Here is a 72089-nt window from a genome sequence, read left to right as displayed (position 1 = left end):
AGTTAGAGAGAAGGAAGGAGAATTCGAATTTCCTAAAATAAACCGATAATTCGATGGGGGAAATGAAAATGCCGCTGATGTATAAGAACACTTTAACGCTTCTTTGCCATTATGGATAAAGAAATTGTCAGTAAGCTGTTTCCTCAGTTTGTATCTGGATTCGAACAGTCATGGGTTGGTCTGGAATTCAGTGTGTATGCCAGACGATCTTTATTGGAACTTCTTCCAAGGCGCTTTTCTTACTATGGATGGTATTGCAGTTTTTTTTTTCAATTCTCAACTCCACAACAATGGCCATATTTCCATTGGGATTTGGGATCTTTTCGATCTCGGACATTTAAGATCATTTATGCTTTTATTCCGTTCTGAAGTTTTTTTATTATTTGGATCCATTTCTTTAGGTGTTATTTGTATGTTGTAATATTTAAAGACGTACACGATTTTGTATTTATTATACTTAGAAATTGATATGACGGATCGTTAAAATTAATATATTATTAAAAGATTGAACCTAAAATGGAAAATTTCGATTTCCTCACTAAATGCGAGATAACGAATGATGTTCTTTTTTCACCTTCTTTTAAAAGACGAAATGAAAGACTTGGAAACCAAATAGTTGTGAAATTCTTGGACAGGCTGTTCAAACGTAAATCGTTATTAGTTTGACTTCTTTTATGTGTTTGATTACTCAACAAAGAGACAAAATATAAGGAAGGAATTCAAAGTTATGAATCTGAAAAGTCATTCTTTTAAATGGTGTTGCTATAACGCTTAGTTTAAAGCGAATAAATATTGAATGTAGAAGCGATTCTTTAGAAGTCAGGTAAGACGAAGAAGAGAATGAATGAAATGGCATCAAATGTCGCGAAAGAAATGATAAAGGAATGACTCTCTCGTAAATACTTTTGCATACCGTTTTGAAACAACACGAGGTTTCATTTGAGAAGGTTTTGTAATTTACAAAGAAAGTGTATTTTGTAACTTTATAATGTATAATTATTAAAATTTAAAATAAATTTAAGTTCAAGTTTGACTGAAATGATAAATTATCTTAATTGAATCTCATATTTTGTAGAAAATCTCTCTGAATCGGGTTTTTTTTATTACTTTCTCGCACGCAAAGTATACAAAAAATGTTTTGTAATGGTTGAAGATTTGAAAATTGAAAATATCCCCTCTTCACACGTCCCTGAATCCGAGAAACACGTTTATAGAATTTTGCATATCTGAGAACACGACAACTCGAAAACGTTTTGCTCTTGGCTGAAAAAAATTCTATCAAATCTTGCATTCTATCAAATTTTGAGAAAAGTCCATTCACATGAAGCCTGTCTGTCTGGCTCTCTGAATACAAATGAACATGATGATTATAAAACTTGAGACGGATAAAATTTGGTGCACAGCCTTGACATCTAAAGAATAGATCCATATCAAATTTTGAGTCTCCAAGGCCTTATCAAAAGGTTGAACGTCTATCGGACTGTACTTTTTCATGCATATCAACACTATAACTTAAAAACTCAAGGATTTAAACAACTGAAATTTGGCTCTCAGCTAAAAAGTTTGATTAACGTATCTGCTTTTATCAAATTTTAAAACAAGTATGTCAAACTATCTGTCAAATGCACAAAACGACTGTCTTCTGAAATCTAAGCGAAATAAATAAGAAAAGTAATTTCTCAGATAAATGAATTTTGATATGTGATCTTGTTACTAAAATTATAATTCCATGTCAATTTTTGGTTTCAATGGGTTGGAAAAAAGCCTCCCAAATGCCCATTGGGTTTTCTTGACGATATTACGAAACAAAAACCTCTCATGGGCGGGACAATGAAAATAAAAATCTGTGGCATTTATGGCCTCATCCAAGGTCCATATTATTATGCAGGAGAACATTTTCACTCTCAACGGTTTAAATTTAAATGTAAAGGCGTAAATATTTAACCTGATTAGTTTCAAAGCATTTTTATGTGTTCATTGTACTTACGCTTCAAAATATAGTTCAATAGAAAGACTTTTTTTTCCGCGCTGAATTTTCGTTTTTTTAATCATATTTTCAAATTAATTTTTTGGTTACTTGTTTCAATTGAGGCTTTCAACAGAAAAGAAATTAAATAATTTCATTAAATTTATTAAAGCTGATGGGTGTTGCGAAATTAATACATTTAATTTAGGGTTAAATATATAGGAAATATATTTACTCCTAATATTTATAGCTAAATTAATACATTTAATGAGCGTAAGATTCTTATTAGGTCTAAGATCCTTCATACCACTTACGAAACTTCAAACGTGATTGAAATCTGGTTGTAAATGTACGATGCTAAGCATACGGATGATCTCCGCGCTTGTGCAAGACATCGAGGGTTAAAATTTCAATTAAACTTATACATATTTTGACGTGGAATTTTATTTTAGGAAGTATGAAAATTAGCTCAATTCGCTAACTGTATGGACAATAAAAATAATGATAAAAAAATTATGAATTAAAAGGTTATTCTTCGGCTTCCAGACTCGAACTTACGACCAGCAAAAAGTATAGGAAATAAAAATGTCATTCTATCATCAGGTCATGCAACCCTCGAACAACACAGCAGTCTAATATTCTAATAAAAATTAATCGTTTCAAATGTGATGAGAATCTGGCTCTAAATGCCCAATGTTAGGCCTACGGATGATCTTTGCGCAAAAATAATGCAATATATATATATATATATATATATATATATATATACTGAATAAAAAAACGAAATTTTTCGTCTTCTTACAATCTCGAACTTAAAACGACCAAAAAGAAGCCGAAAGCAACATGGTATTCTATACACAGCACCACGCAGCCCATGAATAAGGCAGAAGTCTGTGATTCTTAATACCATTTACCAATTTTTTAATTTGATGAAAAACTGGTTCTAAGCACACAATGCTAGTAAAACGTTTGATCTCTGCGCATGTGCAAGACATCTAGGGATAAAATTTCAAATAAATTTACAGATATTTTGACATCAAATTTTATTTTAGGAAATATGAAAACCGTTCGAATTCGTTGTAGCTATAGAATAAGTATGCAGGACAAAAAAATGAATTAAAAATTAAACAATTCGTTGGCTTCCAGATTCGAACTTAAGATCACCAAAAACGAGCGGAAGACTGCAGGTCATTCTATCCGAAAGGCCATGTACCCTCGAATAACGCAGCAGTGTAAGATTCTTAATATCATTAACCAAGTTTTAAATGAGATGAAAATCTGCTTCTAAGCGCACGGATGATCTATGCGCATATACAAGATATCGACGCTGAAAATTTATAGATATTTTAACGTCCAATATTATTTTTGAAATTATGAAAATTAGCTGAATTCGTAGTAACTATAGAATAAGCATGGAGAAAAAAAAAATGAATACATAAAATTTTTATTTTTCGTCGGATTTCAGACTCGAACTTATGAGCACCAAAATGGATCCGAAAGCAACATGTCATTTAATCCATCAGATAACTCATCGTCCGAACGATGCAGCAGTCTGACATCTAAGCTCATGTGCAAGACGTGAGAACTAAAAATTTCAATTAAATTTATTAATATTTTGTCATCAAATTTTATTTTAGGACGAATGAAAATTGGTCGATTTTGCAGTAACTATACAAAAAGTATGCAGAAAAATAAAAGATTATTCATTAACTCCAGATTCGAACATAAGACCATGAAAAAGCAGCGGATGAAAATCATGTCATTCTATCCACCAATCCACGCTTCCCTCGAACTAAACCGCAGTCTAAGATTCTTAATAAAATTAAACAGGTTTCAAATGTGACGGAAATCTGGCTCTAAATACACAATGCTAAGCATAAGGATGATCTCTTCGCATGTTCAAGACATCGGCACTTAAAATTTCAATTAAATTTAATAATTATATATTGCCATCAAATTTTATTTTATGAAGTATGGAAATTCGTCGAATTCATAGTAACTATAGAATGTGTATGGAGAAAAATAATAAAATTAAATAAAAATAAAGAATGGAAAAAACAAAATTATTCGTCGGCTGCCAGACTCGAATTCAAGACCATCAAAAAGTAGTGAAAATCGACATGTCATTCTATCCACCAGGTCACACGTCACTCGAACAACACAGCAGTCTAATATTCAATCAAATTTCAAACGTAATGGAAAATTGGATCAAAATGCAGAATACTAAGAATACGAATGATCTCTGCGCATGTGCAAGACATCTAGGGATAAAATTTTAATTAAATTGATAGATGTTTTGATGTCAAATTTTATTTTAGAAAGTATGAAAATTGGTCGAATTCATAGTAACTCTATATTATGTATGGAGGAAAAAAAATAATGAAAACTTAAAACTCTGGCTGCCAGACTCCAAATTAAGAACTAGTAGAAACCGAAATGTCATTTTATCCATCAGGTCACATCACTCGAGCAATGCAACAAACTAAGATTCTTAACACCATTAATCAAATTTCAAATGTGATGGAAATTTGACTATAAATACACATTGCTAAGCATACGAATGATCTCTGCGCAAGTGCAAGACATCTAGGGATAAAATTTTAATTAAATTGATAGATGTTTTGATGTCAAATTTTATTTTAGAAAGTATGAAAATTGGTCGAATTCATAGTAACTCTATATTATGTATGGAGGAAAAAAAATAATGAAAACTTAAAACTCTGGCTGCCAGACTCCAAATTAAGAACTAGTAGAAACCGAAATGTCAGTTTATCCATCAGGTCACATCACACGAGCAATGCAACAAACTAAGATTCTTAACACCATTAATCAAATTTCAAATGGGATGGAAATTTGACTATAAATACACATTGCTAAGCATACGGATGATCTCTGCGCGTGTGCAAGACATCTAGGGATAAAATTTTAATTAAATTGATAGATGTTTTGATGTCAAATTTTATTTTAGAAAGTATGAAAATTGGTCGAATTCATAGTAACTCTATATTATGTATGGAGGAAAAAAAAATAATGAAAACTTAAAACTCTGGCTGCCAGACTCCAAATTAAGAACTAGTAGAAACCGAAATGTCAGTTTATCCATCAGGTCACATCACACGAGCAATGCAACAAACTAAGATTCTTAACACCATTAATCAAATTTCAAATGGGATGGAAATTTGACTATAAATACACATTGCTAAGCATACGAATGATCTCTGCGCATGTGCAAGACATCGAGGGTTGAAATTTCAATTAAATTTACAGATATTTTTATGTCAAATTTTATTTTAAGATTTATGAAAATTAGTCGAATTCATAGTAACTCTATATTATGTATGGAGGAAAAAAAATAATGAAAAATTAAAACTCTGGCTGCCAGACTCCAAATTAAGAACTAGTAGAAACCGAAATGTCATTTTATCCATCAGGTCACATCACTCGAGCAATGCAACAAACTAAGATTCTTAACACCATTAATCAAATTTCAAATGTGATGGAAATTTGACTATAAATACACATTGCTAAGCATACGGATGATCTCTGCGCAAGTGCAAGACATCTAGGGATAAAATTTTAATTAAATTGATAGATGTTTTGATGTCAAATTTTATTTTAGAAAGTATGAAAATTGGTCGAATTCATAGTAACTCTATATTATGTATGGAGGAAAAAAAATAATGAAAACTTAAAACTCTGGCTGCCAGACTCCAAATTAAGAACTAGTAGAAACCGAAATGTCAGTTTATCCATCAGGTCACATCACACGAGCAATGCAACAAACTAAGATTCTTAACACCATTAATCAAATTTCAAATGGGATGGAAATTTGACTATAAATACACATTGCTAAGCATACGGATGATCTCTGCGCGTGTGCAAGACATCTAGGGATAAAATTTTAATTAAATTGATAGATGTTTTGATGTCAAATTTTATTTTAGAAAGTATGAAAATTGGTCGAATTCATAGTAACTCTATATTATGTATGGAGGAAAAAAAAATAATGAAAACTTAAAACTCTGGCTGCCAGACTCCAAATTAAGAACTAGTAGAAACCGAAATGTCAGTTTATCCATCAGGTCACATCACACGAGCAATGCAACAAACTAAGATTCTTAACACCATTAATCAAATTTCAAATGGGATGGAAATTTGACTATAAATACACATTGCTAAGCATACGAATGATCTCTGCGCATGTGCAAGACATCGAGGGTTGAAATTTCAATTAAATTTACAGATATTTTTATGTCAAATTTTATTTTAAGATTTATGAAAATTAGTCGAATTCATAGTAACTCTATATTATGTATGGAGGAAAAAAAATAATGAAAAATTAAAACTCTGGCTGCCAGACTCCAAATTAAGAACTAGTAGAAACCGAAATGTCATTTTATCCATCAGGTCACATCACTCGAGCAATGCAACAAACTAAGATTCTTAACACCATTAATCAAATTTCAAATGTGATGGAAATTTGACTATAAATACACATTGCTAAGCATACGGATGATCTCTGCGCAAGTGCAAGACATCTAGGGATAAAATTTTAATTAAATTGATAGATGTTTTGATGTCAAATTTTATTTTAGAAAGTATGAAAATTGGTCGAATTCATAGTAACTCTATATTATGTATGGAGGAAAAAAAATAATGAAAACTTAAAACTCTGGCTGCCAGACTCCAAATTAAGAACTAGTAGAAACCGAAATGTCATTTTATCCATCAGGTCACATCACTCGAGCAATGCAACAAACTAAGATTCTTAACACCATTAATCAAATTTCAAATGTGATGGAAATTTGACTATAAATACACATTGCTAAGCATACGGATGATCTCTGCGCAAGTGCAAGACATCTAGGGATAAAATTTTAATTAAATTGATAGATGTTTTGATGTCAAATTTTATTTTAGAAAGTATGAAAATTGGTCGAATTCATAGTAACTCTATATTATGTATGGAGGAAAAAAAATAATGAAAACTTAAAACTCTGGCTGCCAGACTCCAAATTAAGAACTAGTAGAAACCGAAATGTCAGTTTATCCATCAGGTCACATCACACGAGCAATGCAACAAACTAAGATTCTTAACACCATTAATCAAATTTCAAATGGGATGGAAATTTGACTATAAATACACATTGCTAAGCATACGGATGATCTCTGCGCGTGTGCAAGACATCTAGGGATAAAATTTTAATTAAATTGATAGATGTTTTGATGTCAAATTTTATTTTAGAAAGTATGAAAATTGGTCGAATTCATAGTAACTCTATATTATGTATGGAGGAAAAAAAAATAATGAAAACTTAAAACTCTGGCTGCCAGACTCCAAATTAAGAACTAGTAGAAACCGAAATGTCATTTTATCCATCAGGTCACATCACTCGAGCAATGCAACAAACTAAGATTCTTAACACCATTAATCAAATTTCAAATGTGATGGAAATTCGACTATAAATACACATTGCTAAGCATACGGATGATCTCTGCGCATGTGCAAGACATCGAGGGTTGAAATTTCAATTAAATTTACAGATATTTTTATGTCAAATTTTATTTTAAGATTTATGAAAATTAGTCGAATTCATAGTAACTCTATATTATGTATGGAGGAAAAAAAATAATGAAAAATTAAAACTCTGGCTGCCAGACTCCAAATTAAGAACTAGTAGAAACCGAAATGTCATTTTATCCATCAGGTCACATCACTCGAGCAATGCAACAAACTAAGATTCTTAACACCATTAATCAAATTTCAAATGTGATGGAAATTTGACTATAAATACACATTGCTAAGCATACGGATGATCTCTGCGCAAGTGCAAGACATCTAGGGATAAAATTTTAATTAAATTGATAGATGTTTTGATGTCAAATTTTATTTTAGAAAGTATGAAAATTGGTCGAATTCATAGTAACTCTATATTATGTATGGAGGAAAAAAAATAATGAAAACTTAAAACTCTGGCTGCCAGACTCCAAATTAAGAACTAGTAGAAACCGAAATGTCAGTTTATCCATCAGGTCACATCACACGAGCAATGCAACAAACTAAGATTCTTAACACCATTAATCAAATTTCAAATGGGATGGAAATTTGACTATAAATACACATTGCTAAGCATACGGATGATCTCTGCGCGTGTGCAAGACATCTAGGGATAAAATTTTAATTAAATTGATAGATGTTTTGATGTCAAATTTTATTTTAGAAAGTATGAAAATTGGTCGAATTCATAGTAACTCTATATTATGTATGGAGGAAAAAAAAATAATGAAAACTTAAAACTCTGGCTGCCAGACTCCAAATTAAGAACTAGTAGAAACCGAAATGTCATTTTATCCATCAGGTCACATCACTCGAGCAATGCAACAAACTAAGATTCTTAACACCATTAATCAAATTTCAAATGTGATGGAAATTCGACTATAAATACACATTGCTAAGCATACGGATGATCTCTGCGCATGTGCAAGACATCGAGGGTTGAAATTTCAATTAAATTTACAGATATTTTTATGTCAAATTTTATTTTAAGATTTATGAAAATTAGTCGAATTCATAGTAACTCTATATTATGTATGGAGGAAAAAAAATAATGAAAAATTAAAACTCTGGCTGCCAGACTCCAAATTAAGAACTAGTAGAAACCGAAATGTCATTTTATCCATCAGGTCACATCACTCGAGCAATGCAACAAACTAAGATTCTTAATACCATTAATCAAATTTCAAATGTGATGGAAATTTGACTATAAATACACATTGCTAAGCATACGGATGATCTCTGCGCATGTGCAAGACATCGAGGGTTGAAATTTCAATTAAATTTACAGATATTTTTATGTCAAATTTTATTTTAAGATTAATGAAAATTAGTCGAATTCATAGTAACTCTATATTATGTATGGAGGAAAAAAAATAATGAAAAATTAAAACTCTGGCTGCCAGACTCCAAATTAAGAACTAGTAGAAACCGAAATGTCATTTTATCCATCAGGTCACATCACTCGAGCAATGCAACAAACTAAGATTCTTAACACCATTAATCAAATTTCAAATGTGATGGAAATTTGACTATAAATACACATTGCTAAGCATACGGATGATCTCTGCGCATGTGCAAGACATCGAGGGTTGAAATTTCAATTAAATTTACAGATATTTTTATGTCAAATTTTATTTTAAGATTAATGAAAATTAGTCGAATTCATAGTAACTCTATATTATGTATAGAGGAAAAAAAATAATGAAAAATTAAAACTCTGGCTGCCAGACTCCAAATTAAGAACTAGTAGAAACCGAAATGTCATTTTATCCATCAGGTCACATCACTCGAGCAATGCAACAAACTAAGATTCTTAATACCATTAATCAAATTTCAAATGTGATGGAAATTTGACTATAAATACACATTGCTAAGCATACGGATGATCTCTGCGCACGTGCAAGACATCGAGGGATAAAATTTCAATTAAATTTACAGATATTTTTATGTCAAATTTTATTTTAAGATTAATGAAAATTAGTCGAATTCATAGTAACTCTATATTATGTATGGAGGAAAAAAAATAATGAAAAATTAAAACTCTCCCTGCCAGACTCCAAATTAAGAACTAGTAGAAACCGAAATGTCATTTTATCCATCAGGTCACATCACTCGAGCAATGCAACAAACTAAGATTCTTAACACCATTAATCAAATTTCAAATGGGATGGAAATTTGACTATAAATACACATTGCTAAGCATACGGATGATCTCTGCGCATGTGCAAGACATCGAGGGATAAAATTTTAATTAAATTGATAGATGTTTTGATGTCAAATTTTATTTTAGAAAGTATGAAAATTGGTCGAATTCATAGTAACTCTATATTATGTATGGAGGAAAAAAAATAATGAAAAATTAAAACTCTGGCTGCCAGACTCCAAATTAAGAACTAGTAGAAACCGAAATGTCATTTTATCCATCAGGTCACATCACTCGAGCAAAGCAACAAACTAAGATTCTTAACACCATTAATCAAATTTCAAATGGGATGGAAATTTGACTATAAATACACATTGCTAAGCATACGGATGATCTCTGCGCATGTGCAAGACATCGAGGGATAAAATTTTAATTAAATTGATAGATGTTTTGATGTCAAATTTTATTTTAGGAAGTATGAAAATTGATCGATTCTGCAGTAACTATAGATTAAGTATGCAGAAAAAAAATTGATAAAAAATATTATTCATCAAATCCAGACCCGAACATAAGACCGACAAATTTAGCGGATATCGACATGTCATTTTATCCACCAGCCCACGCTTCCGACACAGCAGCTTAAGATTCTTAATACCATTAAACCGATTTCAAATGTGATGGAAATCTGGTTCTAAATACACAATGCTAACCGTACGGATGATCTTCGCTATGTGCAAGACATCCAGAGAAAAATTTCTATTAAATTTACAGATATTTTGAAGCCAAATTTTATTCTAGGAAGTATAAAAATTGGTCGAATTCGTAGTAACTATGGAATAAGTCTGGAGAATAATAAAAAATAAAAATAATAAAAAAATTAAATTGTTCGTCGGCTTTCAGGTTCGAACTTAAGACCACCAAAAAAGCTGATGAAAGCATCAAGTTATTTTATCCACTACTTTCGCATCCCATGACGAATACAGCAGTTTAAGATTCTTAATACCATTCACCAAGTTTCAAGTGCGACGGAAATATGGTTCTCAATGCAGAATGCTGAGCATACGCGTGAACTTTGCGCATGTGCAAGATATCGACACTAAAAATTTTGATCTATTTCAACAGTCTCATAATCTGGCTTAAATAGCTCTTCAAGATTTGTTTCTAGTTTCACTTTCTTATTTATTTTTTTTTACTAATTTTTCGTTTTTAAGTTGTATATCATATTCATTAAATATTTTCTGTAATTTAGATCTATTTTTAGGGTTTTTTTTAGCAAATTGCTTTAATAGCTTTTAAAATTAGATTTAAATAACTCTCCAAACTTTTCTTCTGTTTTAATCTTCTTTTGTTTTAAAAACGCTACTATTTTTATGAAATCTTAATCCGAATGAATCAAATACCTTTTTAATTTTATTTTGTTTTTCAGGTTTCTTAAATTTATTCAAAATATCAGTTACATCCAAGCTTAACAAATCCACTAAAAGATATTTATATTCACCTGCTTCACCAAATGTCACTAAACCTTTCCCGATTCAAATGTATATATATAAATTTTTTTCATATTTGGTTTTGTGAGGGCACTCTTTACAATACGCTTGATGATAAATTATAGAGTAATCATCTTTCTTTCCTCGAAAAGTACAGAAAGCGTTTATGGGTTTAGAAACAAAACAAAATATACAAGTCTTTGTTAACAGCATTTATTTAAATAATATTTTAAAAACGCATTCCAAATATTTTCATGTTTTCTTTGAACAAATTGTATGGAATATTATGGAAATCACAAATTTTCTTAACAAAATACTTGTAATTTAAATATTTTTTGAAATACACAACATCTAAAAAATCCATAAACATTTCTTCAGCAGCCTTAGTAAATTTCAAGCTATGTTTTCTTTTCAGCTTATTAAAATAACGAATTCCTGGCAATGTATTTATTTTTTAAGTTTTTATCAATCTTAACTGTATCATATTTTTCTTTATTTTTCATTTGTTTGAGAACCTTTGAATACTGACGAAGTATTTCAACATTTCATTCAGATTAACTATCTGATAATAATTCAAGATTCTCGGCATCAACTTTTTCAAAGTCTTTTAAGTAATCCACTTCCATAATATAAAATCTGAAGTTTAAAAAAACATTCCATAAAAATCATCCAAAGAGCAGCACATATCGGTTCGTCAATTAATTATAAAAATATTAAATACAATGAAATTATTATTATATATAATAATATTTAACTAATTTATTTTCATAAAAAAATTATCAAAGCCTTTAATAAAATGAGTTAGAAATAAAATAACAATGTCTTTTCTGAAAAATATCTATTCTGAACAAATTAAAGACAATTATTGGTTTGATCTCTCAGGAGATTTTAAATTAATTATAGATAAAAAAAAATACTGGATATTTCAACGAAATTATTAAACTATGTAAAGATCGTGGAAAAAGATTTTAAAAAATTGTTTGAAAATAAGAAATCTAAACGATATATTAAATATTTAGAGAAAAATTCTCAGAGTCCGAATCCTGAGAATATATACAAAATATAGTTTAATATTAATGGAAGTAGATCAATCAAATATAATTTCAGTGAAGTGTACGTGAACGAAAATATCATTTTAAGAATTACTTGTTGAATATCTAGTGAAATTAGTTTGAAAGTGAATAGAATTGTTAAAGATTTTTATACTAAAGAATTTGATGAAATATATAATATTGAAAATTCGCCAAACAATAATTAGGAAATAATGTGAATTAATTAGCTATTGAAAATATTAAATACAATGAAATAAAAGAAGATATATCTCCGAAAATACAAAACACAAATAAACATCATATTTTTATAATTATTAGGAAAAATAATTATAAAAATATGATGTTTATTTGTGTTTTGTATTTTTGGAGATATGGAAAAAGCAAACATCCCCTTTATGTTATGAGAACTCAAAGAGTAAGCAGAAATAAATGTATGAAAAATTTCGAAATTAGACAAATCTAGAAATTTTATTAGAATTGGAATATGATCCAAATTATATAAATTTATTGAATAGAAAAGAAAATTTTGATAACATACATACATACTTGAATGGTATGAAATTACTAAATGATTATACAGAAGAAGAATTTACAAATGATATTAGAGAAATATTTAAATTCAAATTCTGAAAATCATACTATTTGAATATCTTTTTCATGAATCCAGTTGTTAAATTCCTCAGAATGTCCTAAGCATTTAACAAAATATTCAGTTACTTTCGTTGTAATAACTTTAAACTATTAATCATAAACTGTTAATAACCATAAAAAAATCATCTTTTTTACTATATCTAATTAACTTTTTTTTCATAAAATGTACCTTTAATCTCTTTACCATTTAAATCTTTTATTCGATATGTGAATGGATCTGTTTTCGGTACTTCCGATATTTTAAATATCTCTTCAGTAAAAGTCGAATCATATCTTCTCGTGAATATTGTTTTATATTTTGAAATTCTAACCGTGTCACCTATTTCATATTTTGGTTTTCTTGTAACTGAATAAATTCTTGTATTCTTGAGATTTACTTCTCCTTTACTTGCTTCTTTAAAAGGCATTTTTATAGAACTATGAATTATTACAATTTTTTTTTTATTATTTTATCTATCTAGATATCTTTTTTGTATTATTAGATGATAAATATTTTCTAATTTTAGCATTAATAGTACGATTGAATCATGAAACTACAGAACATTTCATTTCCACATTTTCAGTCGTAAAAAGATTTATATTATTATCTTTAAATAATTTTTGAGTATGTTTATATATAAATTATGTTCCTTAATCTGTTTGAAGCTTTTCAGGAATTCATTCTTTAAAAATCTTTTTAAATGCTTCAGTGACGTCGCCTCCGATCTTTCTTTTACTAGGCACAGCCCAAGCACATTTACTAAATATAGCAATAAGTGTTAAAAACACCATCATTGCATTTACTAAATGGTTTGATAAATAATAAATCAGCTTGTCAATGGTCATCTTTGTGAGACGCATATATATTTCTTCTTTTAAATTTACGAATTATAGGTTTATATCTAGTACAATCATCTTGAGAATGCAAAAATTCTTTAATATCTTTTTGATGGGCACGTCGGCTGTGGCCTTATATTTCCATTTAATATACTAAACTACAGTCTACATAACTGCTGTTCTGTATTCACGGCTGAGTTAATGGCAATTTTCTGTGCTCTTTGGGAGATCTCGCCTTCTGCTCAGCATGATTTTATAATCTATACCGAACAGTGTGATTGCTTTGTAGGCACTAACTCGTTATCTTAAAAGGATGCAACCAGTTGCTATCTGGATTTTGTCTGCCTTACAACTCTTACACATTGGAGATTTAAATGCCATATTTTGTTGGGTTCCGAGTGATGTAAGTATTTCCTGATATGAAAAGGCAGACTCTGGTGCTAAACAGGCTACATTCTTTCTGATACATGGACTTCCATATTGTGACGTGAGGAAGTCCATCATTAATTATTTCCATTTAACTTGGCAGAAGGCATGGACCTGCAGATCAAGAAGTTACATTTCGTCAAACCTACAATTGGCTTGTGGCCTATCCTTCCTTTACTAGCGGTTGATGTCAAGTTGATAGGCCTTCATAAAGGGAATACTCATTTCACACACCGTCATCTCCCTTTCGGTAAGAGAGAACCTATCTGTTCTACATGTCGTACTGATTTTAAAGAGAAACATATTTTAATTGAATGCTCAGTTTCTAATTCTCATAGACAACATTTTTTTCATTCATCTTCTCTAACCTTGCATGACTCTGGGTGAAAAATGCCATCCAAATGTTTTTTAATTTTTTAAAGGCTATTGGTTTTTATGCGTGCATTTAATACTTGTTCATTGTTTTCGTTTTTTACACTGTAACACCTGATTTCTATTTCAAAATCATTGCATAGATTTTACTTCATAAAATTTTAAATTTTATATACTCATTGTTACGCAAACATATTCGGTTTTTGATTATTTTACACTTTTACAGCTTTGACAATTGATTCATTTTAATCTTGCCAGATGGGAAACCGTATGTGTTGGCGCAGAATGTCCAATTATAACTCTTGCGCCAGAAAACTAAACCAAACTAAACTTTTTTTTTCACCAAAAAGCTAATTACGCAAGGAAGCAATATAAGATTCGTAACAGTGTATTTGCTGTGTTTGGATAAAGAATCTATTTTATTTTCTGATGGTGTGTGGGATTTTTTCATACAAAGATTTTGTAGATCATCAAAGATTTTGTAGATAATGTTAAGCTCCACTAGGAGTAATATTTCATAGTATTTCCCTTTTTAAAAGAATCTTTACGAGAAAAAGTAACCGTTTAACAAATCTTAAGTTTTACATTCAACAAATATGATCAATTTGGAGAGTTTAGTTTCGACAAAACTGCACCTTACCTCTATGAACCCGGCAAGTGCGAAAATTTGAGTGCCCAAAAATCCCGAGTCGTTCCTCGTAAACGAAAACAGTATGGAATCGTCTTCCCCTTCAGAAAAGGGGAACAGAAGGGGAACACTTACTGAGCTGTAATTGAAATGTGTGGTGAATTTTTAACCCCACGTGGCTGTCGTTTGAGGGAAGGATTTGCTTAATTTGCTATGGCTGCATTTACACTCAGGCGTATTTACACTCAGGCGTGTTTTATTATTATTATTATTATTTGCATTTTATCGTTGCCGTAGAAGTAAGAGTAAGTTTTAAAAATAAAATAAAGATAAATTAATTGAACATAAAACATTATTACCTTCAAAACTATTTTGGATATATATATATGTGTGTGTGTGTGGTGTACGGAGCTTCATCCTAACGGCGCTCGCGTCGTCACTCAACAGCCAATAAGAAGCTATCTGACCCCCGCTCTAAAAACTGTGTTCAGTATTGTAGTAGCTTTCATCGATGTAAAACGGCCCAGCCGTTCGTCCAGTCCATTAAATTCGTTTATGTTAAATGAGTGTGTGATTCTCTTAATATGAGCCATCTCTACGCATTCATCTCGACCGGGTGTTTCCCTAGGGCCTGTGAGAGATATTTGACCCCTCAGGGGCTCGCCTACTATAGGTGAGTACGGGTGTCCCAATCCCGAGGTTCCCAGGGATCTTTACTCCCTTTCAGTTCGCTCTCCTCTCCGCCTTCTGCTGTCTGCTATGTCTTTCCTTCCCTCGACGGCAAGCGAGGGGGCTCTCCATGAGAAGCTGTCGCCGCTCTGTTTGCTTCTTGCTTCTCATGGACAGCCAATGTCCCACGTGTTGGCCGTGCGTGGCGACCCATTTGAAAGACGGGTGGTGCACTGTGGTCCCCGGTGTATCAATCGGCTGGTACCTAGTCACCTGAGTGGCTAGTCTGCTAGGGATCAAGCAAAGGGGTTACTCCTTGGGCTTGGCGTTAAGGGTGGTCACTGTCCCCGGGGGTAACTCCGAGCGTATAGGTTCCGGCTAGCACCAAGGTAAGTGCCGAGGCTGGGAATGGCCAGAGCCGGTGGCTGCCTTCCCTTGTTGGGCTCCGTGGTGGGCGGTGCCGTCGGGCCCGAATCATTCACCATATCGCATGGCTCCTCCCAAAAAGGGTCCCTTCAGTGGGCGTCATAAAGCACCAGTTTCTGTAAATTCTTACCATTTTGATAGTTTTTTTGTTGTAAAGCGGATCTCTAATGCTAACGAATCATTCGATAACGTATCGCCATTTCTTGTTCAGAAGGCTGTAACTGGAACAGTTGGCGATGTAACTTCAATAAAAAAAATGCGCTCTGGTGACTTGCTTGTTGAGGTTAATTCTCGGAAGCAAGCCCAGCAGATACAAAAAATTAAAAATTTAGCTACAATACCGGTTACTGTTAATCCACATCAATCTTTGAACACCTCTAAAGGTGTGATTACCTGTGGCGAATTGCTAAATGTTCCCTTGGAGGTAATTATTGCAGAAATGAAACCGCAGGGTGTCACGAATGTTCGCCGCATCACTCTTCGGCGTGATGGAGAACTTCTGGAGACAAAACATCACATTTTAACGTTCAATACACCTAAACTGCCAGAATTTGCTTATGCCGGCTACATCAGACTACCAGTCCGTCCATATATACCAAACCCTCTGAGATGTTTCCATTGCCAGCGCTTTGGACATTCTAAAATGAATTGCCGCGGGTCATTAACATGTGCCCGTTGTGCAGGTAAAGGGCATGACAGCCAGGAATGTTCCGCACAGGAAAAGTGTGTGAACTGCAGTGGCAATCACCCTTCTTATTCTCGATCATGCCCGCGCTGGATACTAGAGAAACAAATCACTACTGTTAAGTTCAAAGAAGATATTACGTATCCCGAAGCCAGGCGTAAGGTTCAAGCGCAAACGCCTACTCCTGGTAAGAGTTATGCTTCTGTACTTCAAAACACCTATTGTTCAAACTGCTCCTGTGCAAATTGTGTGAAAAACTCTAAAAAATACAAACCACCTGAAAAACTTACAGATTCCGATTCTGAAAAATCAATTAATGATACTTCTGAAAAATCAATTAATGATACTTCTGACACTCCTAAGGTTGTAAAAACAAAGTCTAAACGCAAAAAACAAAGCTCACTAACATTAAAACTTGCAAAACGCGGTCTTTCGCAAAAAGATTTACCTCTGAAATTAAAAAAATCAACCTCCAAAAATTCCGTCGCTTTGGGAATGGCGATGCAGGGTAATGTCCACAAGGATTTAACAACGATCTTTGGGGATAAGTTGCATAGCCCTGATATAAAATTACATCCCTCTGAGGATGAAGATGAGCTTGATATGAGTTGCGATGATCCGGCAACTCAGACTAATGCCTCTGTTCTTTCTCCAGCCAAACATCTCTCTTAATGGGTACCTTCGTTTCTTGGAATTGTCGCGGCATCCGGTCCAAATTGCAGGATATCAAGTCCATTATTAACAATTTTCATCCTGTCTGTTTCGGTGTTCAGGAGACCTTCTTGACACCCAACATTCCACTAAAATTACGCGGATATAACTGTGTTCGGAAAGATGCAGGCACTGAATCTCATGGTTCTGGAGGTGTCTGCATCTTTACTTCAAACCTTTATCCGAGCACTCCTCTTATGTTGCATACATCTCTTCAGGCTGTGGCTGTGCAGGTCCATATACGATCTTTGGTCACAGTCTGCTGTATTTATCTTCCGCCACATGATATAATACGTCAACAAGACCTTGACACATTAGTGGACCAACTTCCTTCGCCTTTTATTATAATCGGCGATTTCAACGGACATAGTACTTTGTGGGGCTCGGTTAGTACAAACTCTCGTGGGCAGCAGATTGAACAGTTTATTGCTAACAACTGTCTCTGTCTGCTCAATAATGACGAGCAAACGTACTTCCATGCCCCCACACGTAGCTTCCACTGTCTTGACCTGGCCATATGCTCTCCTGAACTGCTACCGATGTTGAATTTGACAGTTGGAGAGGATCTGCACAATAGCGATCACTTTCCCCTAATACTCTCACACACTGATAGCGGTAGTGCGGCTATTTGTCCCCCGCGTTTTCTATTCCAGCGGGCAGACTGGAATACATTTTCACAACTAGCGGTTATCAATGAGGCTATGGTTAGTGATACAGATATTTCAAAAGCAATACAAAATGTGATTGATACGGTAATAAATGCCGCAAACGCCACCATTCCGAAAACATCCCCACGTTTAAGAAAATTTCGTAGACCGTGGTGGAATAAAGCCTGTCGCGACAGCCATAAGAAACAGAAAAAATCATGGAATCTATTTAGAAGGTACCCGACGACTGAGAACTTGGTCGCTTTTAAGAAAGCCAAAGCGCTTGCTCGTCGCATTCGCCGCCGCAGTCAGAGAGAATCATGGACTAAATTTGTTTCATCCATCACGTCCTCTACTACCAGTAAACTTTTATGGAAAAAGGTAAAGGCTGCTAATGGGATCTATAATGAAACTTCTATTCCAGTTTTAAAAACTGGTAATATGATGTATTCGGACCCATTAGACGTTGCTAACATTCTTGGCCAAGCGTTTGCACAAGTTTCCGCAACTGATTCTTACAGCCCTGATTTTCTGGCAATTAAGAATCGCGCGGAACGGTTGCCTTTGCGCTTTAAAACCCGAGATGTCATTCCATATAATTGTGAATTCAGGATGTTTGAATTGGAAACGGCGCTGTCTCAAGTCCATGATACCAGTCCTGGGCCAGATGGAATCACATATAACATGCTTCGCCATTTGAATACCATTTCCCTTTCCAATCTGTTAATGCTTTTTAACAGAATATGGACTGAGCAGAAATACCCTTCACAATGGCGAGAAGCTATTGTGATTCCTATCTTAAAACCTGGCAAAGAACCATCTGTCCCTCTGAACTACAGGCCGATTGCTCTTACAAATTGCCTTTGTAAGACCTTCGAGCGCATGGTCAATGCTCGACTAATTTTCGAATTAGAGAAACATGGTTGCATCTCCCCATTGCAGATTGGTTTCCGTAGAGGTCGCTCAACTCTTGACAACCTCGTATTACTGGAAACCGAAATTCGCAATGCATTTGTCAGGAGAAACCACCTTGTCTCTATATTCTTTGATATAGAAAAAGCGTATGACCGAGCATGGCGCTATGGTATACTTTCTACCATTTTTAACTTTGGATTTAGAGGAAATTTGCCCATATTTTTACAAAATTTTTTGACACAACGTACCTTTCGTGTTCGAATTGGTAATGTTTATTCTAATTATTTTATTCAAGCTGAGGGTGTTCCGCAAGGAAGTGTCCTCAGTGTCACGCTTTTTATTGTTCATCTAAGCCAAATTTTAAATAAGTTGCCTTCATCTGTTCAGGGAACACTATATGTTGATGATCTGCAGATCTCATGCCAAGGCAGTAATATGGATTTATTAGAGAGACAATTACAACACGCAGTAAATAAATTGGTAGCATGGTGCAATAACAATGGTCACACCATCTCCCCAGAGAAGAGTAGCTGTGTACACTTCTGTAGGAAAAGAGGCATTCATCAGGATCCCAATATTCAAATAAATGATTCACCGATTCCTGTAGTGAATGAAGTACGATTCTTGGGAGTAATTTTCGATCGAAAGCTCACCTTTCTCTCGCATATCTTACACCTGCGAAGAAAGTGTGAGAAATCGTTAAACATTTTGAAAGTACTCTCCAGAACATCTTGGGGTGCCGATCGAACCTCCCTTCTCCGTATTTATGAGGCAATAGTCCTCTCCCGAATAGATTACGGGTGCATGGTATATGGTTCCGCCCGTTCATCTGTTCTGAGGCGTCTAGATCCAGTTCACCATTCAGCTTTGCGTATCTGTTCTGGTGCATTTCGTACCTCTCCGGTTGAAAGCCTCTATGTCATATGTCATCAGCTACCCCTTTGCTTAAGGAGGCAGAAATTATCTGCTCAGTTTTATTTCAGAACTAAATCTGTTTCAAAACACCCCTTAAGCAATATGGCACTACCAGTAGGTCTGCGTCGATTGTATAATGCCCGTCCTTCGCACATACTTCCCTTTTATGATAGAGTCAAATTGCTGCTGCATGACTCGGATCTCAAAGACGTTCATATTAAAGCAGTTGATTCCTTTTGCTTCCCTCCCTGGGATATCCCGCGTTTTTCCTTTTTGAACCCCTTTACAGGATTCGATAAATCCTTAACTGCACATGTTGTTTTTCAGCAGCTGTTTTTATATCACCGCCATCAGTATTCATCTTTTGTGCCTATTTTCACGGACGGCTCGAAAACAGATGGACATGTTGGATGTGGCATTGTGTTTCCATCTGAGACATTCAGTCACCGTCTTCATAATTGTTGTTCCGTTTATACTGCTGAGTTAATGGCAATTTTCTGTGCTCTTCAGAAAATTTCGGCTGCTACTCAGCATAATATCATTATTTATTCTGATAGCATGAGTGCTCTGAAAGCACTTTCTAATTATCACAACAGAATGAATCCAATTGCTATTCGAATTTTGTTTATGTTGCGTGTATTAGAACAAGCTGGTCTAAGCATCTTATTTTGTTGGGTTTCTAGTCACGTGGGCATTTTAGGGAATGAGAAAGCAGATTCAGCTGCAAAATCTGCTTCGACATTTATGATCAAAGGACTTCCGTTTTGCGACGTTAAACTGTCTCTTAACTGCAGCATTTTATCTACCTGGCAAAAGTCATGGGATCTGCAGATCCATAATAAATTACATTTCATCAAACCGAAAATTAATTTGTGGCCAGTTAACACTATACGAGAGGTTGATGTCAAATTGACTCGCCTCCGTATAGGACATACTCGTTACACACACAGGCACCTCATTTTTGGCGAGATGGCTCCAAAGTGTCTCACGTGTGGTGTTGATTTTACAATAAATCACATTTTAATTGAATGCCCATCTTTTAATTCCTTCCGTCTACACTTTTTTAAGTCTTCGTCATTGACTTTGCAGGACCTGGTGGGAGAGAAATTCCACCCAAACATTTTTAAATTTTTAAAAACTATCGGTTTTTATATTTGTATCTAGTGCTTTTTAACTACTGCTAACGCTTGATTTTTTTTTTTTTTTTTTTTTTTACATCGATCAATTGTAGCGTTTTTATCGAAACAGTGTTCCATATAGAATTATTACCATTCTTGCACATTAATTTCCTGCATGTGTATTTGGATACCTTTCGATTTATATTTTAACATGTGTGCTTTTACTGTCTGTCCTGTCATCTTACCATTTGCTTGGCGCAGCATGGTCAAAAATGGCTTTTGCGCCAAAAAAATCAAACCAAACCAAACCAAACCAAACGTGAGAGATATTTGATTTGATATATAATCCGATTAGTAGAGGACTGTTTTTCGAGCCAGAGTTAACATGCCTCTACATATATATTAGTAAAAAGTATATTTTCTTCCTATGAAGCCTGAAAACATTGATGATAAAAATAAAGTTGGTACTTTAAGTTAGTTTTTATGCATTAGTGTTTTTTTAAACCTTTATATAAAGCATATGAAAATTATCAAGAAATCTTTAATGAATGAAAAACTAGTTTAGCACAACAAGAATCTTGAAAATGTAAGCATGTTTTTAATTATTAAAGTAAAATTGGGCATTTGCGTTTTGAAACTCGTCAATAAAATTTTTATAAACTTTGTTGATATGAATTTGAATCTAAACAGTGAGGGATATAGGGACAAAGGCTAATGTTATCCCAAACTTTGTTGATATGGTGCAATATTAAATAAAGTGTTTGTGGCTCGAAAAATTGTAAGGAACCCAATGAAAAGTTTTAAAAAATGTAGCATTAAAATTTATTATTTTGCCAATATAAAATTTAAAACATATCTTAACTTCCAAATATCAGCAATAATATAGAATCCAATTTATAAAAATCTCTTTCGTTCTGTTTTGTATAAAAAACGAATTCCCTAAAAAATGAATTTAGTAAAGAGGAACCTGAAGAGTATCTTAACACACTTTCATCTTTCCTCTACTATTTTGTAATGTACCATTTTCCTCTAATATTTTGAACTATTTTGATACATTTTTGTAGTCAAACTAATTTCCAACGGTAAGGAAACATTTGATAAAGAGTCACGCACCATTTGCAGTTCAGAAATCAATAACCTCAACAGTCGGTGAAGTTTTTTCAATTAAAAAATGTGCTCTGGTGACTTGCTAGTAAAGATTATTTCTCGTAAGCAAGTACAGCAAATTCAAAAACTAAAATCTTTGGCGACAATACTAGTCAGTAAGCCCTCACCGGTCACTGAATACAACAAAGGATATCATAACATGTGGGGAGTTGCTAAACATCTCTGTCGATGTAATTATAGAAGAGATGAAATCTCAATTAGTTACAGACGTTTGTTGCATCACCATTCGGCGAGACGGACGACTTATGACACAAAGCACCACATACTCGCGTTTCGGACACCAAAATTACCAGAATCAGCCCATGCAGACTATATAAGATTGTCGGTGAGGCCATATATAAGGAGCATTCAAAAAGAAACGAGCCAGAGTCTGGAATGTGCAAACCAGTGACAGAATTTTAATATCGTTGCGTATTTATTAAAGTGTGGTTCAAACAAGAGCGCGGAGATTGACAGCCCGCCGCTAGAGGGACACAGTGCATGCCAAGTGACTAAAAAGCTATGGAAGCTAACAGAAGCACGCGTCAATTGTTCATCGCGATCATTCGCGTTGTTGGCAGTTAAACAGTAGAATGGAGGCGTCAAAAGAAGAGCAAAGAGGTGTTGTTGGTTTTCTGACAACTAAAGGAGCAGAAGGAACGGACATTCATCAAAGAATGTCACGTGTACGGTGAGCATTGCATGCCTCTTGCAAGAGTCAGGGCATGGCACAAGCACTTCAGGGAAGGACGATTGTCCTAGGCCTCCAGCTCGATTTTTTTTTAACGCTCCTTATATACCCAAGCCACTATGAAGTTTTCAGTGCCAGCGGTTTCAGAAACGTACTTTAGCAGTTCAGTGCCAGAAACGTACTTTAAATCGGATTTTTCTTTGAAATTGCGCGGTTATCATTGTGTTCGGGAGGATGCAGAACTCGTGCTGTTGGGGGTGCCTGCACCTTAACATTTAATCTTTATCTGAGCGTATCTCTCACTTTACAGACTTCCCTGCAATCTGTGGCTGTACAGAATCACTTACGAACTTTGGTCACAATTTGCTGTGTTTATTTACCGCCCAACAACATCATTACCCAGCAAGATTTCAACAATTTCGCTAACCAACTTACTTTGGCTTTTTTTTTTCTTTGATCGCTGCCGATTTCAAAGGTCAGAGTGCTTTATAGGGTTCGGATAATACAAATTCTCGTGGGTGGCAGATATAACAGCTTATTTCTGACAACTGTCTCTGTCTGCTCAACATGGTAGAAAAAACGTACTTCCATGACCCACGCGTACCTTTCATAGCCTTGATCTGACCATTTGTTCTCCTACCGTTGTTGACCTTTTCCGTTGTAAGTTACTTCTTTAATAGCGATCACTTCCTTGAAATTGTTCTCACGCTGATGATGACGGTGCGACTCAACGTTCACCACATTATATATTTAAGAGGGCAAATTGGTCACTTTTCACACATCTCGATATTCTTTAACTTGGAAAACGCTTACGACCGGACCTGGCGATATAGTATTCTCCGGTCGCTTTTAGATTAGGGTTTAAAATGTCTCTCATTTTTATTAAAAAATTATTTTCTAGAGTTTTTCGTGTCCGTATTGGAGACGTTTGTTCCGATCCTTTTATTCAAGCTGAGGGTGTATTACAAGGTAACATCCTCAGTATAACCTTTTTTATTATTCATCTCAGTCAGATATTAAGCCATCTACCAATGTCTATTAAAGGTAATCTCTATTTTGATGGTCTACACATTTCTTGCAGAGGTAGCAACGTGAGATTGATTGAGAGACAAATACAATCCACAGTGAATAAATTGGTAGCTTGGTGCGAGATAACGGCTATGTAATTTCTCCTGATAATTGCCGTTGCATTCATTTTTGAGGAAGCGGAACATTCACTTGGATCCTACTATCCGAAATGCCGCTATCAATAATGTCCTTTCTAGAACCACTTGGGGAGTAAATCGTACATCTTTACTCTGTATTTACCAAGCCCTCATTTTATCACTCATTGATTGTGTATGTGTGATTTACGCTTATACTCCGTCCACCGTTTTGCAGAGACTGGATACCATAAACCACCCTGCTTTGAAAAATTCGCAGCCTTTATGTTATGTGCAACCAGCTACCGCTTGAATTGGACTTGGCTTCAGTTGAGTTGAGACGGAGAAAATTATCTGTCCAATATTACATTAAAATTACGTCCGTCCCGAATCACGCCTTGCGTGATATGACGCTTCCGGTTGGTCTCCTGTGACTTTATGATGCTTGACTCTTTAACATTCTTCCCTTTTGTGAAAGGATTTAAAAATTTTTATCTGATACAAAACTCATGAGAGTTACTTAAAAGCTCCGGATTTTTTGTCTTTTCACCTTGGAATATTCCACAGTTTTCATATTTGCATCCCTTTACAGGATTTAATAACCCCCCCCCATTGTTTTTTAACTATCATCGTACTTGGTTCTCATCTTTCATATTTATTTTTACTGACGGGTCAAAATCTGACATATATGTTGATAGTGCTATTGTTTCCGACACCAGCAAACAGAGTTATAAGCTGAATTTTTCATTTTCAGTTTTAACTGCTGAGCTAGAAGCGATATTATGAGCTAATGATCAAGCTATTTCGCGGAATTGATGAAGGTATGTTATTATTATTGTTACGTCCAATTTCTATGCTGAACGTCGGATTCCAATTTGTTTCAAAACAAAAAGATGAAAATCATAAAATATACGCACTAAAATGTAATATAATATTTATATAGTGGTTAATTCTAAAAATCCCATGCTTTTCATAGATGAGCTATTTTAAATAGAACATGTTTCATATAATAAAGCAGTTCCTAAACTAAACGAAAGATGACGAAAGAGCGAGATTTAAGATCTTTTTAACAAGATTCGGGTTTATCAAAATAAAATTGAATCTTATCAAAACTTGTAAAACTGAAACTTCATTCTTACTATTTTTTCAAGAAATTCTATTTAAATATAAGCCATATCATTTTTTTTCCGCTTCCAAATATACAGTTTTGATATATTTATTTAATGAATACCGTTTATATTTAGATCCAATTTCTTTAATCTAAATTGTATGACAAGAAATGGCACACATTCTTGAATTTTATATGCTAAAACTTCCAACATTAAAAATTTTGCTGAAGGAAGAATCGAAGCAGAAATGTTGAGTGATATTGAAAAAAAATTAATCTCACGGGGGAGGAGAGTGCAGCTCTTTGAAATAATATTTTAACTTGAAAGTTCAATCCATTTTGTAGATTAAGATGAATAAATCTATTAAAATTGCATTTCGAATGATTCCCAATCATGTAATCAATATGCACAAATTAAAAAGTCTTAAAACAAAGTTTTAGCGAAAAACACTTTTCGTACAAAGCACAAAGATATACAGCTCTCACAGAATTTACATATACAGAAAAATGAAGATCACTTTGTGAACTGTACTCCAAATCCATATAGAGTAATTTTGCTTTAAAATAAAATTTCAATTGCTTCTCAACACCTGTCATATCAAAGGAAAATGTACATAAGTATTTCTGTTTACCAAAAAAATTATATAATGCAATAGTTTATCGGTGTCTATCTCTGTGAATAAGCGAGCTCATTCAAATATGGATATTTCTCTTTTAAGAAGAATACTCAAGCAGTGCTAAAATCACAGATTATTCTACAGGTTCACTTTGAATCTTGAATCTCCAAAATACTTAGGTTTAAATTATTTTCTGTTATTTCATTAGTCTAAAATTCCATTTGTTTGCTTTTAATCACAATGAATAAGATAATTCTCAAATTTTTAGAACATTTTTCATACATATCCGACTTTGATACATTCAGCTTTTTAAAAAAGTTATTATGATGTTTAGATAAAATGAAAGAATTGTCCTCCAAATTATGGCTACTAAAATAAAAATAAAAGTTTTCAACAGAAATTTTTTTGTTCTGAGTACTGCACAAATTTTAGGAAAGGTACTTTTTTTTTTTAAATTTCAAATCTTTACAGAAAATATAAAAGCAGGAAAAAAAATCGAACGAAAAATTTAAGTAAATAAAATGGATAGTTTAATCAGTTTGTTTTCAAAAAGAAAAAAAAAATAATAATTTTCATATAAATTTTATTTTTTAAAAATTAATTTCAGTTATTATTTAATACGGCACAATTATTTATCATATGATGAGAAGCAATACAATCTCTCCTATAACAAAATTAATCTTTTCCAGTAAAATTAAAAAGATTTTTCAGTTTATATATTCCTTACATATAGTGGATATTTTTCTCAAGAATATAATTTCATTCCTTCCTTCCTTTCCAGCTGCCAGTTATTTGGAATGAATAAAATGTAAATAATTAATTTTAGTTCATATTTAAATATAACATTTCACATGGAGATTTTCTCGGGAATATATATTTTTTTAGATTGTTTATTTCAGTGAACAGTCTGTTATAAACAATGAATAAATTTTACAAACCGGAAAATAAATTCCGTCATCTGTTATGCATTTATGTGAGAACATCTTAATCTTCATCTACTAGTAATCAAATTAACGTTTCAAACAAATTCATTTGAAATGATTGAAAAAATAAACTTTTTTTTTCTTTCACTTGATTTAGTTCAGAACATTTCCATCAATGACAAATAAATACTTTATTAAAATTAAAGAATGTATTGCATTTCTAAGAAAAATACAGATCCATTTTACTTGATGGAAATAGTCTATGTTATTAATCAGTTATTAATAATAATAAAATTAATCATAATATATGTAAAACTATTTGATAAAGATAGCAAGATTCTTTCAGTAGGAAATCCTATTAGAACAGGAATCCCCAAGAGCCATGATATCAAATTAAGAAATAGCATTTTTTTTTCAAGGACTTAGGATTTAGGTTTAGTCAATTTGGATTAGGTTTAGGATCAAGGATTTAGGTTTAGTATTTTTATGGATCTGTAATGTTTATAATCAAATTATGATACTGTACCATCAACAAACAAATGAGTTGAAGGTAACATTCAATTGAATGTTGATTGATATGTTATTGATGCATGTCAACATCGAACAGAAAGATTACGGCACCATTTTGATATTTGTCACATATAAAACTGCAAAACAAATAATTACTTAATAATATAATAAAATTTACACAAACACTATACAAGTTGCTTATCTAAGTAATTTTTTTAAATATTTAAAACTATTAAATTTTATATTATAATAAAATTAGCATAGTAAATTTTTAGGAACCATCAGAATAATGAAAAATCTGTCATTGGACAAAAAAAAAAAACTCTTATGCCACTGCAGATGAGATTTACTTATCATGCTTAGATTCATACTTAACTGATAATCTCTGGTCAAGTTATTTGCAAGGATTCGAGACCGAAGTTCAAAAACTCTTTCAATGCAAGCAAATAAACAAAGGTAAAAAATTTTCATTGATTTTTAAAAATTAATTTTAAAAGAAATCTGGAAGATATTTTATTTTAGTTCGATTTTCTAGAGTATATTCAACACTAATATCTTTTTGCAAAATTACATTTCAATCCATCATTTAAAAAACTTTTATATGTTAGGCAATTAAATGATTTTCAGTAAATCCAGGATGTAACTATGCAAGATATAGGTAAACAATAATAAATGTATCTTGTATAATTCTCTCAGCAAACAAAAGATGCTAAGAGAGAAAAAAAAGTTAAAGACAAAAATATACCATGGATTAGTGCACTTTCAAAGAAATACCACACAAAAAAAACACCCAAAAATAATTTCATTCTATAAAATTTATTGACTAAGTTTAACAACTACAGCACTATGAGAGACGGAATGCATTGCACATACAAAGGTAATTACAGATATTTGGCATGCACTGGATAAAGGCCTTTGGAAATTTCTTTAAACACATGAAATTGTAAGACTTATGCAATCCAAAAATATAATTACATTATTAAAACAATACAATTCTTTCATTAAAATGTTTAGAACAAAAAAGTGTTTTTCTTTAAAACATAATAAATTTTTATTGAAATTAATAGGTAAAAGTTTCTTCATAAATGCATTTATGAGTCAGAAGCAATATTTTCAGAAACAGAATTTTCATCTATTAGTTTATTTAATTTAAATATATTGCATTTAGAGGTAACAAAAAATGTTTTTCGAGACAAACTTCATAAATCTTGAGCTGTGATCGATAACAAATTACGATGTACGAGATGGAAAGCTTTTCTCTTAATTCTCATTCCATACCAGCCTTTTAATCCTAGAGAGAGTTTACGAAGAAGAGGAGGGCAAATAAAATGGTACTTCAAATAATCATTTAAAGCTTCCTTTCTAAATGTTTGGTGTTAATAATACTTGTATAATTTTTACTAACCCAAAGTTTTGAAAAAAAGGAATGTTCAAACTGGCTTCCAGACACACCAAATGGAATTGCCTCATATTATGTCAAAAAGAAAGTTTTATTTGTTTAGATAAAAACTTCTAGAAGTGAAGAATTCATTCATATATCCATAAATAAACATTCATTGTTGAACAAACATGCATATAATAACAATTAGTCCATATTCTACAAAAACATGAAACTATTCGAATTCGTTGCAAAACAGTTCATATAACATTTAAAATAAATATATCAAAATAAACTAAACTCTATACAAAACGAAAAAAAATTTAAGTTTACAAAAAATGCATAATAGGAGCTTTAAAAAAAATTTATGTCAAACTATATTTGCTTCTCACTTCAACAACTGAAAAAGCAAGTTAAAAATGTTTTAAAATAAAACTGTTATGAATGTCTTAGAAAAACAAAAGATTCCTAGTTATTTCCAATGTTTTATACTAATAAATGCTTGAGAAAAAAAACTCAATAACAATATAAATTTATGAAAAAATTATGATTAATGACATGAAGGGTAGCAATCATCTCCCTCCCCCCTAGCCAGCTTCTAAATTCTTTATATGTTAAAAAAATGTTATTGTGGTCTCATTTAATAACAATTCGTACCTTTTTTTATATTTTGTTTAAAAGTAGTAGATAATAAGATTATATTAAAATAATACAAAATATACAAAACGTTTATTATATACAAAATTTATTATATACAAAAACGTTTTAGTTGTTCTAATTTTCACCCCATTAACTATTTATACAGAAAATCTTGATGGTATATAGGAAATAAAAGACAAATTTGATTAGGTGTATTGAAATGTTAATACATTTGCAGGCATTTACAAAAAGGGTGATTCTAAGATGATTACTTACATTGCATTGATAGATTTGAAGTTTTAAACAGCAGTAGACAAATTAACTACATAAAAAATGTAGGTCTGAGTTTCATACTTCTGAAATATTATGCTACTAACAAAAAAGCAATTACTGTTCAGCATTCCATTGTCCGTTTATGGTTTAGATGGAAAACTTTCAAATACCTTTGAAACAACTGAATGTTTATTTATAAACAAGGCTATAATTCAATTAAATCAATCATAGTTATTTAAGCTAAATGGGAATATAGCGGCATACATTACACAATGCAAGGAAATCCTTGAAGAAAATATAGGAATAAAAATTATTTCTATTGTTGTCAAAGCATTTTGATAAGAAGTTATTCACACCAAAATTGATTCTAAAAATGCATTGTGCTTCACAAATACACGTGTTCCCTTTATTGTTTCAATTTTCTTTTCTGGCTCGATTATGTCTTCAATATATGAGAGGTTATTGCTTATGTGCAAACGATTCTGAATGAATTAATACTTTTTTCTTCTCTTCTAAGAATGATCTATTGTCACTTGATTAGGTAGGAAACATAATCAGTGATTTATGCAACATATGCTAGGTCATTCTTTCCCCACCCACACAACATACTTAAAAATTAAAGCCACATAAAAATGCAAATTAAAAAAAAAGGGGTAATATGAACATTTTGTTATCTTGAATAAAGTTTAGATTTATTCTGTTAAATCTAATGATCAATTAATAAATTGTATGAATTTAAAAAAATACAAATAATTTGTGAAAATTGAAATTAGTAACAAAAATAGCATACTGCTACATAAACTATTTTTTATTTTGTATTGTTACCAGTGATTGAAGACCATCCTCAGACATAGTTTGAGTAGATTCATTTCCGAAGAAAAGCTACTTCATAGATAACCAGAAACTATAAAAATGAAACCCGAAATCAATTTTTTTTTTCATCCTATAATATGGTTCAATTCAGCTCTAGTCCAAGAACAAGTTAACATCTATGTGCCACAATCAATTAAAAAAAGTTCTAAGTATCCATCTTTACAAAACAAATATAATTGAAAAAGAAAAAATAAGAAAATGGAAAAAAATTTGCTTAAACCACTTCTTCTAAGCAATAAAAAGCCTTCGGAAATACATCAGTATATAATTTTCGTTTGTAGAACACAACAATATGAAACATGCTACTGTTTTATATTAAATACAGCAATTCTTCCATCTTGTTAAAAAATTCATTAAGTACATTCCAATCAGAAAAGAATAGAATTTTCATTTCTCTTTTTAAGAAATGAATCAAATAAAAACCAAATAAAAAGAAAAAAAATAATTTAATAATTTTTATTTGGTCCCAAATATATTGGTTTCTGGAAAGAAACATACAAAAATACATCTGAACGATCTAATGAATAATAATAATTGTTTTAAAAAATTGCAGCAAAATTTAACAGTATAAGCTTGAATAAGTGGTTCACTAACATACAAAACAGATTAACTTGAAATTTATTTATAACTCTAGGTAGTTATTTTTACAATAAAAACAAATTTTAAACAGATGCTTCAAAGTTAATAAATACAGTCTGGTTTAACAGCATTATTCATTGATTAAAAATGTAATTCCTATTAGTTTGAATCAATTTTTTTTTTGTAAATCATTCAAAAAAAGAAAACTGCTTCAAAAAATAACAATTCTAAAATAAAAATAATAATAAAAAAAACATTTACAAATAATAACTTAAAATAATTCATCAGAAGTAACTAAGGACATCACAAAAAAAAAAAATACAGTAAGAACATTCAATATTATTACACTTATCCAATAATCAATAGTCTCCAGTTTTAAGTTCAAAAAAGAATATCTCTAAATTGGAATTATGCCATCATTTCTCTTCAAAAAATCAATATTTAATTACTATTGCAGAAATAAAAACAAATTCTTTCAAAGAAAATACTAACAGATGTATATAACTATGGATTATACAAATGTGAGCAAATGTTTTTATGTAGAGTTTGGATGCAACTTAGGAATAATATGTTAAATATTTTTATGAATTTTGTTGAAACAATTAAAATTAATATGAAAAAATATTGCCATCAAGTAATAGTTATAATAATAATAAAACCATGTTTTTAATCAAATAATCTTCTTTATTTTTTAGATTGAACTTAAAAGCAGCCACTTACTAAAAAATAACCTTTTGTAAAATGTCTTCATATTCTATTAAAAAAGAACCTTACAATCAGCATATATTTATGTATATATATAAATATAAAATCTACTCTCTAAAATAATTGCAAAAATTCTAACTTGTTCTGTCTTAAATTGTGGAGACAAATTTTGCATACAACAACAAAAAAATTCAACGATCAATGAAAATCAATCAAACTGCCTTTATAAAAACTACCTTACATATGTCATTGTTTAATCACAAAAAAGGATTCTGAGATGTCACATTCGGATTGGTCTGAGCCCTCATCTCATTGATGGTAAGGGGGACGGGCTTCACAGCATGGAAGGGGTTCCCTATTAGAAATAAAATAAGAAGTTACTTTAAAGTAGCAAAAAATCTATTTAGAAACAGGCATTTTTATATTAGAAAATACATATTAACATTTAGCAAAATAAAGTTCACGAAATTATCCTCATAATTAAGATACCTTTTACATTTTTCCCATCATTTTTTGTTCTCTTTTTAAAGAACAATAATGCTAAAGAAGGCAATAAATACTATAAAAAGGCAAAGATCGATTAACTAACTTATAATCATGCAGTAACTAAAGAATGACGACTCTGAAATATACAAGTATAAAGTATACTGTCTTCTGTGAAGCAAAAAGAATTTAATTTCTTTTTTAGAGGTAGTGTCTTGAATTATATTGACACAGTTCATGCAATCTAAAATAAATATACATGCAATGCTCAGGTATTTGCTACTTCATTGTAATGGGGAATATGTGCCACAAGTGATAAATAGAGATTAATAATCCAACTAGATTGGGAGTATGGGTTACACATGTGCTAAACCAGATATTTTCCATTGATTTTTCCTTTTCTTACTCCCATTAGTATGACCGAAGTTAACTAATTTTGTTGCACTAATTCAGGAAGCTTCACACGTGTTATCTTTTAGAGTAAACAATGCAATGATCTTTGACATTAAAAATCTGTTTTTATTTTTTTAAATCAAGATTTTGAAAAATTTGCATTTAGTTGGCCTATAATATACCAAAAATAACTTTATTATATTAACAAATTTCATGCTTCTAACTTAAATGGTTAATGCTGTTTACTGCTCTGTCAATATGGACAAACATTTACATGTAATGAAATATTTCTTTGGGAACAATATTTCTATAAGAGTTATACAAAAAAAAAAAAAAAAAAAGCAATAATTGTTATATAATGATAGAATCTGGACACTGAAGAATAAATTTAGAAAACTTTTATTTATTTCATTAAAAATTTTAAATACCAGAAAACTAGCAGTTTTCTTTTTTCTTGTTAAAATTAAAATTTGGTTAGATTGGTCCAACAAATAATTTTCAAATAGTTGGGGGTGATTTAAAAAGTGCACCCTGAATTATCAACAAATTATAATAAAAAAATCAAGTTAAAATCTCATCATACTAAATTTTACGCAACCAACTAACATAATTACACACCATAATTAATTATGTTTCTGAAAAGTAAATTAAAATCAAACTAATAATTCATTGAAGGGATTGCTCCAAAACAATATATTAAAGAGAATGATAATCGAATGTATAACGTACTAAAGAAATGTTTTATGGCAGCTTCTACCATGTTCCATATGTCTCTTTGGTGCACCAAATTCATCCTGCTGTTTTTTAGTTTTCCAAAACCTGATCAATCTGTGTATTCTTTAACATAACTTAAATAAATTCTTCAACATCTCAAACATTAAAAATTTGTTTAGTGTTTGTAAAAAAATATTTTAAAAAAATCGAATGTTTTTTAAGCCACAACAAGTATGGCACAGTACGAGTTGAAGAAAGAAGAAGAAAAAAAGTTTCACGAGTGTTATCTTAATATGTGTTGGCAACCCTGAATCTATTTCACTCTGGATTCCTGGTCCTAATTCTTCCCTTTTCTTGGTTTTCTTTCTTGATATATCTGCTAAACAAGCCTTTATGATTGTGCTTTCAAATTATCATATTCAACGTGTGGGATAACAAAACGAATAAAATGCTGCCTTTGCAATTCTCAAGAAAATTAAGCACTTTTTAAGGACTTTTTTCCAATTTAGCACTTTTAAGGTTCTTAAAAATGCTTTTCAAATTTCAGCACTTTTTATGACGCTATACTCCCTAGTATTTGCATGTATACCATAAACTAATTTTATCTTAAAAAATAAGTACTTTATAAGAACTTTTAGAGAAAAAAAAAAAGAACTAACTATAATGTAATTTTCTTTTTTATTATAGAACTATGAGTTCAATGAAATAAATTAAACTGAGTATTGGTGCCCAATTTTAAACAAACATAAACATAGAATACTACCAGGAATTACCAAATAGTTTTCATTAGCACCAAAATTAAATTAATTAAAATGTTTTTTAAATGTAAGTTTAGTTTGAAATATTTTATTAAAAAGCTTTCAATGCATCTTAAATTATTTAACTCACTACAGCTAGTAGTATACGGGAAGGGGATTATACTGCTACATTAACATTCCAATTCTTCGGAAAAAGTGCAAGAGCATAAGTAAACAAATCTCAAATATAAAAATCATGGTCATTTCATTAAATATGTAAATGATAGATTGTTTCCTTTTAGAGATTTTTTTAAAAGTCTTCCAATTCATTCAGTTTTCTCACAAATAACTTTTCCCTACTTATTAGATTATTTTGTGAGCAGTGAAAAATTTCCGGCTTGCCAAACAAGTGCATTAGCTTTATATTCAATTTCAGCAATTTTCTTTTCTAAAAGAAATTTCTTTTTCCATAAAGATATCAGGAAAGAAGATTCTAACTTTATGCCATTGATAACTATTACTTTTACTGTCAGTTTCCACAAAAGATATATGATATTTTGAATGGACTAAGGTCTCTGAAACTTTCAGTTCTTTTAATAATGTTTACTGAGCAGATTCCGACAGTCTGCTTTATGTGGTTTTAAACTACATGTTGTGAAACATGATATTTTTCCTTCATATTTTCTTCCACTTCAATATTTTTATTAATGCTGAATCTGTTTTTAAAAGATGCTTGTTCATGAGTTCTTCAGGTTGCTTGCACAGATAGAAGAAAAGTGAAATAGTTTAGAGAAATAGTGAAATCCCTTTACTCAGATACAAACGTGATGCTTCAAGAGAATAATTGTTTACAATCTTCTAACTTTTAGCATTCACCTACCTGTGTTCCTGGAACGTGGAGCATCTAGAGAAATAAGGCTGGACTGCTGACCCAAGAATGCATCCAGAGATGGTGCAGCACATGCTTCAGCTGAGGCAGACTTTCGCATGCTTGTCTGCTCAAAAGGTCCTAACATTAGAAAAAATACAAATATGACTGCAAGGTTAAACCATCAATAGAACAGACAAGAATAAATGAAACTTTTTCAATCAACTACTTATTTTTGCATTTGTTTAGTTATTAATTCAATTTTCATTTTATATGTCATTCTTATACTATTTTAATTCATTTTCATTCATTCCTTTCTATTTATTTCTGAAACTTTATTTCAGGACTCTCCACCAAGTTAAGGAATAAGCTCATGACACTTTACATTTTTCAAAATAAACAGCACATCATCAAGTGTTAAATACCATTTTCTAGCTTATGAAATATATATTTTTGAAGGAGGAAAAGGAAATATATTAAATAAGCAATAGTGCTTTGATAATACTAATAATAAATACAATAAAATAATTTAAAGAAATGATAATTTTAAATGATTAAACTGACTACATTTCAAAACATTACAGAAAGTGATTTAAGAAATTTCTACAAAGTATGAAAAATTCTTTTAAACCCTACAAACGTATTTCAAAACACCAAGAAAAAAAATTGCCATCTTATGGGATTGATTGAAGATCATATTTTTAATCAGGATGTATTTTAATTCCATTCCAATAAAATATCTCCATTTTATAAAGTGGTGGTGAGATGAGGCTTATTTCATTATACAGCATTCTTAGCTGACCAATAAAAAATATCTACCACACTCATCAAAACCAATTCAGCTGTTTCAATGCGATACTGAAACAAATGCACACATTGCAATTCTTAAATATATACCAGTTTCTATATCCAGTGCTTCTTAGAATCAGTTTCTTTTGCGTTGTGCCTTTTCCCCTCCTTACAAAATGGACCAGCACCTTTCCACAACAAACATAAATCTAATTTGCATTTTTCCTTGTTGAATTTAATCTTTCAAATCTATAACCTGTTGAGTTTCCTACAATAATATGACTTGAATAAAAGTGAGAGGACTTTCAAGAAAGAACATGCAATTTAAACTTTCAAATATATAATACAATAAACTAATGCAACTGCAGTGGCTTCAGATATTTTACTCGGTATATGTTAATAATGATGATACAAAAAATTAATAAACATGTATATAAATATCAATTATGAGACATTATTACTATTACTACTCAATGCATTGTTGAATAAATGCCATGAATTTGTAGAATTTTATACAAAAAAAAAAGTTCTTTAAGAACTTTTTCATGTGCTAGCATTGATTTGATAAAAGCCCACAATCAGATGAGAAAAATGCTTTTGACCTAGATTAGCATGAAGTTTTCCAAAATGATAGACTTGTCCCTGAGCAATAAAACAGGATTTAATACAAAATAGTTCTACAAATGCAGTGTTATATAGGGGATATGTTTCACAATTTGAGTGCTTAATAAATGTTACCTCTTCAAACTGAGCATGGCTTGGGATGTTCCCAGTATGAATTTCTTTTCTATCCATATAACCTACTATGATCATGATTTAACTCACCTTCAAAAAGTGATTTTTTTAAAAAGGCAAATTTTGTGCATAAATTAAGTGTTTGAGTTTAGAATAGCCTTGTAATGATCAAAAGGACATATACAACGGTAATTATGCACTCAATATTGCTAAAAAAGATTTCAACTTGAGCTGTTTGCTACACGTGGTTAAGACTTCCAAGGTTTAAGAATTTAAATGTCAAATGATTAAAGCATTTTTAATCTTCAGTTTAATTTATATATACTCACAATTTATGGTGGTAATTTATATATACATATATATATATACATATATATATATACATATATATATATACATACATATATATATATATACATATATATACTTTTCTTGATTCTACTTAACTACACCTTTGACCTGATATGTACAGGTGTATATGCTTTGATATGTATGCTTTCCTCTTTCATGGATAAAGACAAAAAAGAAAAATATATTAATTGCAATTTTTTTTTAAATTTTTTCTCTGGCAAAGAACTATAGTCACACACAAAAGTCACACAAAGCAGTTAAGGAAACACAAGAGAAAAAGTTTGTAGACATTTTTGTAATGGATGGGCTGCATTTTAAAATCAGCTTATTTATCCAGAATAATCCTTTTCAGCTGTTTAATTCCCAGTCTTGTTTCATAAGATTGAAAAATGTGAATTTCATGGAAATGTATAAATTTAATGACTTATTGCCTGAAAAGTTCAAACTAAACAGTCAAACCATATTTTAATGCCTCACTAAAATATCATTTAAACATAATTATAAAATTTTTATAAATAATGTATTTTGTTAAAAATAAAACTTTCATTTTAATTTTTAAAAATGAAAATTTTTAATCTCCTTATCAAAATGTATTGAAAAAAAAAAAAACTGAATTATAAACATTGCAAAATTATAATTACACTAAAAATCTATAAATCTGAAAGTAAAATTTCCATTACTATAAAAAGTATCAATTTTCAGTAGATCCAGGAAAGTATCTCTCTATACGAATTTGATAAAATGAAATTACAAAAATCATTCCATTCGATGCAATAGAGCTGAGAAATATATTTTAGAAAGAGCAAAATGTAAATTGCGAATAAATGGAAATCTTTTGAGGTTCATGTAGTTAATTATTGTATCAAAATAAGCACATTTTTGTTATTTGTTTCTCTAATTCTTCCTATCTTTCTTGCATTTTGTAAAACCAACAAATCCATAGCCAAAAAGATTATTTACAAAATGGAACATGAAAGAGAAAATAAATATAAATAGCTTAGCTTAATTTAAAATGTAGAAACATATTACTTTGTGCAACAATAATTATTATGAAAAATAAAATTTCGTCTCATGCCATGTAAATAATTTGGATTTACATCTTGCAGATGCTTCACAACAAAACTACAAAATAAGTTTGTTTTATGTTGCTGAAGGCAAAAGTGCTATAATATATCCCTAGTGTTTTAACTTGGTCTGTGTCAAATTCAATTTTATGAAAAATGGCTGTTGCCTCTCCATTAAATAAAACATTCACAAGACACAACAAGAATTAGCAAAACAAAGAGTTTGGAAACAGGAAATATTTGCATGTAAGGAGAGAAGTTGAAAAATCACAATTTGGCTTTCTATAAGCTCAGCAGAAATAACTGAAATAGCCAGATTACAACTGATACCATTTTGTATAATACTGTCACATTGCCAAAAAATAAGCATTATTTGATTTGTTTTTTATTACTTGCTATTAGAAAGTGAATATAACATAAATCAGAAGAAACAAAACAAATAATATGAAACTAACAAACTCCTCATGCCAAATATGACTTCTCAATGCTATGTTTTAATAATATGGAAATAATTAATAGAAATTTTGCAAGAGGATGATGATGACCATAATTACTGATGTCTAACATGAAATAAATCAAAAATATTTCATACAAAATTATTCATAAAAAAAGAGAATTTTCACTCATTCTGTACTCCTGGCACCTACTGACTTTGCTCTTGATTGTGCATTACAGTATTTTATTTTTACTAAAATTTAGCTTTTAGTATTTTATCTACAATAATATCAGAAATGATTTATTAGCATGTTTGCATTAATAAGAGCAGATTATTGTATTTTTAGAATGGTTCTCTTTCAATTGCGAATCTTGGATAAAAACTGTCACATGGCTTCATTGCTCAGATTCTTTAACACATTATATGCCATGTTGTGCACATGAGCGGAATAGTAGCATTTTATATAAAGCCACACCACACACATGGGTGTGACATTTTCACCTTTATAACTACAATACATTGTACTGAGCAATACTACAATTTATTCATATGTCTGATATTGTGGAATTAGGGAAACACCTTTTAAGAATGAATTTTGCAGATGTAAATATATATATATATATATATATATATATATATATGAGCAACATCAAAATAAATTAAAAATAGATAAAAATAAAATAATTTATTAAAAATCATACATCGCACAATACATTTGAAGGCAAATGAATGTGAATTGTGGCCACTTCGAAATATTACCTAATTGATTGTGGTATGCAAAGTGTTAATATTTGCAAGTAAAATTGATACAAAGTCATTAGAATTTCTAAACTAAATCAGTATTTTCAATTCAATTATTATTATTTTACTTACTTATTATTTTTCCATTTTTCAGCATTATTGCATAGTTTAAAATTAATTTGTGACAATTTGTTCTATGACTCTTTGACCACTGGCAAGGAATGATAAACAATGAATATGAAGGAAGAAAGAATTAATTGCAACGCTTTAATAATATTAATGAAAAGTCTGGGCAATTTAAAAACTATAAAAGTTACCATAAACAAAGAATTCAATTATTATATTTCATATATTATTCATTTAAATATTACTTTATTTATTCATAAAATTATTCCTCTCCATACTCCAACATTTCATGTTCTAAATGGTAAATAAGGCATAAGGGTTTAAAGAATTTTCTATATAAATTCTAAAATTAACCATCACTTAATGCTTGAATTATATACTATCCATAGTGAGAAAACAAGCACATGCTGAAGGATGGTAAATGCCTTTTTCCCCTTAAAATTTATGTTAATCAAACATGCACAAAATCATCACCAGATCATTAGTAGCTATCAACTTCTTGAGAATTTACCTGATATTGAACAATAAAAATAACTGCATGCTTCTATAAGTATCATGTATTGATTCAGAAAAAACAAGCATTACTTACGATTGTACTCGTCAGGAGATAGGAAATTGCCATCTGATGCTGGACTCCAAGGATCATTTTGCACTGAAATATAATTGAATTTCTAAATAAACAGTAATGACCTACAACTTATTTATTAGCATATTCTATTAACTTCCCCACCTAACACTCTATTTTAATTATAAGAATAATGATGGGTTTTCATCTAGAAGATTGATTCAGTTATTAACATAAATTACATCCTGGATTTATTTAGTTATTTTAGACTGTTGTCACACTTGAAAAAAGAAATAAACACTTTTTATGTTTGTTCAATTTCTCCCAATATTTTTGTTTAGTCTATTAGGTATTGTTTCAGACCATTTTTCACAACTGTTTTGTGTTCACAACTATTTTTTTTTAGTCATTCAGCAGAACAATAGTTAAACATTAAGTAGACAAAATTGAATATAGAATACCATGTCATATTCACTAGGGTAATAAATAACAGATTTCTTATTACATTATAAATGAAAAGAATATAAATGAAAATTATAAAAAAAAACATGAGAATATTTATAACAAAATAGAACAGTGGATTTAAAAAAGAGAGAGAAAGAGAGAAACTGGAAATTAATGAACATTAAATGAAAGAAAAATTATAATAAAGTAAAAGATAATATATATACTAAAACATTGAGCAAAACAATACATGGATTAAAAGAGATAGAATGAAAATAAAAACTGCTTAAATATATTATATATATGGGTGTGAAAATTTCTAATTAATTTACATTTTCAAAATCATTTTTTTATCATTTGAACTTTATCATCATTGTAACTTTTAAATTACATGGGCTATTCTTTTTCTCATCGAATCAAAATGCTATGTTGAATTTTTTTTTTTTTTTTCAAAAACTGTATTAACTCAGAATATTTTCTCATGGTCTCTTTTCTGCTTTCTATTTTTCTATTCAATGTGCTACATTGTGCTCGCCATGACTTTGACAAAAAAATCCTCACAAAGTACAAAATTGGTCTATTTTCTTGAATTTATAAAATATATATATATCATTAACTTCAAAATTCAATAAGTTTTGTGAAAGCATGATTTCATGAAGTGAAAGCATGAAGCATTACTTCATTTGAGCATAAAAGAGAACTTAATTTTAGTTTAGTGCCAGCGGCACTCATGATATTCTCTCACCTTTTGATTTTAGACAAAGAGAATACAAAATCAAAACACGAATAAATAAAACCAAAGAATGTTACCCAAAAAATATGAAGATTAAAAAAAAATGTACAAAACAAAGGAAAAAATAATAAAGCTTCAAAGTCACTTACAATGTATGGGTTTAATAATTTTTCTATTAGATTAAGATATGCCAATGTTCAATTTTTCCTAATATGGCCAAAAACTTGGCAATGATTATATTTTTAATTAGGATATTCTTTTATTTGGAACATATTCCAATCATTAGATTTTTTTTAGATGTTTTAATTGATGAAATGCTTTGTTCTTAAAATCTAATGTGATGTATTAGCACTTTCCCTTCTCATCTTAAATCTCAGTTCAATTTCTTCTTCAGATTCTGATTAACTTTTTAAAGCATGAAATTCTTTTATTGGCAATTTCCCTTGATTTTTAAGATATTCTTATGAATTTTACAGACTGTATGTCTGATTTTCCCAGATTGATAAAATTTCCTTACATCCCTAATTTTCTTGTTTTGTCACTAACCTGCATAAGAAAACAAATATAAAAAATTTCAAAAATGTTGCCAAATTTGTTTATTTATCACCAGACACTCTTGTCAATACAACAGAATTGCCAGCATATTTTTTTAATAAAATTTTTTAAAAAAGAACTTTGATTTTTGTAACAGAGCACTTTTAAACTTTTAGAAAAGCAATTATTATCACTAGTACTATTCAAAATGCTTCACATTGAGCTATGAACCTGCCAATTCTCTCTAATACCACATCTAAAATCTAAAATAGGAAAAAAATTAACTAACTCTATAGTTTGCTTACTGAATCTAAATATGCTCATAAAATGAAGACTAATTAGTGAAATCATTCAGAACTCAAGATTTTTTTTTATAATAATGAAAATATTGGTAATTTTTATAATAAAAAATTATTGATTAAACACAAAAAGAATGTACAATTATAACAAAAAGACAAGCTCAAAGATCAAGCCTAATTATATTACAGAAAAGAGCAGCAGTACTTAGAAATGCAGGAACTATTAAAAAAATTGCATATATTTGAGATTAATACTTATCTGTAATTTATAGAATACTAAAAAAATTGCTAAAACTTTGTTTTGTAGAAACTTACCCAAAAGGTTTAAAAAAAAAAAAAAACACTTTATATTTTCATTATCAACAATAGGAGAAAAACCCAGGATAAAATATTTGAACAATGAAAACAATTTGGATTTCATTACAACAATGAAAGTGTCATAGTAAATATGACTAAAAATATTCTTTAAAAAAATACTAAGCTTAAAAAAAAAAAAAAAAAATGTAGAATGACTAAATTTATATTATAGAAAAGTTATTTTTAGAGGGAAAAAAGATTTTTTAAACAATATTTTCAGAAGTTGTCCGGGACAAACACCCAAGTTAAGCTTAATTTTTAATTAATTAAAATTAAATGAAATCTCTGAGAAATACATTTCTAATCTCAAATTTGATTTCACAGATTTAGATATTGCAATCTACCCCGCAAAGTGATAACACATATACATATTCTTCTTTAATATTAATGGGGAATTAATTACAAGTTCATTAAAAATAGTAGAATAAAAATCAGAGTACAAAAAGTGAGAATCCTTTAAAAGATGGATATTCAATATCACACAATTTCAAATAGTTTCTCAAATGTATTTTTTTAGCAAATAATGTAAAAATATATGTCAAAGACATTAATTCAAATAAATGAATATATATGACAATAACACCATTACAACTTTAAATACTATGCATCTTAAAAACGTTGATGTAGAAGGTAACACGCTGAATCTAGTCAGTCCCGGAAGAAATATATAATAACTTTATTTAGAGAAAAATGGTATAAAAAAATCCCTTCCTTTTTAAAAAAGCCTTTAATAAACAAAGTAAAGATTAGAGCAATTTTCATAGTTCCTTCAATTTTATTTCCATGTCTTTCAGCACACTCGCTAATATAATAAAATAAAAGTGTTTGAAAACAAGACCAGTCATAAAAATTAAAATTTATTATTGGAATACCCAAAATAGGATCCTGATTATAATTGATTGATTTATGAAGTAATTTGAAAATATACAATTTTGTCCAAAATTAACTAATTCAAATGCAAACTGAATAATTGTTATTCCAAATTCTAAATCTTTCTTTGGATATTGGTAGAATTATTACTAAGATCATAAAGATCAGAAATTGCATGCAATATATCACTTGATTAGATTCTAACTCATACAGTAATATAAAAGTAAAAAACTAACCTAAATTTATATTCTGCTCAGGCAAGGAATGGTTCCATACATTTGAACTGTTGCCATCCTATAGAAAAATAAAATATCTATATATATATTGGTGGATAAAATCTAAAAATGAGTATTTTGGGAAACATCATCAAATGGAAAAATGAATGCAGCAGCATATTTGAATTAACTTGAAGGAGTGATGCAATACAATCGAAGTAGTAATACAAATTTTTGATTTTTCAACATGCAAGTTGCATATATATATTAATTAATAGACATTTGGTGCATATAATCAATGAGTGAGTGGAAAATATTGGAAAGAAAGTCCATGCAGCATTAGATGATTTTACTTCAAATTGAGGAGAAGGAAAGAAAAGAAATGTTGGCTAAAATTAAAAAAAAAGGAAGAACTAGTACAACACAACAACTCAAATGGAAAATTAATATAGACCCAGAGATTCTGAAAAAATATTATGTATATGACAGTTCAACATAGCACCTATTTGTAATGCATATATGGAGGAGTTTAACCAATAGTATCTATCAACTCTATGGATCAATGTTTTCTTTACAATTGAAAGGTCAAAACTTTTTTCTAGCAATATCGCTATTGCTAAGAAAAATGCATCATCTACATGATAGAATCCAATAAATGGATCAATACATCACGAAAACATCTCCTCACATAAAATCTCCTCTATCATCTATATGATGAAATTTCCCTTATTTCATGTTTCTCTTAATCACATGATATGATTTAGATACTTTCATGATACTGTCATGTTTCTGAGAACAATGTATAATTTTTCAAAAGCAACTTAATTTATTAATAAGCGTTTGTTAGCTCTTTTCACTATTAATTCAACCAAATAACATGTTTTGCATTCTATCTTGACCATTCTGACATGAGACAGTATTTTGTAATTTTAAAAAAAATCTCAGTTTGTTCATGAAAGATAAATAAAAAATTTCTACATTTTTAACTATTAAAAGAAGAAAATATATTCCTACAAGCTAACAAAATTCCACAGGAATCCAATTATTTTATATAAATTAGGCCAAATTATTCCTTTGACTCTACAAAAACAGTATATTCCTAAAGTTTACAACACAATCTAAATATTGTTACAAACTTGTAATTTGCTTCCCATCACGGCTAGTATCACCGTAAGAAAGACCGTTGTAAGATCTGAGCTGAGCGGCTGCCACGTCAATGACCTGAGAGCTTAGCGACCATTTGGCGACTTGGCGGTGAATTTGGCGACTAAATGGATACTACTGGAAAGTTCGAATAACCCCACTTCTGACACCAAATGTTACAAAAAATTTTCTCCTACTGCAAATACCGCCAATAAATCGTAATTACGCAGCACATTTATTTGCTATAGTTCAGCAGTTTGTTTGCTGTCTCATCCTCTAATTTCTCTTATTTGTCGGCGACTCCGACTCCTCTCACACACACACAACTTTTGACGATCCACACAACTTCTCACGATTCACACGACTACTTCCTCTTCAGATTCAGATTGCCTGTCTTTTATAGTTCCGGGAGGCGGGGCTGGAATCTTCAGACCAATCAGGGCGTACCTGGCTGTATCTCGGGTCTTAGTGGATGGATCGTGAAAGTTCTCGAACTTTCCAGTAGTATCCATTTAGTCGCCAAACTCGCCAAATTTATCGCCAAGTAGCCAAATGCTCGCCAAGTCTGTCGCCAAGCTCTAAGTTCATTGATCTCAGCACGTACAGGACCGATCGTACAACGGTCTTTCTTACGATGACTCTATTCGCGCCGGGTAGCAATATTATAGGTTTGTAACATTGCTCCCCTCTTTAAAGACTGACGTCCCGGCAGTCCACTTCAATCCAGCAGCTGGCGTAGGCTTCCGAACAATGTGATGATGTTGATGCGTTTGGCGACTTCCGCACTTTCGAAGATGGCATCATTCGCTAATTTGGCGGCGACTAACGATCCATCCGAACCTTCTCAATGCTTAAGGTTTGTAACAATATATTGCCAGGAAAAATCCAATTATTTTTAACAGTAAAGATTTCTTATCCATTAAATATAATGCCAACCCAAATGAATTAATGCAAACAAGCAAATATATAGATTCATGTTTTTAATATAATTATATAATATGGTAACTTGATAAATATATTAGATATAACAAAAATGAATTTGAATCTAATGCCAAATTATTTAAATGCTGAAATTTGAATAAATTTACAAGGACATAATTATAATTCCAAAAATGAGAATAAAAAAATTAGGGTGCTAATAAATAATTAAAAAAAGGTTCCATAAAACATTTTCTCTCTTTTTAATATATTATTATTTAATAGCTTCAAAACTTAACATAAAAATACTTTCAATGAAGCAAAGAATTGAACATAGATCAAAATAGTCATATTCATTCCCACTAAAATGTATTTTTTAAAAGTTTTGAGCAGTTTCAACTATAAATTTTTGACAATATTTTATCTAAAATAAAAATCTCTGTATTACATTAAATGACATCTCAATATTTTGATGCAATTTTATTTAATTTGTGAAATTCTTGTTTGTTTTTTATCTTTTTCCTCACAAATTGTAACTGCATGCTATTTAATAAAATATTCTCTTTTAAAGCAGCTATATTGTAAGCTGCTTTAAAAGTAATATTTAATAATATTACTTTTTACTAAGTAATATTTCACCTTCCAATTCAAAGCTAAAATGAGTAATTTATAAAAAATTTTCAAACAATTAATAATTTTGAGAAATTTTATTTCAATTCATACTTTCTTAAAATAAAAACAGCCTCGTGCAAGTAAAATAATGCAATTCTGCCAATTACTTCATTTTTAGAATAGATGTCATTTATCTGCTATAATGTAAAGTCACCAATGTTTTTCAGGTGCTATCTAAAGCAACAATTATTAGAGGACTACTTATATCTACTTCAACATGAGAAATCAACTCAATGTTCAGTTCTCAGATTAAAATAAATGGGATCAGAGCTACCACCACCACAAGACAGTATCTCTTAGTGAAAAGAATAAGTGTTATCAATATGTGAGTGGGAAGATAAAATGTTATTAGAAATGCAATTTGAAGAGAATAAGTTTTGCACATACACAATAAATAGATGAATGATTACATAGATCAAATGATATTCAAATCAAGGTTAAAAGAAGACTTGTTGCAATCCTATAACTACATTACATTTTCATGGGCCAAATTCAACATAACTTTGATTATCAAGAGTTTAAAAAAGAAGCTAGTATTGTAGCAAAATTTAAATATCAGTTTTTGAAAATAATCACCGAGGAACCCCAGGGATTTGGTTGAAATTGCTGTTGTGGCTGTAGATCGATTCCTAGCAGATCTTCCACTGCAGAAGCCAACTGTGGAGTAGAAGAAGAGGTGGAAGGGCATTTTGCTTCCTCTTCGCTGCGAGTAAGTGCCATCTGCAGGCGTAAATCATCATTCCTGCGCAGTCGTTCTGCTTGCTCTGCTTCCTCTTTGCTCATAGCAAGAGCCAACTGGAGTTGCAGCTCCTCTTCTCCAGCAGTCTGAGGTCGTGCTTGCTCCAAATCAGATAGGATGGCAAAAGCTGTCAAGGTAAAAAATAGCATAGCATAAAAAAATAAGCAAATCTAAAAGAAAAAAAAATCAGTAAAATTTTTTAAAATTAACAAGATTTATAAGATTAAAATACAGTTTTGAAACTACATTTGGGTTATTTAAGTAGTGGTCTCATTATTTCAAATTGTTTTTAAATAATATATCAGACATAACACTTAACTTTTTAACTTCCACAACAGCAAGAGCACATTTGTCACTGACAAATCTTGTCTGCACAAAGACATGGCAGATCCCATATATTTTTTGTGAGATTATGTCTCAATCTCAGAATCTCTGTTAGAAAAGCTAAGCCCTTCCCAATAGCCCTGTTTTGATATGAGCATTTATTATAAAAGTAAAAATGCAACTTTAGTGGAACAATTTAAACTCATCGAGAAATTTATCTTTTTTGGGATAAATGATATTTTGTATTAAAGTGAGCTAAAAATTTGATATTTCTTTTCCAATAGTGTACTACCACAGAAAAGTCACCAACTGATGAGAAATGTGATAAGAAAAATCAGGTGGCCATATATTTCTGCTGTTTGAATTTCCCTGATATTTCCAGGGTTTTTAAGAAATTTCCCCGACTTCTTTTGGATGTACTCAATATCCTCAAAATGATGATACTCGATATTCTTTTCTTTATTTATTAGGCAATATGCCCTTAATTGTATGTGAAAAAATGTTCTATTCTTTTACCTAAAAGCAATGCAAAATGGAATTTAATGCTCAGAAATGATGGCCACCCTGAAATCAAAATTTAATGCTCAGAATTTCAGATAAATTTAAGTAAAACATTTGTTGGCATATCCCCTAAATTGTCACTTGGATAATTCTACAGAGGATTTTGCAGACACTATCAAAACTTTAAAAGAATCTTCATACGTAGTCAATTGTCTTACAAGTTTCTGGACAGCTGAAGAATTAAATGAATTTGGGATGCGCTCACAAATTGGCAGCAAGATTCAATTTGAGGAGTTGGAGGACAAATGGTGAGATTAGGGTAATTTTTCAAGCAGGATTAAATTAGAGTATTTGCATTTTGGAATTAGATTGGAACTGGAAAAATGACACTCTGTCATGTAAAATAAAGTTACATACTGCAGAGAATATGGTTGCAAATAAAAGATTACTGCTTTCATGTACAAACAAATTGTTTGTACATGATGGGATGTACCCAATGGGATTAACTTCTCCTATTACTCTCTTTTCTAAATTGGCAACTGAACTTGGACGAGAATCTCCCTGAACATTGGAAAAACAACTTCACCTTTGGCACACAAAAATGAAGCTACTTACGGAAATTGAAATTCAGAGAACTTAGGAGGTTTGAAGCAAGAAGACAGTATTTGTGTGTTATGTGGTGAGAGTCAACATGCATATGCCATGTACATCTTTTAGAGAGTCAAGACAGATGAACATGTTAGCGTTAATTTTGTACAGGTACGCACAAGGGCTATTCTACTGCTGTGTTCCCATGACAGCTCTTAGTTGAATCCAGGGAGATGTCCGCTGGGGAACTTTTGCTTGGAACATTGTGCAGGAGAACGGAGCATTGACAAAGATAGAAGACTGCCTTCATGCACCAACCAAACTGAATTCTGCGGACCTTCCCTCGAGAGGGTGTTCCTGTCATGGATAACACTAAATATCGAATAAAAGGGGCATTTCTGTAATGAAGTATTTCTGTACTGTTCATAAGCACATACACTATGCTCCTGTTTACAAAAAAAAAAAAAAAAAAAAAAAAAAAAAAAAAAAAAAGATTCTATGCAACAAAAATCAGGAAACAGTTTACTGGATTAGTCATCCATTTATTCACATTGAGCCACTCCTTATTTTTATACCATTTCCGATAAGCAATTCCATATTACAGTTGTGAATATTTCTTAAAGACAATAAAAATTTTCTTCATAAACTATTAATTTTACAAGAAACTCACTGAGTTTCTGCATGATCGTTAAAATAAATTTGCTCTGCTTTTCCACCCAAGCTACTTATAGTTCACGTGCCATGTGAACATCTAATTTTTTTTTTCCTTCTGCCAAACAAACAAGAAATCTTTTCTGCACAACTTTCAAGACAACAGAAATGCTTTTCTGCACAACTTTCAAGACAACAGGAATGCTTTTCTGCACAACTTTCAAGACAACAGGAATGCGCTGCCATCTGGGGTTAGGAAGAGGAACTAATCTTGACAACAGTAATAAAATTTATTTTATCAAAATACCTTAAAAATGCACATTACTTTTAAGATGAACAAAAAAATTTTAAATTACTTCAATATGCAAGTTTTAATTCTGTATCATCAACATAATCCCCAAGAATCAACTTGTTGATAGATTACAATAATTCCAACATACATGTATGCAAAAGGTTATTTAGATCTAAAAATATATGTTTAATTTTTCTTAATTCATCAACTGAAGAAGGTTAAAAGAAGGCTAACTGAAGAAGGTTAAGAAGTTAAAACTATATTATTATTAATCAGCAAAGAATAAATGCAAAAATATAGAAAATAACAAAAATCACGGTACAATTGTGGAAACACTTCAGTTATTAAAACACCCTTGTATTTAAAAATATTTTTGCATGATATTACTTCTTACCAGATCATATTTAGATCTGCTTTACAGAAGAACTTCAATATTACAGACTTAACCTCTAGGTTGATCAAAAAACATTCAATGAGGATGAAACTCAAAATTTTCATTGCTATAAAATTAGTGAAATTGAAGAGTAAGCTATCCATAATCCTGGCAAATTGTCACATTCCAAGTGCAAGCATACCAAAAACACAGATGATACTAGAAATTAAAAAAATAAAACATTTTATAATCATTCATTATTTATTTGTAAACATTCAAGTCCCCCAAAATTTATAAGAGCATATGTTTAAAAACCACTGAACAACTGATTATTTAAAACTATTTTTAGAAAACTTTTCTTAAAACTAATAACCATATAAACATATCAAATGCATTTTCTTTGCCCATACAGAAAAGATCTTGACACTGAGCAACATTAAATACTAGAAAAAAAACATGCATTAAATAAATTTTATAGACAAGTAAGAAAGAAGTAAAAAAGGCAGTTGGAATATTCCAACTATGAATATTGTTACTCCCAGCTGGAAATTAAGTTCACTTTCATGTAAATTATTTCTTTTCATATGCATCCCATGTTCAATGTCACAATTCTCTAAACTATCAACTGATTATATGTATAATCAGAAATGAGTTAAGTATTTAAGATGTGTTTTGTGCTTCCAGAGCTCAGTAAGCGTGCTTGATATCCTTCAACATTTATCATTATATATTGTTCTTTTTAAAATGAAACTGAAGTAAAAGCACACAAGTTGCACTCAACTTGGAAAGAGTACAGATGCTTTTAGATGTTCTTTGCTTTCATTCTCTGAATCCTAACATCTAATGAATTAAACCCAACAGCTTTTCACTTTTAAATGGGAATTTTTGTTGATAAAGTAAATTTAATACAGAATTTTCTAGAACTAGAAACTTAATTTATACATTGCTATCTCAATTGTTTTTTTATTGAGAAATAATCACAATCGCAAAATTTCATGTCTAAAAAAAAATTAAAAAAAGAGGGAGACAGTTCCATAACATATTTGTACCCAGCCAAACCAAATCTCAAAAACGTGGATGTGGATTAATCAATTTTATTAATATTTCTCCTCCCCACTTGTCTCATCAATAGGTAGCTTTCTCAAAGTAAAACAATATAAACATAAAATTCCAATTTTTTTTTCCCCGCCCATCCTAATGCACACTCAAAAATTTGATTTAAAAAAATCTTACATTGGTTCTGTAAGTATGTAATTGACAACTCAAAATGACAAAGAAAAACTACATGATAATTCTATTTAAATACTCCTGAGTGTGATACTACTGCATTTAAAATCGATCAATACACTAGAATAGAACTTACTTTTAAATATCAAGCATTAATGTTCTGTACTATTCGAATTGAAAGTAGTTTAAGTTTTATTGATTCACAAATTTTCTTTAATGCCCCAATCCATACAAAAACATCTATGGTCAATTTGCCAGAGAATGTGGTTGATCAAAATTTTCAACTACTGTCAAATTTATTGTCACTGATTATAATTTGTATTAAAATCATATAATAAAAAGAACCTATTGAAATTTAAGTTAAAGTAATTAGATGTAATTAAAAACATCTGAATTTTTAAATCTATTCAGAAACCAATTAAAATGCACACCATTTGCCATTCATAGATTTGAGGTTTTTACTTTCCAATCTTTCTATATAAAATATTTGAAATGTCTACATACAACAAAATATACACAGTTTATATACACTAAAGCAAATGATTTAGTTTCCTACTAGGCATAAAACAAACAATATTTTTTTGAGACATGCCTTTCTTCAATTCCTTATTTTTTTTAATAATGAACTGAAAGTTTATAAGGCCAATGAATTTATGAAAACTTGGGAGAGAAAAAAAGAGAATTGTCACTTTTTTGATTGAAAAACAACTAAATATGTAAGCAAAACACAGAAGTAGTTTGCTTATCAATTCGGTGTTTAAATGCAAGCTGCGATAGTTATACGGAAACCTATTAGTATTAGTATTTTTTTAGATACTAAATTAAAATGAGAATCAAGAATATATGCCTCACAATCATACAACTATTTTTGTTTTGGAAAAAATAAGTATTTGAGATAGATGCATGCAACTTGCCAGTCTAGAATTCCAAAGATACTAATCACAAAAAATGTCATGTCAATAAATGGCAGTTTTTCTTCCTGTTTTTTCTTCTTCATATAATTTATTATTTCAGGAACTTCTATTTCCTTTCCAAACTCTCCGAAATACATAAAAAATTGGATTAATTTAAGCACTTGCTTTAAAAAGTATAATTTAAGTAAAAAATGAACTGATAATTAATTTGATTTTAATCAATCTTTAATCTTAATGCAACTAAGCTTTGATTCTTGAATCAATAAAACATATTTAGAGATCTACAAATTTTCCAGCATTGAAAAAGAGATCATTATGACAGAAGAGTTTGAATAGGCTGGACAATCTTCTTATTAGATAAGCATACCTGTCTTCATATCTTTAGCAGAGGTTTCAAGACAGCTTTGAGGTACAGGCAGGAATCATCTTGTAAACAAGGAAGATTAGAAAGTGAAGACACTTTTTACATGAACTGAACTTCTAGAAGTCGTGATTTAAAGGCTACAGACTACCTGGAAAGGTCTTTGAAGGCTAATTTCAATCCATCTTTTTCATTTTACAACTATTTAGAACTTGAAAACAATTATGTTGGAAGTATAAACTAAGTCTGCCAAAGACTTATCCGAAAGCATTTCATTTTTAATATGAATCCACATATTAAAAATGTGGATTTCATAATTTTCTAAATTGCAGAATCTAATATATGATCATTTGTGTGCAATATAAATATTATAAATAGCAGCAAAAAAAAAAAAAAAACTAGTACAAAGTTATGCATCTTAGAATACAAGTTAATTTCTTTTTAATTTGCACATTTATTTCTTTGTCTATCATTTTAATTATAAAATATTCTATAATATATATCTTTGTTAATATATTGTTTTGGGGGCTTTTTTACAATGTCACGATCTTCTATTCTGGAGTTGTTTCAACACGAAAAATGACAGTGTTAAATTGTTTGTTGATCTGATGCAATCTACCATTTCAAACAGCTTGGCAATGATGGCTGATATCCAGGAAGTGGACAACGAAAACATATGGTAACATATGTTTTTGAATATACATTTATGTCGAAAACATACACTTCCAATAATTGCAAGGCCATCAAAAAGTGAATTCAATGAAATCTGAGGGTTTCCATGCAAAAGATCGCTCATGAAATGGGAATAAGTAATGGATCAATGCTGCAAATGACAAAAGACAGAGCTTGGACTAAAGCCTTACAAGTTACAAAAAGTTCAGCTTCTCACAAAAGAAAACAAAGTCATGTGGCTCCAAAGATGCCCAAAACTTTTAAGACTAGCCATAAGTCAGTGCTGTGTGAGATTCCTTTTCACTGATGAAAAGCTCTTTACCATCCAGCAAGCTCTTAACTCCTAGAATGATAGGATTTGGTCTGTAGGTTCTAAGCATCTCAGCAATTGCTGAATATCGCCAACATTCAAAGTAAGTCATAATCTGGTGCAGAATTTGTTCAAGCAACAAAATACCTCTTGTTTTTGTGGATAAGGGCATTAAAATAAATCAAAAAGTGTACCAGCGAGACATTATAGAAACTGTTGCACTTCAGAAGATCAAAAAACACTCTGGCATTATAAACTGGATGTTTCAACAAGACTCTGCACCAGCTCACATGGTGCAAGAGTGGTGCAATGCACTTTTTCCAGATGTGATATCATCTGAAAAATGACCACCTTATTCACCAGATATCATTCCCATGGATTACAGTGTTATGATCCATTCCAGAGTGCAAAACATGCACTAAACCAAACAAAAGTTTGGACTCTCTAAAGCAATCACTTTGGCAGGAATGGGACAGATTAAAGATAGAAAACTGGCAGCTCATTGCTGAAAATTTCAATAAGCATTGGCATCTTTGCATAGGTGCGAAAAGACTGCCACCAAAAAGCTAAAAAAGGCTGCCATAAAAGCAGTAAAAGTCTACTTTTATTATTATTTGTTAATTTATTTTTAATAAAGTTATATTAAAATTGCTTGTCTCATTTTATTTTACGTACTCTGCAAATGATTATTTTATATTGTTTTATTAAAACATTTGTGCATAACTAATCTCATTAAACTATGGCTAGTAGAATGAAGATAATTCAGCAAAAACGGAAACTGTTTTATTTTTGAATATCACTGCAGTATAAATTCAGTCCCTTATTTTAATGGCTAAACACATTTTCATTTTTTAGTAAAAAAAATACTCACGAGAAGGTGAAGGCATATCTTCATCACAAGAACTAGGACTGAATTCAGATGATCCAAAATGCTGTAGAAGAAAATAATAGAAATTTTAAAAAATCACAGTATAAAAAAACCCATTTAAATTATAAAATTTAAACAAGAAAATTTTTTAATTACATTTTAAAAAATAGAATTTAAAATAAAACAGAACATAAATTATTATTTAATTTATAAAAATTTATTAGGATTTCAATGGCAAAAATTTATGAGTTAATAATGGATTAAATCATAAAAATAACACTATGTCCTCCACTAAAAATTTTTCATTCTTCTATTTCTTTTTAACAAGGCAATAAAATTCACCACATAATTTTACAAATTCACTACACGGTTTAAATAGGATAAAAATACTCTGTAAAAAAAATTTCAATTTGAAAAAAAAAAAAAAAAAAAAATCTATAACTATGAAAACACTTAATTTAGCAAATTTTTACCAAATCACCCTTCTCTAAATAATAATAAATTAATTATTAGCAATAAATAAACATTTTTTTTTTCAAATATTAATTTTTTTCAGAAAAAATCTTGATAAATACAACATTTATTATAGTATTCTGATGTTTCTAACAAGGATATATATATTACATGATAGAAACTAAATGCTATTTCATTTTTGTTCCATCTAGCATTATGTAGTTATCAAGTTCACCTTCATTACAATTTGACATTAAAGTAACAACTTATAATCAACTCAGATTCACAAACTAAAGAGAACATATGCAATTCTACATCAAAAAATTCAAATTATTATAAAAACCACAATGGACAGCATTTGAATTTGTATGCTATTTTCCTCATATCCAATGCTAAAATAAGTTGTGCCTATTTTTCAGACTGAAGCCCGGTGGCATAGTGTTAGCACATCACACTCCCAATGCACAGGTTCAAAGTTTGATTCTTGGGCTGGGCAAGGTCAACTCCGCCTTTCGTCCTTCAGTGGGTCGATAAACTGAGGACCAAGCATACTTGGGAACTAATCGCTGGAGGTTCCTCATTAAGTTGACCACCTAACCAGGACATATGCCTTGCATCTCAGGGGCCCTCGGACAAGAAAGCAGATACGGGCACTGTAGGCCTTGGCCCACATGGATTGTCGTGCCATTAAGTTTAGTTTTTATTTTTCAGATTATTTTTCATATGCATTCAATTTATCCAAACTTTATTTAAACTACTGGTGATCATATTATCAATGCTATACAGTTTATAACTACTCAGTAAATGATAAGAGTTTATTCCCATGACAGGTTAATTAAATAATTTAAAATTTCTACATAACTTGGCACAAAGGAGGCTTTGGGGATGTCACTTTTATATTAAGGAATGTTACATTTTTTTCTAATATAATTATTTCATAAATATTTCTTTTCGTTTTGAACATTAATAAAGCCACGGTAAACAGTTTTACTTTATAAGAATTTAAAAAGAACTTTAAACTTTTAAGAGCAAAAGCAAAAATTAAACCAATATTTATTCTCGAAAATTATGTTGTTTTTAATAAATTACATTTGGTTGTGTTATTAAAGCTCTTTTTATGGAATTTTATTACTCCATTTACTTATTTATTATTCCATTTACTTATATTACTTTTATTACTCCATTACTCCATTTTATTACTCCTGTGGATAAATGTCAATTTAATTGTATTCATTTTGTTTTGCTTAATCAGATATGTTGTAAAAAATATTTTAACTATTAAACTGCATACTTTATAAAGACATCTCTTGAAATTATTACTGTAATAATTATGTATATATAATATCAGGAATAATTATATGTAATAAAAAGAATAATTATATATAATAAATAAAATAACCGGTTTTGAAATTTCTATTCACATCAAAAACAGCAAAATATGTGATAAATAAAAGCTTTAGAAAAAACTACAATAATGAAAATTTAAGATATGATTTGAATGAAAATATAAGAATGATGTTCTCTTATTTGTGTTCTACATCTGTACCATGTAAAAAACCAAAAAGCATTTTTATAGAACACTAAGTTACTGGTAAAGCATAGTAGAAAACTAATTTACATTTGTCAGTACAAAACTAATTTACATCAGTTAATTACAGTAAATGATATGAATTACTTTATTCAATAGCTCATAAAATAAAGTGGCATAACATTTCATGCCTATTTATGAGAAGTGTACAATGATGATAGAAATAATATATACTGATAAAGAAATGCAGGAATAAAGCACAAAAAGAATAAAAATCAGTTAATTTTTTTCACCCTGTCAGTCAGATTAATTTTAATGTTTATTTCTTTTAAACAATAAAACATACATTTAATTTTACTTCACCCACACCAAACTTTCCACTTTTTTTACACCAAAGCACCAAACTTTACATTTTGAGCTTTCAGCATAATTGTAATATAGGCTTAAGTGTAATTTAAACAAAACTTGAATATTTCTTTGATGTAAAATATCAAACTTCTAGAAAATGCTGCTGTAAATATTTTGTGATGTATGAAGCATCAATTGAGTGTAACATGTAATTTTATAGATGTTTTTTAAAATGTCACAAAAAAGGAAAGAAATATTATTTCCAGTATCCAGAGAATACACAAATATTACACATCTAAATATGAAAGAAACCCTTTAACAAAAAATGTAGAATATTACTTAATGTAATTATAAGGATGAAAATTTACACACTAAGTATTTTTCACAATCAAATCAATTATTTTATCAATCAAAATGAGTATTGCCACAGAAAATTTCAAAGTTTTTATAATCTTAAGTATGTAGCATTTCCCTGTGAACATTTTAGGTGCAATATTTTTTATACATTTTATTTAATTTATATATAATATAAATTAACACAGTATTTTCCTGTTTGGTATCATTAAAACTAGTCCTTATCAATTTCATAATATATTTCTTAATAAATTGCTTTATTTTGTATTTAAGATAAAGATTATTCTTAATGAATAACTGTTTTATTTAATTTATATGATTGGAATTTATGTTATGCTTTTTCCCAAATTTTCAAGCATTTTAAAAATGATTTTCATTTATGTGTCTTTATTTTTAAATATACAGTATTTTTAATTGATTGCATTTAATTGACTTAAGAAATTTGTTGCTGAATTATTATTTTTCAGTTTTTAAGATAAAGTTTATATTATAGGTAAGTTTTCAATCTGAAAATGTTTTTATATAATCCATTTTTATTTCATTTTTCCCTCTTCATTTTAATTTTCTATATTTTGTTTTAACTTTGAGCTTTCCAACTCATTAAAAATTTCATAACATGCCAAGATGTTGATAGAAAAATTAGAACTACTAGATAGATAATCAGATGATACTTTAATAATCCAAAACCTAGCATTTTATTTAAGAGTTGAATATTTTTTTCATCAAGTTTGGATTAAAATATAAAATTTAAGACCCCCCCATATTGTTTCATAATTGAGCGAAAATTGGGAGACCTTTTAAAGTTTTTAATCTGTTGCATCATTCTTCTGTAAATAAACACATTCCATAATAGTTGTTATTCATGCTTTACTCATTAATTATTATTTTTCTTTTCGATTTTTTAAATAGTAAATTACAAGTCTCTTTAATTTGAATTGTATAATCTACCTATTGCTAAAATCCTAGTGCAGATTTAAATTAAATCTGCCAATAATATTTTTAAAATAAGAATAAAAATTTATGTGATGCACATACAGAATTAATTTTTCAAGACATCAGACTTCAGATTTCAAATTCAAGTTTTATTAAAACTACTTAATTTTACCTGTTAAAGACAATATTATGTTATGTGTTTTTTTATAAAGACTGAAAGAAATTGACTTTTTCTAAATCAGCAGTAAAAAAGGTAAAATTTTATAATTTTTATTATAGTATTGAAAACATAAAATATGATAAATTGTAAACTAATAATATTGTTTTGAAATTGACCCATTTTATTGAAGGGGATTTTATGAATTTATGTTCTAAATAAAATATCCTTTTATTTAGAGTAATCCCGATTAACAAATATGTTGTTACTTATGGCACTTGCCACGAACAAGCCCGCTGTTCAAAGACAGCCGATTTAAGCTTAAGGAGGAGAGCCTCTTTTTTTTTATCGTAGAGCCAACAAGGGCCAAGTGTATGGCTTGACTACACACACGTCACAACCCTTTTTACGGGGTGGCCTTCATTCACGCATTTTATTCACTCATCTACAGATCGTAATTTAGACCTGAATCAGAGAACGATCACCCCTGATCCAGTACCCCCAGTGGTATTACTCTTGACATGGAGGACTTTGTGACCACGACAGATTTATACGCGCGTCAGCCACCAAGCATGCGGGGAATCTTCGGCCAGCGGGTTCGAACTTGCAACCTAAGGGATGTGCATCCAGCGCTCTACCAACCAGGCCATCCTGGCATCCGATTAACAAATATGTTAAGAGTATGTTATTATAATAGTAAGAATATTTTTAAAAACTATTTATAATTATAAATAAAAAAACAAAATTGCAATATATAGAGAAATGCTGATATATGTTGATCAATATATTGTGGTGATGGTGTTCGGTCATGCCCAACTGGGTAGTTCCTCTTTTTCCCATGATTGTACATATACATGTTCAATACAAGCATATTGGGATATGCTTGTATTAAAGAGGTAATTTTTGGCAAACTTGTCACATTTATTGGATTTTTTCCAATTATTAAGAACCTACTTTTAGCAAATAGTTCAGTCTAAGTATTTTGATCTGTATCATTTAAGAACAAATCTTTAGTAAGAATTTTACTCAGCCTAGAAAATACACATTTATACAGTGCCTGATTACTAAATTTGTTTTAAAACAAAATTTGTGGAAGTTAAAAATCCTACAACTTACTCTGCTACTTGAAGTTGAGCGCGCAAAGCGTTCCCTGGCTTTAAGTGCTCTTGCCCTCTCTTGGCGGAGTCTTTCTTCATCCTTCAATAAGGCCACAAGCTGTTTGGCTTTCTCTCTTACATTTACTCCTTGGTCCTTCCCCTCCTCTGTATGTTGGAAATCACGCAAAGTCTCTATGGCAAATAAGTTCTCACGGCACTGGTGGGCTACCTGGAATAATTAATAATGATACCATATTCAATTTGTTTCTAAATATAATTAAATCTTCTGAATCAGATTATTTTTATCAGGACATCTTTATCAGAACTTCAAATCAATAATGTTTGCTAGCATTGTAGTATCAGTCCTGTAACAGATTTATATAGATCAACAGCAGGTTTATATAAATCAATCACAAAGGGAATAAATAAGAGAATTATCATTTAAATATTAGTATTATGTGCTCTTCTTAATTTTATTCAAAGTCATGAAATATGGCTTCTATTTTAGATGTGTTTGCTGATTCACTAATTGACAAATTTGTTAAAAATTTAATTAACAGTTATTATAATAGCCCATGGGAATGTGATTCCTAAAATTAATTTTTATGTACCTAAACAGCATTGAATAAAATTATCTACTTAGATATAGTATAATTTTTAACTTTTATCAAGGTTTCTTTGAAAGAGTTAAGGGCAAGTAAGTGATGTAGTTGAATGAGAAAAACAGAATGCAGGAAATAAAAGACAGTGAGAAAGTATTTTGAACTTATATAATTTTAGAAAAAAAATCTGCTGATACAGTGTTTTGGTTAAGCACATGTAGCTGAATTGCTGTGAGGAAACAAAAGCCTGCGCAGTTCAGAAATTACAGTTAATTAAGCCAGGTATATATATATATCAAGTGGCTAAAATGTTTTGTTGTACAAAGTCATAATTTTTTCTCAAAATAATTGCTTCTTTTGTAAGCCTAAATTATTATTTGCTGAATAAATAGATACAAAAGTTAATTTTAGTACAAGTAGTAAAGCTTCAAAACTGTGGGTCAAAAACTAAACAGGGTCAAATAAAATTTTTTGCAGATGTACAATTGCCAAGAAAATATCCTTGCTAGTTTCAATTAAATTTTCTGAATAACTTTAAAATAATTATTATATTCTAGCCTCATTTCTTATTTAAATAAGCAACTTTTAGGCAATAATCAGTACAAAGAAATTCTGAAAACTTGAATTAAGAGCAAACTAAATAGAATCAATATAAGTTACAAACCTGAAGACTTAAATAATCAGTAAATTGGACAAAAATGGGTTTACAAAATTATTCTCACAAAATATTGGGAGACAAACATTTGTGTTAATTACTCAAAAGAACTATAATTAAATACGCTATCACTTATATATTAGCTCCAGAAACATAATTTATTAATATTAGATAATACTGACAGATTTTTATCACAATTTTAAATTAAATATAAAATTTTTTTTTAAAACCAGAAAATATATACTGAAATCTCTTTTATATCTTTAAACTATTATTTTCTTATTGCACAATTTAAAAAAAAAAAAAAAAAAAAAATTGAAGTAAATAAAAAGAAGTAACAAGAGGCGAAACAAATCACAGAAGAGCTCCAAAAAACATTCAATATATATATATATTAAAACTTTTACAAAGGCAAAACCTTAAAAAATGTGATAACAAATTTTGTATTAAGATGGAGAATACGTCAAAATTCTTTTAACTTTTTTATTGAATTTCTAATTAAAATTTTGCAAAATTTTCCCATTTGATATATGTTCTCTTAAAAAATGGGTATTGAATATCAGTTGTAAGAATTTTACAGTTTTTGTGAATATTTTGAAAATTATTTGGAATAGGCACATCATTTTTTCAATTCCGGTACTTTAGTATGTCAGCTTTACTTTCATGCAAAAGTTTTACTATGTTACAATCAACTCTTTTCCACCATTCATCTTTAAAAAATTCCTAAAAAAATATTAAATTTCTGTTATTTACATCTTTATTTTGAGACTTTACGTAAAATTATAATTTTTCTTTAGGCGAGTTAAAAAATTGAGAAATATGCAATAGTTTCTGAAATATCACCGAATTTCAGAAATTATTGCATATAAGTTAATAAGACTCTAAACATTGTTAATAAGACTCTAAACATTGGAAATGTTATTTTTCAAAAACGTATAACTCCCACAATTATTATCAAAATTCCTAAAACTATATTGAGAAGTTAATTTTATGATAAATTGTTTTAGTAAAAAAATAATTGATAGTCATAATGGGAAAATTTCGAATAACAGGTAATTAATTATTTTAATTAATTTGGTTAATTAGTTTGTCTATCTCAATAAACCTGTTCCCTCAAGCCATTTCCATCGACACCAAATTTGTGAAGATGTAATAATAAACAGCAAAGTTACAGAGATGTTCCTTTGTTTTTTTTATGACTGTACGTACACACTTGTAAATTAAAAAACACAAAAGTTTTTTCTTTTCTTTTTTTTTTTTTAAGTCAGTAGCATTTATCACTAGAGTTGGTATTTTTACTGCCCCCCCCCCTTCCCTAAAAGATAAGATCATCGTCACCACTCTGGATTTATATCACAGATATAAATCAATTCCTTAATTCAGTGAGGTTGAAATGCCCGAGTTTTACAAATATTGGGCAGTTATATTTGAAAGTATTCAAATATTAGCATATGACATTATTTTCAAGTTCAGAAGTATTTATTAGTGAGAGCAATAAAAAAAGAAAAGAAATCATATGACAGGTTCACAATTACAGGCATTCACCTTTAGTTAGTTTTAAAAGTAGTAACTATGAATAAGATATCTTTGAAGTACGGAAGATGGTAATAAAAAAAAGACGCCAAAGATAGGAACATTACTTTACTTTTACTTCTTATTTGCATTTTCAAAATAAATTTTTTTTTAAATAAAAATTGAAATTTTAATTCTTTGGCAGCCCATATAAACTTTGTATATTTGGCCAAAGAGCATTTCAATCTGACATGCTTTGCTTGCCAAATAACTATTAGGGGAATTTGTATGAGCAAATGATTAAAATGATTCTTTCAATCAGGGAGAACTACAGTAAAGAAATAAAGCATGGGCCTCGTATTTTGAATAAAATACAATAGAATAAGTAGAATATTCAAGCATTGCTTGAACAGTATTTCAATATCGAAAGAATTAATATAATTCCTATGTTGAAAGAAGATTCCTTATTACATTTAAATACATGTTTGAATACTTACTTCCAAATATAATCAAGAATCTTTTAATAGATATGTGGCATGTAATTATATCTATCTAGATATGTGATTATAAGCTATATGATATTTTAATATTTACATAATCTTTTTACCAGAAAATATATGAAAATTCTGTTTTTACAATTAGCAAACATTTCATATTTAAAAGGAAGGAAGGGGAAAAAAAAGTAATCAAACTTCATTTCTTAAGGCTAGCTTCTGGAAATGTTTTCTTTCTTATAGAATAATACACGGGGAATAGCAACACCTTAAAATGTTCAAAGTGAATTAATCAAAAATAAGGAAAAATCTGAAAATACATTAATTATACTCTATCTCACCACATTTTTTTCCAAATTAATTGTTATATTATTTCTATGTTTCATATATATTATATTTCTAAATATTTTTGTAACCTTTTTCCTTATAATTAACACTTCAAATTTGAACAATTCTGGATTAACTTTAGTTAAGTACATGCATTCATAAAAACCACACCTTCTCTGATCCTGTCTTAATAAGATAATCCAACAGAACCAATGCTTTATAAACATGCTTCCAGTTTTTTCCATGGTCATTCAATCTCTTCCATATAACTTGCATGACTTCTGTAAAGGCAACCACGTTATAAGTTAAGTCAGCAATTTCTCCCATTAATGTGCCTGAAGGACCCCATGGGTCATTGGAGGTGGCTTCACGCACTTTCACTTGAGCATCAGAATAGTTTTTCACAACATTTTTCACATTACGCCGCAGACCCTGAACATTCAACATCTGTAAAATAAATTATAAATTCATGTAGTAAATACATCACAAAAAAAGTTTAGATCTTACATGAGTAATTATTAACTAAGTTAAAATAACCAATTTATCGAGACTTTAACAAATATTCATATCATTAACAAGATGTAATTAAAAAATATATATTTAAATTAAAATAATTTCACAGTCTGAATAGACAAAAGAATTTGGATTTCGAGTTTGTATGGTTGTGATTAATTTTAATTAACCTGTTTTATTATAAATTAGGGCAAAACATTTTGATGAACTGGACATGATATGGAAACAGGTTAGTTGAGGTTATTAAAAAAAAACACTATGGCTACGGATGATACATTGAGAAAACGAAAGTGGGTTCGTATTGCGTTTACGAAAATTGTAAATATTTAATGGAGGAATTTGAAAAAGAAGTTCCAAGTGGTGAAGTTATAAAAACGAAATGTTTACCTTTAGATCATATTTACAGTGAATTAAAAGACTGTGATGATATAATTTTGAACAATATTGAAAGATATGAAGATTTTGAAAAGGAATATTGCAAAATTAAAGAATATCGAGAAAATGGATTTAGTGAGAGTAAAAAATGAAAAATTCTTCAATAAGATATGTTCCAACAGAACAGCTGAATCAGCAATTTCATCGCGAAATGAAAAACGAAAAATGTGCCTACCAAAAATTGAATTGTTACAGTTCAGTGATGATTTGAAGGACTATTTAGGATTTTTTAGCCAATTTCAAAGAATACATAGTGATGAGGAGTTAGCGCCAGATGATAAATTTCAAAATTTATTACAGTGCATGGTGCAAGGAAGTTGTGCTTGCGAAGTTATTAAAAGTTTCCCTGTAACATCTGAAAAATATGAAAAGGCAATTGAAGCTTTAAAGAACAGATTTGGGAGAGAAGAATTGTTGACAGAATTTTATGTTCATGAGTTATTAGTTCTCATTATACAAAATGCAACAGAAAAAATGGGAAAGTCAAATATTTCTTATTTGTATGATAAATTAGAATATGATCCCATTTGAAATCCTTAGTGTAAATATTACTAAGAAGTAAAAAATATAAAGCCATTTTATTTGCTCTTGTTGAATCATGTATCCCCAAAGAAATTATGAGAGTTTGGCTGCAAAATCCAACACAACCATCAGCTGAAAAGAAATTATTATGGATATAAACTTAAGAATTTACTTTGTTTTTTGAAATGTGAAATAGGAGGCAAAGAAAGTTTACAGCTTGTTAGAAATGGAATGAAATTTGAATTCAACAATAGTAATTTGAAGAATAAGAAAAAACAAAATTTGGATGAGACAGTATTCTCATCCAATTTATTTTCAGGTAACATGACAAAAAGACAGCTTCATTGTGTTCTGTGACAAATCCCACGAAAGTAAAGATTGCTTCTTAGCACAAAAAGATTTGAAAGGAATACTTGAGTCTTCTCATTCATCAACAGACAACAAACTTGGTGGTGGGAGATGTGGTACTGGTTGGTTGTGACACAAAATGAGACTAGATTGGCCTATGGGACTGACAGTAAAAGAAAGATTCCAGGAAAAAAAGATTCTGTTAGGGATGTAAAAGTAAAAACTTGTATGGAGAACTTCAATGTCCTGTAAAACCATTGTATTCTCTAAAACCTAACAGCAATAGTAAAATTTATAACAGTGAACTGTTTAAAAATCAAAAAGGCAATCATTCAAAAATTAATAATTGCAATAACCAAAAGGATAATACAAATTTAGAAAAGGTCAATGAAAATAAACGTACAGAAATAGTCAAAATTAAATGTGGTAGAAAAGTTATAAAACCCAAACAATATGATAATTAAGATTAACTTTTTATTCTTAACCTACATTTATTAATGCAGGGGGAAGGGGGGAATGTTTTGATTGTGTTATATATATATATATATGTAAAATCAAAAGGTGAGTGTGTTGCAACTTTAACAAATATTTATATCATTACCACAATTAAACAATTGTGGTAATGATAGACACAATTAAAATATATATATGTTTAAACTAAAATAATTTCAAAATTCTAAGAAATTTATAATATTAAATAAAACAACTCAAATTTGTATTGAAATGATTTTTGTAACGAAAAAGAAGATTTATATTTTTATGTGGATGACAATAGTGTGAATAAACAGAAAGATTTGAATGACAAGTTTGTTTGGTTGCAATTTATTTTAACTAATCTGTTTTATTATAACCTGGACAAAACAAAATTGATGACTCAGTGACAATTTAAGTTACATACTTCTTTTTCTTATATACCTTAAAACAGACATTTCTTTTCATATTGGAATTAACAAAATATTCAGTAAACGAAAAAAATTATTAAAAGCGACACTTTTCAATTCACAAATACCAGTTACTTTTAAATATAAACATATAAATTACACGTACTTACATGAGCTGCTTATACATATAATTGCACAATATTTATGATCCTCTTTATTATTAACAGACAATCATATATAAAGTACAGTTTTCTCAATATAATCAACTTGAATTGCAACATATTAGTTGAAAATGACAAAAAAAAAAAAAAAAAATCAGACAATCAATTTATTATTTTACCTATCTTTCAGTTCAAAGCAATATAACATAAATGCATACAAAGCTTTAGAAATACTGGAATTAAATAGCGCAAGACTTCACAAAAAATAAAGCATCAATATTAAATTTGAAATATTTCATTTTATTAGTAGCATTTCTTTTTTAGTAGTTAAATAAGAATTCAAAGGGTCAACTAATTTAGAATCAATTGATAGTATAAGTTTACCATTTACTGACTATTAATATTTGATTTTTAAAATAGTACAGAATAGTATTCAATTATATATGTACGAGGAATGACCCCCCCAAAAAATTTACAAGGCAAAGAAAAATGCTAAAAATAGACAAAGGATACAAATGGCAATTAATAGACATATGTGGCGGTCACTTCTCTACATTATCACCAAACCTGTTGAGGCATTTATCACACTGTGGACCAATTTTTCTAATCTGTCTTCGTAAAAATCAGGTCCTTGGCAATTGAGCCAGTTTAAGCATTTTTTTGAACATCACCATCTGATATGAACTGATATGTTTCAGATAAGTGTTTCTTCAATGCTGGGAAAAGGAAATATTCACTGGGAACTAAATCAGGGCTGTATGAGGGGTGACTCCAGACCTGCCACCTAAACTTTTCTAGCAATCTCTCTGCCTGCTTCAAAAGAACAACATCATTTTGCCACCTGTTTTCTATTCATTACTTTGCCCCTGTACCTTTCAACGATTTGTCTGTGAATGTACGTGGGGACACATTCTTGGCCCACAGAAATCATATCACAGCTTGCACCTCTGTTCGAGACCATTTCTCTAGACGTCTAACCATTACTGTCGCTATCTAAGGTCTCAGTACTAACATTGTCTGCTCAAACGACTGATCTAAGACAACCAGCGCCATCTGTCTCCACTCTGGGTAACAATATTTCCATCCACAATTTCTGCTTTCCAAATACTGCTGCTTGTAAACTTTTTTTTGGATCACCTCTCGTATATATGATAATAGTGGAGATCTGGCTGTCAAATAATACCGAGATATTAGTAAATGTTTATAAGAGCTTAGAGATGACGCAAGAAATAACCAGAATGAATAAAAATGAAACAGGAGTACCAAGATAAAAATAAGATTAATAGAAGAAATCCTGTAAATGGTTAAGCTTTATCTAACTAAAGCTAATTAATATATGTGCGATTAAATTTTGGATCATTATTCTTGCTTGTTTCACTGGTCCTTTCTATACAAGCATATCAAAAGAAAAGGTATTAGAAATGTATCAGAAGAAGAGGTAAATTATTTGCAATGACAATCAAATGTGTTCTTGCGCCATTAAACCACAAACAAACATCAAATACATTAATCAGAAACCTTTACAAACATGTTGCTTCAATTCCTACAACAGGTTTATAAAATAAGTATTTATCTTGAAATGCTCTAAATTGCATGCATAAAAAACTCATAAAAAATTGTTATCAGAATGAGATAACTTGAAACATGACTAATACTTGTGGAAAGGTGAAATAATAGATAAATGGGTCCAAGATGGATAAATTTTAGTATGATTTTTAGCAGCATAATTTTGGAGTCAGAATATACTGTTATCTATAAAAAAACTCGTTTTTTTTATTAGTTTTTAACAATTTGATTCAAAATAAAAAATACTAAATTTATTTTATGGTATATAGCAATGTTCTATCATTGGAGTATAGAATAATACAGAAATTATCTTTTATTAATGACAATAACTGCTGATTTTTGATCATTTAAAGTGGTTAAAACTATTTTTCCATAAAATAGTACGAATAGCATTATACCTCAGGATAATTCTTTTTTACTTTTTCTTCATCCATTACTATTATTGTACCAATTTTAAAAAAAAAATTCTTACATTTTAAAGAATTCAAGTTAAAAAGAAGTAAAGCTAATTATTAGAAGCAAGAAAATAAGAAGGATTTAAAAAAAATCACATTAGGTAGACTGGATAAGAATTGATTTTGCAAAGAATTCCTAATTACAAACTTTCTTTATATATATATATATATGTTGATATTTCACATAACATTGGTTTTCTTTACAATTACAGTCAAATTAATAATTTATCACATTTTGAAATAGCTTACCGAATTAATTCACAATTTTTTTTAGAAGAATTAAATAAGGCAAAATGACCAGATACTTTATTCTCTAGTTTCTTTATGCACACATGTCAGTTAGGATATTAAATAAGTAATAAAGATCTAAAACATGAACTGTTAAAAAACTATTAGAAATTTTATAAAGAAAGTTTTAAAACTAAGAAACAATAGCTACAATCGCAAAGAATTCAAAGGTAAAACTGCAAAATCAATTTCACAATTATTTAAGCACAAAATTTCTTTAATTCATTTAATTAGCGCAGAAGACTTCGTTCTAAACAATTCTTCGAGATTGTAACATAATGAAAAATCCAGAATTTATTAATGAGTTTTAAACAAAAATATCTATATCATACAAAATATGCACCAATATATTAATATTTACCTTTGCAGGCTTTAGTAAAGAACTATTAACATAATATGTACTTAACTCAAAACTATACGCAATAGAAAATATACAACTACATCCTACTAATTAAATTATTCATAAAAGTTCATTTCAAACAGAATCAGTTCTAAAAAGGAATGTAGAACTGTCTATTTAATTTTACACACACACACGTAAATATTTTTGTTTACATAAAGCGAGAATTTATAATTTTGGACAAATTTGGATTTTTGGAAAATAGCCACGGTTAAATATTTTAACTGCTGAATAAAGTAAGTATTTACATATTTTTAAAATGAAATTTCGCTTTCTCTATATTTTCCCAAAAAATACAAAAAAAAAATTTATTTAAAAAAATTTAGTTTGAATGATAGAATGTAAGCAATTTCCATATTTCCAAAGCACCCTATTGCATGATTTTTGGTTACATTATGGAATGTCATTAGCTGATTGGGTCTCCTTGGTGAAAACTCTTGGGGAATTGAAAGAAAAAAAAATTCTTTTAAATTCTAAATTTCATCCATTTTCTTGGAGTAGCAACTAGAATACATTATATACAGCTTACAATGGTACTTAAAATTTAGCATAAAAATAATAATTTATTCATAATAAATTATGATTCGAATTTGAATGATGAAGATAAGTCAAATAATATCAATTGATAATCCAAATATTTTTATTATTGTATTTTTCAATGATAACAAAAGAAAAAATATCCGATTATCATTATTCATTCTAAATGAATGACACCGAATTTATAAAATTTTCCGAAAAAAAATCGAGCATAATTAATATTCTGCCATTAGAGATAAAACCAGTGTATAGATAGAACGGTGCAGCTTATACGCCCAAAATGTTATTAGCCAATCAGTATTCAGAGTTAAACTGGCATTAGCACAACTGGGAAAGAAACAACATTTCTCATTATATTTAACAAACATTTAAGATTATTATTTCGAACAACCTTCGTCCTTATATCCCTCATTGTGTATATTCAAATTCAAGATTATTATTTCGAAAGTAAAATAAAAAAAGTTTTTTTTTATTTTTTTATTTATTTTTTTTTTTGATTTACTAGAATTTATTGATTCTTAATGGGGTCAATTCACGGTCACATGTCATGTACCAAACAAACCGCTTCTGTTCAATTTTCAATCGTTCTGCGCATGTCGTGATGTCTGCCGATAACGTTGATGAAACCATCGTTTTGTAAATATTACGCTAGCCGATCAATTATTAAAAACTTCTGATTTTTTAAAAAAAGATATTATTTTGAATTATTTAATCCAAATTTTCGTAGTTATATAATTTTATTTTTTATATTAAAATTTTAATTAGTATTTTCAATGGAATTATTGTTTTTGCATAATTAATTACCATCGCTTTTTAATTCGTTTGGTGCCACTTTATTCTTTCCTTTCCCGTATCCCTTCCTTTTTTATCCAAAGGATACATTTTAACAAACAACTATGGCAGTGTTTTTGAAAAATTACATATGTTCTTTTTTACATATTATTTAAATATTGTTGAATCTTATGAATATAGTTCTTTTAAAAAATAATTATTACTCTTAGATAAGTTAATATTTTAAAGCTTACTAATAAAATTATTACATTTTTTTCTTATGTAATTATTTTTATTAATATTGAGACTTTGATGTTTTATGTTTGCTCAGAGGAAAGAACATGAAACTCAAATTAGTATATATTGAATAAATTAAGTTTACAATTTCAAATTATGAAATATAAAAGGCATAGATACCTTTTTTAAATCTATGCAACTTATGAATCAGTTATTTCATTTTAATTTGTAGAAATCATTAAGGAAAAACAAACTAAATCAAATTTTCATAATTTTTATTTACACATTACAAAAAAATATAGATAAAATATATATGATAATTATTTGGAAAAATAGGATCAAATGGATGTTTTAATGCACTCACTAATTCAAAAAAACTATTTACTATTTATCAACATCTATTTTTCTAGACACTTAGAAATAATATAAACACAGTATTACAAGAATGTCAATGTAAATGATGAAATTAGTTTTATTCAACAGAAACATCCTAGATACTAAACAACATTTTTTTTTATTACCAATAAAAACATAATGTTGAACAATATACTTTTAAAGCAGAACATTTATGAATTTTTTTGCTAAAGTTACATTGATAAAAATTAAGTTGAATGAATATCATAAAATAAAACAAAAACATATAATACAGTAAATTTAATAAACAAGAATAAGGTCATGATAAATATATATATATAGAGAGAGAGAGAGAATTAAAATAGGATATAAAGAGTAGTTGAAACAAACACTTTTATGCTTTTACAGAATTTTATAATTCAAGATTGATATGTTAAAGAAATAGAAAATAAATAAATAAAAATAAATAATAATAAATTTAAAAAAAAGTCCAATATTTTCTGGAATGAATTTCTTTCTTTCTTACAGAATCCTGAAGTTCTTGTAGCTCATTTTGCAAATTGCTGATCTTGTCGATTATTTCAGAAAAAGTAATAGTCTGGGAAGAAGCAGAGTACATTCCACTGAAATCAGAATTCATATAATTTTGCTTAGTAATCAATTCTCTTGCATTTATATACTTAACTAAATGACATGTGTTTTCAAAACTTAAATATATATATATATTTCTTATATATAGCATTCAATTTATCAAATTAAGAGCACTTTTAATAAAATACATCAATTATATATATATATATTATAACAGTCAATAAGAAAATTGGATTTTTAGTAGTTAGTAAAGAATTCACTTACTAAATAAATCTTTAAGAAATTTATTCACTTCCACCTAAGTTTAGCATTATAGCAGTTGTTATTTTTGCAACAGGAATTTGTTTACTTACATTAATTAAATTTAGATAAAATTTTGTAGAAAAATGCAATGTAATATTCATGTAAACATTTTAAAACCTTCTACGCATATTCAAAATTATCAGAAATTTCACCAAATGTGAATAAAGTAAATTAGAAATGCACTCATGTTTTTGTTTGATTGTTTTTGATGACAAATCACTTACCGATTTCTTTTTCTTCGAAGAGTTTTTCTACCAAATTACTGGAACAGCTATATTTAATAAATGGACACACACTGAATGAATTCTTCAAAATGATCGGAGCATATCACCGACTTCGAAGGCTTGAAAAAATCTATACCAAAGCTATCAACCCAAGTCAGGATTGTTGAAAGGAAAATAAGAAAACATTTTATCATGACAGTCACTCTTGTGTTTCACATTAAAGCATGCATCCATCAGCACACCAGTATTTCCTCTCTTAACACATAATAAGAGGAAAGTAAATGACTCAAAAATTATAACTTCAAATGTAAACAAAAAAATCCGCTTCATACTCGGCGGAGAACGTTAATGGCAGACTAATCGACGAAAGCGGTGCGGATGAAACTTAAATGCCATGCGCGAATAGCTCATGACATGTGACTTTTACGTCACATGAATTGACCCCATTCCATTAGTTACTTCAGTTCTCTTACTAATGGTACTCTAACATTCTAGTTTCAATCTTATTGTACTTCAAAAATGTATTATTGACCAATTCTGTAAGTCAGTCATAAAAGCGTCAAAAGATTTTCATGCGATCAAAAGAAATAATTTTAGAATGTTTTATACTTAACATTTAATTTTATTGCAAATTAATTGCACATGAATACATCTAGCTGCTATTTTTATTTTAATACTTTTTTAATTCAATTTTATTTTGAAATGCTGAGAGTTCTTACCTTACTGTGGATAGCCCGCTTTGTTTACTACTTTGCGATTACCTCTTGATGACCATCCACAGTAAGGTAGGAACTCCCATTTAATATATTCATTCCAATCTCTAAAACTAAAATTTGTTTAGTTTGATTGAAAAATTATCTTTCAGTTCACAATGAATCAAATAGTGATAACATTAATTAATAGTTTTTAAATGGTATATTGACATATTTAGCTTTTAAATTATTTTTTCAATAACATTTAAAAGTTTTTAAGGTAGGATTTCAAAAAAAAAAAAAAATAGTTTTTATATCAATATGAATACTTTTTTATAACTGAATAGAGTTGCTAAGAGAAAATGATAATATATTGCTTAGTATTGTTGCTATTGGTGATAGCGAGGACCGAACTCGCAATGTGTGGGCTCGTAGCCGAGTAACATGACCAGAAGACAAAAGTAATTACTCATGTCTCGTAGCTATTATCTGGCTGATAAAGCTTCATCACAGTATGCTATAGAAATTAGTTTGGGCCGGAATAGCCTGGTTGGTAGGGCGTTGGATTCGTGCCCC

General features: G+C 29.7%; 2 protein-coding genes across 2 annotated transcripts; one reads left to right on the top strand and one right to left on the bottom strand.

Annotated features, from left to right (window-relative positions):
• Positions 1 to 16449: 16449 nt before the first annotated feature.
• On the top strand, positions 16450 to 17550 carry LOC129981451 (uncharacterized). Its single transcript, XM_056092294.1, has one exon. The coding sequence runs from the start codon at positions 16450 to 16452 to the stop codon at positions 17548 to 17550; it is 1101 nt and encodes a 366-aa protein (XP_055948269.1).
• Positions 17551 to 28118: 10568 nt separating this feature from the next.
• Positions 28119 to 68016, bottom strand: LOC129980915 (epsin-2-like). The gene is made up of 9 exons (XM_056091402.1): positions 67766 to 68016; positions 62407 to 62682; positions 58665 to 58874; positions 53779 to 53839; positions 46532 to 46821; positions 43244 to 43301; positions 39795 to 39857; positions 34976 to 35104; positions 28119 to 32123 (listed from the first exon to the last, which is right to left on the bottom strand). Exons 2-9 carry the CDS (start codon positions 62680 to 62682, stop codon positions 32026 to 32028), a joined length of 1185 nt encoding a protein of 394 aa, XP_055947377.1. The 5' UTR covers positions 67766 to 68016; the 3' UTR covers positions 28119 to 32025.
• Positions 68017 to 72089: the final 4073 nt, after the last annotated feature.

Source organism: Argiope bruennichi, chromosome 8 (assembly GCF_947563725.1).
Source record: "Argiope bruennichi chromosome 8, qqArgBrue1.1, whole genome shotgun sequence".
NCBI classification, from domain to species: domain Eukaryota; kingdom Metazoa; phylum Arthropoda; class Arachnida; order Araneae; family Araneidae; genus Argiope; species Argiope bruennichi.
Note: the sequence above shows the minus strand (reverse complement) of the source record. Positions and strands in the feature narration are given on the sequence as shown.

What these genes read in the sequence shown, in the direction of transcription:
- LOC129981451 (XM_056092294.1), top strand. Translation starts at nt 16,450, where the DNA reads ATGCGCTCTGGTGACTTGCTTGTTGAGGTTAATTCTCGGAAGCAAGCC.
- LOC129980915 (XM_056091402.1), bottom strand. Translation starts at nt 62,682, where the DNA reads ATGTTGAATGTTCAGGGTCTGCGGCGTAATGTGAAAAATGTTGTGAAA. An exon ending in TTAAGACAGGATCAGAGAAG is followed by an intron (nt 58,875 to 62,406) that starts GTGTGGTTTTTA and finishes TAATTATTCCAG; the next exon opens with GTAGCCCACCAGTGCCGTGA. An exon ending in CAAATCCCTGGGGTTCCTCG is followed by an intron (nt 43,302 to 46,531) that starts GTGATTATTTTC and finishes ATTTTTCTATAG; the next exon opens with GATGGCAACAGTTCAAATGT.